The sequence below is a fragment of the Canis lupus genome, chromosome 24 (assembly GCF_003254725.2).
Source record: "Canis lupus dingo isolate Sandy chromosome 24, ASM325472v2, whole genome shotgun sequence".
Lineage (NCBI taxonomy): Eukaryota > Metazoa > Chordata > Mammalia > Carnivora > Canidae > Canis > Canis lupus.
Window position 1 is genome coordinate 26,741,663 of NC_064266.1, and position 60,948 is coordinate 26,802,610.

The window sequence follows — 60,948 nt, forward strand, 5'->3', positions numbered from 1 at the left end:
AACATCCACCAAGAAGTGGGAACAGCAGCCTCCTCAGAACGCTCCTTGACCTCTGACCCTGTGACCCAGAGCTGTCTTCTTGCATCCTCCAGGGTCAGATAGTGAGGGACCTCTGGGTTTATCAGCCTGACCTCCACTTACCCCCTCATAGGACGCCACATATGCGTTGCAAAACAACTGCTTGGTTCCCCAGAACACTGCCTGTTCAGACTCCTATGGCCCAGACGACTGGTCTTGCCTGCCTGGGGAACGTCAGCCCCCAGAGAACCTGACCTGCAGTCAGCTCCTGGAGGGCACTTCCAGAAACAGCTCCATTTCTGAGAAAAGACTGTCTTTGGTGATAGCAAACCCCGGTACTGTGCTCGGAGCTAACAGTGCCTCGGTGTATGGTCTTGAGCAAACCATGACTGTATAGCTAGCACATCTTACCCTCTCGGCGCCTTTGAGCCCTCAATGGGTGTTCATTAATTTGACAGATATATTTACTGAGTTTCTACTATGTGCCAATACTGTCCTCGGCACTAAGAGAGACGGCAGCAAAAAAACAAACAAACAAACAAAAAAAAAACACAAACTTTTGCTCTTGTGGAATTTACATTCTACCAAAGGGATTAACAAAGGACAAATAGACAAACATACTACGATGCTGGTGGTGACTGACGGGTGCTTTGCAGAAAAACACAGAAGGATGAGAACTAGTAAATAAAACAGGGAGGTGGAGAAAGTGTTCCGAAGAAGTGATGTTTGAGTAAAGACCTGAAGGAAGGAAGAGAGGGAACGACATGGATAGCCAGAGAAAAGATATACCCAGCAGAAGAAAAGCAAGTGCCAAGGTTACGAGGTGGCAATGTGCTTAACGTGTGTGGAATGGCAAAGGGCCAATGTGGCTGGAGTCCAGTGACAGGGAGGGAGAGCGTGTTGAACATGAAGGTTGCATTCAAGAGTGCATTTTATAAAAAAAAAAAAAAAGTGCATTTTACCTGTATGTGTGTATGTGAGAGAGACAGAGACAGAGACAGAGACAAAGGAGAGAGAGAGAGAGAAACCTAGAGACTCCCCTTTCTTTTACCTCTTCCCATCTTGGGATCATCAAGATTAAGAGGGGAAAAACACAGATGATTAAATGATTTAAATGTGCAAGTAAAATAACACTTCAGTGAGCACATTATGCAAATCTATGCAATTAACATCACAAATGAGGTGAAGCCACCAAGGCCGAGGAACTAATTTCTCTGGGGGCTCCGGCTCCATTCTTGCCCCTCCCTGCCTGCCGGAAACTTCTCCGGGACCACAGAGAAGAAGCGAGGGCCTGCCCTGTGCCTGGGTGCTTGCGCAGTGCGACTCCACCCTCATTACCTCCTCGAGGCATCCGGCACCTATCAGAGGCGGTGACAGGAAGAGGAAAGAGGAAATTGAGGCATGGAGAGGAGATTAGAACCCAGGCCTCCTGGGGGTAAACTCAAAGAGTTTTTTGCTGAAATTTTTCCGATTTGTCCCTCGGGAGGTTTGAGCTTCTAGGTGGGGCTGCAGATTCCCCAGGCCTTTAAGGAAGGCAAACTTTCTGGAAAGGGCCACGAAATAAATGTTCTAGGTTTTGTGGACCATCCAGGACTGGGCCCTTACAGCGGAAGCAGGCACGGCCATCTGTCAGTCCTCGGGTGTGGCTGCCTCACAGTAAAGCCTGCTTACAAAACAGGCAGTGGCCCAACCCGAGAGCTGTCCTGTGCTGATTGCTCTGGAGCATCTGGTTTAATCAGAGCTTCCCCTGCAGCACAGTGGGTAGCTGCTGGAGGCTGTGTGACCCTGAGCCAGTCCCTGGTCCCTCTGAATCCGTTTCTTCCCCGAAGCAATGAGGGGATGTTCTGGGTGAGGTTCTGCAATGAGAGGGGGTGAGAGCGGCCACGGTGGGGCAGCCCTCAGCGAGGCACACTGTTGCAGCACCACCATCTCTGCCTCACGAGCCTCCCAAAATGCTTCATGGTATAAAGCACCATTTCACAACGCTCCTAGATTCTGTGGGTCAGGAATTCAGACCAGCACCATTAGGGACAGTTTGTCCCGATCCCTGATGTCAGCTGGGAACACTTGAATGGTGATTGAATGGCTAGAGTCTGGAATTATCCAGAAGCATCCTCACTTGCAGATCTGGCGATCGATGCTGGCTGTCAGCTGGGGGCTCAGTGAGGCTCTGGACGGAACACCTCCACGTGGCCCTTCCTGGTGGTATCTCCGTGGGGGCTAGTTTGGGTTTCCTTACAGCACGGTGGCTGGGTTCCCAGAGAGCAGAGTGGAAGTGCATTTTTATGACTTAGCTGTGGAAGCCACAGAGCGTCGCTCTGGCCCTGCTCTGGTGGTCAAAACAGTCACAAAGGGAAGGGAATATAGACAATCGCCTCCCGTCCTCCGGGGCTCTATGAAGGAAAGTCAGGGTCACATCTCCATGGTTGTCTTTGGGAAACACAGTCTGCCCCATACACATGGTGTGAAAACCCCTGAGAGGCATCGGGGCCGAGGATCTCCTTCACTGGTTCCAGGCAGCATCAGCGTCCTCACTGGCTGCCTATTCTGCTCAGACCCTTCCCTGGGACCCAGTTAAGCTTTCTCTGATCAATCTCAGCCCATGCTCAATCCTGGATCTCCTGCCAGAGCTGATCCTGGGGCCCTTCCTGCGGAGGGAAGAGTCGTTAAGCATTTTTCTTACAAACAATGAAGGAAACAAAAGCAAACACCTCCCCACCCACACATCAGCCCTATGACCCCCAGCCATTTGCAAGAGTGTTGGCCAAACAGATGGGGGAATGTTGAGACAAAACCAGCTGGGAAATGCTTCTTCAAGCCCAAGGACACAATTATGTATTGAGGGCTGGAGGGCGGAGCTGGGGTTCTGGTTTTGCCTGAAGAGCGAAGACTCTCAGACAGCTGGTGGTCAAAAGAGGCCCGGAGCACACCAGGGTCACAAGGTTGTGAGCAGATTTCAGAGAGGAAAGAATCGTTGACATCTGGGTGGCTGAGATTCTGCGGGGAGATGTGAGAGCCAGGCCAGCCCTCAGATTAACAACAGGTCCCTGGAATCAGATCCAGCCGATTCCCAACCTCCACCTATTCCAGGGTCTGATCCTCCCTGCAGCAGGGTGGGAGAAGAAACCGGGGCTCAGAGACGGGGAAGGACTCACAGTAAACTGGTGGCCGAGCTGAGACTTGAGCCCAGGGCGCTGGCTTCTTCCATGGGGGTGGCCCTGCAGAGGCCTCTTAGGGTTCAGAATCTCTTTTAAATGGGTCCAATTATCAATAATAATGTGACCTCCCATCCGTGGGACTCCCAGGCTGGGCATTACAGCACAGGCCTCCCTTCACCCCATCCCACAACAGTGCTGAAGGGTAGCGGCTGTTACTAACACTCCCATCTTCCCAGGAGAGAAAATGTGACTGACACAGGAAACAGAGGGTTGAACAAGGGTGAGACCATGGGCCTGGCACTCATGCCCTCAGAGAGAGGGAAGTGGCCTGCTCCAACCGTGCTGGACATGCTGGCATATTCCCAGCCCTTGCTCAGGTGCATTGGCGCTTCCTGCCCCAGGTCATTGGCAACTAGAACTCCCAGCAACCCCAGCCAGGTATGACTGCGTTAACAGGAGTTCCTGGGGTGGGGGTATGTGGGGGGTGGAAGCTGGTGGCCCCTGTAGGCATCTCACTCCCAGCCATCCTATCCCAGCCTCCTGGCAATTAGAGCCAGGATAATTGTCCCCATTTTAACAGATAGGAAAACTGAGGCCCAGAGAGAAAATCAGGTCACCCCTCTTCTGGAGTAGTTGAGGGTGGGAGACAGAAGTTGCAGCTGGATCCTAACTGACATCCTGCCCACACGGCCCCTTCCCCAGGGTGAGTAAGATGCCAAGGAATGATCGAAGAACAGATGAGCCCGCAGCTCCTTCCCTGCAGACTTCAACAATCCGATCATCCCCCATGACTCATCCCCACACCCGCATGGCCCTGAGGCTGCTCTGCCTTCAGCCTGCTACCCCAGTCTTGCTCCTCAGCAGCGAGGAGGCCACCAGGCCTGCCCATCCCCTCCATCATTCCTGGGGAAGCATCATCCTCCAATGAAAGACAGCAGATGGGTAGGGTGGTCATGTAATTTACTGTTCAAACCAGAACACTTTGGGGAGCTATTCATAATTACAGGGGGGACAGGAGGCATTAGCCTAGACTATCTAAGGCAAATAGGGAAGTCTGGTCACTCTGCTGCTGGGCTATTGCTTAGCTCAAAGTATTAAAAGCACAAATGTCCCACACGGAAGTGCCAGCCACAGACAAGGGCAAAAGAGTTCCTAGGAAGATATATTTTTTTTTTAATTTTTTTTTTTTATTTATTTATGATAGTAACAGAGGGAGAGAGAGAGGCAGAGACACAGGCAGAGGGAGAAGCAGGCTCCACCGAGAGCCCGACATGGGATTCGATCCGGGGTCTCCAGGATCGCGCCCTGGGCCAAAGGCAGGCGCCAAACCGCAGCGCCACCCAGGGATCCCTATTTTTGAGAACTCTTCAAGTCACAGGGCAAGCCCGGGGGTGGGGTGGGGTGGGGTGGGGTGGGATCGAGTGGGGTTCAAACCTACATGCAGAGCTTCAGAGCACATACCCCAAAATGAGACTGTCTGGCTTCACATCCTGGTTCTGCTTCTTGAGGGCCGTGTGAGTTCAGGTCTGTTTCCTAACCTCTCTGACCCCTACTTTTCTCAACCATAAAACCAACCTACCCCTGAAGGACTGCTGTGAAGGTGAACACGGGTAATGCAGGTGAATCGTCCACAACAATTTCGGCCCAGGTTAAATGCTCAGAAAATAAGAGGCCATTGCTATTTTGTAGTAATTTTATTGTTATTAATTAATGATGCCAGGCACTTAAAGGGGCAGACCTCAAGGTCTCAGGTAGAGACCCCTGCCCTCAGGTATACACAGTCTTGTGGGAATGAAGGCTTGAAGGACAGACCCGGGGCTGTAGAATTCAGAGACATGTGGGTGGCCACCTTTCTGACTTGAATGGGGCCATCCGGGAGGGCTTCCTAGAGGAGGTGGCCCCTGGGCAGGGTCATAGTTCAGACTCTTTGGAGATTACCACAGTTTCTGTTTCTAAAGAGCTTCTGATGTCCCTCGGTCTCCATATGAGTACCCAAAAAGAAAGTTCACTGAGGTTCTGCTTTTTCTCTTCATGACAACTTCCATGCAGTATTTGAGATGTCAAATACCAAAGTCTTTTCCCTCCAAAGTTCCTCTTGGGGTCCTTGGGCTCACATTTCGTCTGCCTAATGTTTTGTCCCGGTTGCAAGGATCACAAGGCCCTAGAGCTAGCTGGACTGAAGCTGGACTGGCACATGGGGTGGTGAACGGGGGTGGGTGGGGCGGGGGCCAGCAGGTCAGCAGGCAGCCTGGCCTCGGAGCAGGGCTGGCGGCTGGAGCTGGAGGCCAGGGCCCTCAATGCCTCTGGGCCTCTCTCGAGTCTGGCTCTGGGCCTCTCAGTTTTAGTCCACCCCCACCAGGGAATACTTTCCTGCGTTCTAGGGACATGTTGTGACACAGCGGCCCTCTGCCCTTGACTTTACACCACCTGCTGGGTTCAGAAACTGCCTAGCATCGCCGACTCCCAAATTCAAATCCTGGGGACAGACCCCCACTGGCGAGCTTGGGTCACTTGTGTACTCCTCACCCAACCCCGGCTTCAGGGCCCAGGACCCAGGACTAGCAGAGGACTGCTGGCGGGGGGCGTTGGCCGGCCACTCTCAGGAAAGGCAGAAGGCTTTGCAGGAGGGGGACACAGCTCAGGCAAAAGTGCAGAGGCGGGGCAGCGGCGGCTTTGTGTGGAGGACACCGGGTGGCTGGGTTGGTGTCAGCCCAGCTGTGGCTGCTTGAGGGGTGGCTGCTGCAGCCACATCCCTGCGTCTGTGCCCAGTGGCCCAGACGTGGCCCAGAAAGGGAAGTCACAAGTCACCCAGCAACAGAACCAAAGCTCAAAGCTGTTTCCTCCTCCCAGCCCAGGCTTGAGTGTCTGAGGTGTAGGAGGAGGGAGAGAAGGGGAGAGGAGCAGGGAGGATGAAATCAAGAAATAACAGGCTTCATAGGAGCGATAATGACATTTTAACTTGAAAATTGCAAGGAGACAGGGCTGTGGAGGCGTATGCAAATTTCCATGCAGATGAGATGCAAATGAGCCTGCCTGCTCTTGCCTGGTGCACCTGGATGTGGCTCGGTGACAAATCCTAACGGGCACCGCATGGCTGTGTGATTGATTATCAAGGCCAGCTGGGATGACAACTGCACTCCCCTCCTGGGAGCTGGGGGAGAGAAGAGACTGCTTCTAGAGCGCCCTCTGATGGGGCACCCTGAGGCATGGCCTTATGGAGTTGAGGAATGGCAAATTTGGGACACATCTATTACTTTTATCAATGCTGGCATCCGTGGCAGACATCATTAATCAATCACAGAATTCTTCTCACTGAGCCAGCTGTGCGCTCTAGGCAGTCCCTACTAATTGATCAAAGTTGGCATTCATTCATTCATTCATTCATCCATTCATCTAACAAATTTTGTTGAGTTTTTTTTCCCCTGTGCCAAGGATATATTGAACAAAGACTTTCAGTTTCTGCTCTCATGAAACACACAGTTTAGAAAGGGATATGTGCATTAACAAAATATTCCAGAATGGCAACTGGAATCTGTGCTGTGATGAAGTACCTGGTTTTATTATTATTATTTTTTGAGATTTTGTTTATTTATTCATGAGAGACACAGAGAAAGAGACATAGGCAGCGGGAGAAGCAGGTTCCCTGTGAGGATCCCTATTCGGGACTCGATCCCAGGACCCCGGGATCACCACCTCAGCCAAAGGCAGATGCTCAATCCCTGAGCCACCCAGGTGCCCCCAAGTACCTGGTTTTAATACAAGGGGGGTTTAACTTGGCCACCAGGGCCAGGAAAGGGCCAGCCTGTTGCAGATACCTGAAGCATAAGAAAGGCTTAACTGAAAAGGTAAGGGAAGAATGTTCCAGGCCCTGAGACAAGGAAGAGCTTGTAAGAAGACATTGTCCATGCTACACCTACATTCCCTATGGTTGCTTTTTGTTTCTTTGCATCCCTTTCACGACTTAAAAAAAAAAAAAAAAAAGCTTTATTGAGTTATACAATTCACCCAAAGGGTACAATTCAAAAGTATTTTTGGAGTATTCTCAGATCCATATAACCACCACAGCCAATTCTGAAATATTTCATGACCTCCAAAAGAAACCCTTTACACTTTAAGGATTCATACCCTTTTACCCCACACCCCCAGGTCTAAGCAACCACTAATTTACTTTCTTTTTCTACAGATTTGCCTGTTCTGGACATTCCATGGAAGCAGAATCATATAACATAATCTTTTATGACTGGCTTCTTTTACTTAACATGAAGTTTATAAGGTTCATCCATGTCATAGCATGCATCAGTACTTTTTCCTTTAAAACATTTTTTTACTGTGATACAATATAAATAACACAAAATTTTCCATTTTAACTATTTTTCAGTGTACAACTCAGTGGCATTAATTATACTTGCAATGTGCAATCATCACCACTATTTCCAAAATGTTTCCATCACCCCCAACAGAAACTCTGTACCAATTAAACAATAATTCTCCATTCTCTCCACCTCCCAGGCCCTGGGAACTTTTTTTTTTTTTTTTTTAACTGGGTTCCAGGCCCAGCACAGAGCCTAATGCAGGACTTGTACTCACCACCTTGTGATCAAGACCTGAGCTGTTATCAAAAGTCAGATGCTCAACCGACTGAGCCACCCAGGCATCCCAGGCCCTGGTAACTTCTAACTTACCTTATGTTTCTATGAATTTACTTATGCTAGATATTTCATATATCAGAATCATACAATATTGGTCCTTTTTGTCTGGCTTATTTCACTTAGCATATTGTTTTCAAGGATCTTCCATTGTAGCAGGTGTCAGAATTTCATTCCTTTCTATGGATGAATAATTTTCCAATTTATGTATATATCACATTTTCTTTATCCATTTATCTGTTGATGGACATTTTGGTTGTTTCCACCTCTTAGCTATTGTGAATGCTGCTGCTGTGAGCATTGGCTTACAAGTTTGAGTCCCTGTTTTCAATTCTTTGGGATACACACCTAGGAGTAGAATTGCTGGGTCATTCTGTGTTGACCTTTTAGAGGTACCCTCAAATTTTTCCACAGTAGCTGCATCATTTTACATTTCCATCAGCAATTCAAGGGTTTCAATTTTGCTACACCCTTACCAACATTTGCGATTTTTCTGCTTTTTTGATTATAGCCATCCTAGTAAGTATGAGGTGGTATTTCACTGTTCTTGATTTGCATTTCCCTAATGATAATTATGTTGAGCATCTTTTCACCGGCTTGCTGGCCACTTGTATATCTTTGGAGAAATGTCTGTTCAATTTCTTTACCCATTTTTTTTAATTTTTATTTATTTATGATAGTGAGAGAGAGAGAGAGAGAGAGAGAGAGAGGCAGAGACACAGGCAGAGGGAGAGGGAGAAGCAGGCTCCATGCACCGGGAGCCCGATGTGGGATTCGATCCCAGGTCTCCAGGATCGCGCCCTGGGCCAAAGGCAGGCGCCAAACCTCTGCGCCACCTAAGGATCCCTACCCATTTTTAAATTGGATTATGTGTCTTTTTCTTGTTGACTTGTAGTTCTTTATACATAATAATAATTATTATTTTTAGAAAGAGTGTGTGCATGAGCCAGGGGATGGGGGACAGAGGGAGAGGGAGAGAGACAATCTCAAGCAGGCTTCATGCCCAACATGAAGTACAATGCAGGGCTTGATGTCATGACCCTGAGATCATGGCCTGAGCCAAAATCAAGAGTTGGTTGTTTAATCAACTGAGCCACCTAGGTGCCCTTGTAGTTCTTTTGATATTTTAGGTATTAAACCCTTTATATATATATGATTTGTGAATATTTTCTCCCATTCTGTAGGCTTTTTCACTTTCCTATTGTCCTATGATGCATAAAAGTTTTCATTTTGATAAAGTCAAATTTATCAATTTTTGCTTTTGTTGCTCGTGCTTTTGGTATCGTATCTAAGAATCCACTGCAAAAGCCAAGCTCGTGAAGATTTACTTCTAAGTTTTCTTCTAAGAGTTTTATAGTTTCAGCTCTTACATCTAGATTGTTGATCTATTTGAGTTAATTTTTATATGGTGTGAAGTAGAGGTCCAACTTGCTTCTTTGACATGTGGAAATCTAGCTGTCCTACCAGTTTGTTGGATGGACTTGGTACCCTTGTTGAAAATCAATAAGCTATAGCTATATGGATTTATTTCTGGACTCTCAATTTTATCCCGTTTGTCTGGATGTCTATCTTTATGACAATATCACACTATTTTGATTACTGTAGGCTTGTAGTAAGTTTTGAAATTGGGAACTGTGAGTCCATCATCTTTGTCCTTTTTTTCAAGTTGTTTTGGCTGTTTGGGGCCTCTCGCAATTCTATGTGAATATGAGGATTGCAGGATGCCTGGGTGGCTCAGCAGTTGGGGGTCTGCCTTTGGCTCAGGGTGTGATACCTGAATACGGGATCAAGTCCCACATCGGGGTCCTTGCAGGGGACTTGTTTCTCCCTCTGCCTGTATCTCTGCCTCTCTCTGTGTGTTTCTCATGAATAAATAAATAAAATCTTAAAAAAAAAAAAAGAATATGAGGATTGACTTTTCCATTTCTTCCCCAAAAAATCTGTTGGAATTTTTTTTTTTTCTGTTGGAATTTTGACACAGTACATTGAATCTATAGATTGCTTTGAGTAGTACTGACGTTTTAACAATGTTAAGTCTTCCTATATATGTACCTGAGATGTCTTTCCCTGCTTTTAGGTCTTCTTTAATTTTTTTCAACAATGTTTTAAAGTTTGCAGTGAAATTTAACCAAGTCTTTCACTCCTTGATTAAATATATTTTATTCTTTTAGATGCTATTGTAGATGGGATTGATTTTTTAAAAAGATTTATTCATTTATTTGAGAGAGAGTAGAGGTCCAGGGGCAGAGGGAAGAGGGAGAGAGAGACTCATTGAGCAGATTCCTCACTTAGTGCATAGTCTGATGCGGGGCTCAATCCCAGGATCCCAAGATTATGAACTGAGCCAAAATCAAGAGCCAGCTGCTTAACCGACTGAGCCACCCAGATGCCCTGTAAATGGAATTGATTTCTTAATTTTCTTTTCAGATTATCCATTGCTGATGTATAAAAACACAACTGAGTTTTGTATCTGATCTTATATCCTGCAACTATTAGCTCTAGTAGCTTGCTTATGGATTACTTGGGATGTTCTATATACAGGTTATGTCATCTGTCAATACACATTGTTTTACTTCCTTTCCAGTTTAGATGCCTTTTATTTCTTTTTCTTATCTAATTGCTCTGGCTAGAACTTCAGTACAATGTTGAATAGCAGCGGTGAAAGCAGGCTTCCTTGTCTTTTTCCTGATCTTAGGGGGAAAGCTAACGCCATTGAGTTTGATGTTAATTGTGGGGTTTTCATAAATGCTGTTGAGTGTGTTGAGTAAATTCCTCTCTGTGCCCAGTTTTATGATTATTTTTTATCATGAGAAGGTGTTGGATTTTGTCAAATGTCTTTTCTGCATCAAGATGGTCATGTGGATTTTTAACCTTTCATTCTATTAATGTGGTATATTACAGTGACCTATTTTCTTATGCTTAACTGCCCATGCATTCCTGGGATAAATCTCAATTGGTAGTATTGTATAATCTTTTTAATATGCTGTTATATTTGGTTTGCTAGTATTTTGTTGAGGATTTTTGTATGTATATTCATAAGATACATTGGTGTGTAATTTTATTTTCTTGGGATGTCTTTATCTGGTTCTGGTATTAGGATAATGTTGGTTTCATAGAATAAGTGAGGAAGTGACTTCATTCCTTTTTATGGCTGAATAATGTCCCATTGTTTGAATATACCACATTTTGTTTATCCATTCATTAGCTGATCAATATTTGTTTTTTTTCTACCTTTTGGTTATTATTAACTATGCTATAAACATTCATATACCAATTTTTAGGGGAACTTGATCCAGAGAGAGCTTGGAATGGCTAAGGAATTAAAAAGAAGTCAGTGTTACCAGAACTCAGAAAGAATATGGAAATTGGGGGATACAGTGAGGCGAGAGCAGTCGGCAGATGTCTGACCACACAGAGCTTTGTGTAACACAGTGAAATGTGGGTCTTGATCCGGAGAGCCATGGGATGCCACTGGGTGGTGTTAAGCAGGACCTGACTTTATTTGACATTTTGTAAAGGTCCCTCTAGGTCCTGTGTGGAAGACCATGGAAGGGGCCCAACTGGCTGCAGGAAGACCATGGAGGAGATACTATTACAGTTGTCCAAGGGGAGAGAGGATGGAAGCTGGGATGAGGATGGGTAGTGTGAAAGGAGAGAGAAATGGAAGTTTAGAGAGAGATCGGCAGGTGGATTTCAGGGCTATGGAGAAGCTCAAGGACAACTTGCAGATTTCTAGCCTGAGCACCCGGATAGATGATTGGTGAAGAGAGGGAGAGGCAGGATTGAGAAGGCAGAGAGGGAGTTCCACATGCAAGATGACACCAGTTTACCATCAGTTTCTGGCCCAATCCCCTCATTTCACAGATGGGGTAAGTGAGGCCTGAGGAGCACAGTGATTAACCCAGGGTCCTCCATCATGGTCTGAACAGAGGGGATGGGACTTCAGGAGTCCTGTTGCCCAGCCAGAGCACTTACTTTCCAGGAGGCCCACTGTCTCCAGCCTCAGAAAACTATTTTTTTAGCTGAGAGAGGGCAGGGTTTTGAGGCTGATGGATTTGTCCCAGGCTGGAGGCCAGTTCCAGCCCCCAGAGAACAGAATATCTCTGTTTCATGAGGGCAGCCTGTGCCCTGACTCTAACCAGCTGACCTGTCTGGGTCTGGTATGAGTAATTTGACATCAGGAGGGTGTGGGGCGCTCACGTCAGAGTGGCTGACAAATTAGAGGCTTATCTGCACTCCCGGATTTGGCATTGATCAGAACTGGGTTCAGATCCTGAGCTTTCCCCTCTTTGCCTTGTGACCCCTTTCCTTGCCATTTGACTTGGGCAAGGCACCTTCCCCTCCCCAGTCTTTATTTGGTCTTCTCATCTGTAACATGGGGACATTCCAGAGTATGACTTTGGTTTCCTCAGCATTGTAGTGACCATCAGATGAGAAAACAGCTGGACCAAAAGGTCTTTGTAAACTGTAAAGTGCCTAAATGTCTATTTGGGCCCAGTCCTATCTTTGCCCAAGCCACTACTCAGTGGATTACTAAGGCTTTGCTCCCCGACAAGATAGCCCACCCCTCTGGAGAGGATAAAAGCCTGGCATGGAGCTCAGAGACCCAGAGATTTTATCACCCTGGCCTGGGAGACTTGATAAACCCATTGGACGGGTGGAGAAAACAGAGAGGTGCCCACTGGCTCAGAGTCCCAGGCTGTTATGCTTAGATTCAAAGGCAGGGCTCTCTGATTCTAAAGATGCAAAAAATCCTTTCCTGTTCAATGACCCAACTGGACAGGCAGGGTAAACTGAAGGCCAGAGGGGAGGCAACAGGGTGTAAGTGCCACCTGAGGTCCTTGCCTTCTTCTACCACCCTTTGCCGACCAACCCCTCACATGTGAAAAGGGGGCACCCATCATGGTGAACTATATGTCATCATGTCACTGGTAGACGCGGGGTTCCTTGACAGCCCATCTTCTAAGCACAAAGGGACACTGCACCTCTGCCTCCTCCAAGCAGCCTCTTAGGGGCTGAGGCTTTGCTGACACAAAGCTCTGTTGTCACGAGTGGGACATCTGGGCGAGGTCACATGCCATGCACCCACCCACCGTGGGCAGGTTAGGGCAGAAGGCAATTAATCAGAAAACTAAGAAATCCACATGATTCAAAGAGCAAAAAATTCTTTTGGAATCTTGGTGGCCTCTGGAGAAATTTCTTCCTTGATTTGCTGGATAATGAAAGCAGGGACTGGCTGGGCTGGTGCCAAAGTATGATAATAGATACAATCACTTACTATGTTCCAGGCACCTTTCTAAGGGCTTTCCACATATTAATTCATTTAATACTGACAGCAAGGCTCTGAGATCTGATTAGTCTTATTTTATGGGTAAGGCAACCAAGGCACGGAAAGGTAGCACAACTTGGCCAAGGACTCACAGCTTGTGAGTCAGGGAGCCTGGGCGGAAATCTGGCCTGTCCAACTCCAGAGCCACGTGACAGACCACTTTGCGACACTGGCTAGCGTGCTACAAGAGACCAGATGTGCAGTGCCCAGAGGACCAAGACCAGCTCAGCCAAGGCCCCTGGGGCACTCGGCAGCAGCCCAGGCTCAGCAGGATTTCTGAGGAGACAAAGCCTGTGACCAATTCAGAAACAGCAATCAGCCCAGGCTTGTCCCAAGATAAGTCCAAGGTATCAGTGTGGTACCAAGTCCTGGCTCTGCCACTTGCTGCATAACACTTGTCTGAGTCTTGGTATCCTCCCCAGTAAAATGGAATGAAATTGGTATTGACTTCCTAGGATTGTCATGAAAGATCCAGTGAGCCCTGTAAAGCTTCTAAAGTGCTTAGCACTGAGCTATGCGCTAAGAAAATGCAGAATAAATATTAGCTATTATTATTATTATTATTATTATTATTATTTATTTGTTTTTATATACTAGTATGCATCATTATATTTCATGTCTGCCTCCCCTCTCCCCCATGGGCTGCTCTTGGGGTTTGGCTCTTTTTAAAGTCAGTGGGATGCACAAGATGGCTTTGGGGAGCCCTCCCTTCCAAGGATTCGGGGATCATCCATCCGCCTCCTCAGCCCCTCTCCTCCCTTACAGTGTCTTGTATTCTCTCTCGGAAGTTAGCTTCTATCCTTGCACCCCAGGTGCCCTGGCTCCCTGCCCATGGTCCCCACTGGTTGGATGCTGTTGCTATGGCAACAGCATTTTAAGAGCCTTCAGCCCCCCTCTGAGGCGACAGGCATGGATGGAGGTGGGCTTATCACCCGCCTCCTGCATCCTCAGGCCAGTCTGGATGGAAGGCAGGAGAGTGGAATGCAAGAACGTGGGCTGGCCTGGGCTGGGGGGCCGGCTCAGACCCTAGCCTCAAGTGTGGCCCCATAGTACCCCACCTCGCCGTGTCGCAGGGGAAACACCCGATTACAACTGCAGTTCCCTGCCATGCCCTGGCTCCAAGGGTCTGATTTTAATTATCTGGGTGGGACCCCCTAGGAAGCTGCCTTTGATCAACTCTGCTCATGGTTCTGAGGCAGACAAGCTACAGACCACACCTGAAGAAATCTAGAGTCTTAGAAGATTCCTGAAGCCAACTTGGGCATTGAGGTTTGTGTTGCTTTCTCTGCTGAGCTGTTTCCCAAAAAACTTGCCTGGCCCTCCCAGGCACATTCCCATCCAGCTTCCCTCTCTTTCCAGAGTTGAGCTGAGTGCCCTGCCCTCTGCTCGGAGCTAGGAAGATTCCAGGGCCAGGCTGCCAGGGGCCACCTTATTAATGTATCCTAGGCAGAGACAGGGCCTCATACTTTCTCAGCATCATGACATCCAGGGGAGGTGCTAGCAGGGGTTACTCTGAGCCAAGTGAAAGGCTGGCTGTCTTCTAGATACCCTAGAAAGGACAGTTGGGGTGAGGTAGAGATAGGTAGGAGGCTACGTGACCAGGCTCACAGAAATCCCAGAAATGCTGAGGCCTAACAAAATCAGAGATAAGGGAACAAACCAGGCTAACCTGCCCTGGGCATCAGCGGTAGGGTCTTTTTATGGCAGTCACACTGTGACTAACCAAGAATAACCATACCCCACGGAAGAAGTGAGCCATTAAAGATGTTATCACCAGTCCTTACTCAGACCAAGCCATCCCAAAAATGATAAGGCCACAGGCTCCCCAGTTAGTTCTAAATAAGACTGTCGGTGGAGGCTCATGTTGGCAACACTATTGGGACCCCTCTCACTCCTGAGAGCTTTTTCTGTACCCTTGCTTCATAAAACTCTATCACTTTACTCATTCTCTTTTGTCCTCGAGACTCATTCTTTGACTCTGTGAGACAAGAAACTCGCGGTCCCGCTTCACTCTGAGATCGGAGGTGTCAAGGCCTTCCCACCCTGTCTTCCTGTTGGATGGGGATGTGGCTCCCTACTCTCACCCAAACCCAACCACCAGCAGAACCCCACCTAAGACCCGGGGAACCAGAAGCTGTGCCTAAAGAGAGATGGGGACCTGGGGAGTGGGGGAGTGAAAGTCGAAGAGTCTGAGGAGATGTGTGGGGAGAAGAAGCTAGAACATCACCGGGGGAGAGGGTTCTCTCTGGAGTGCGTGGAGGGGGACAAGATCTCTTGGGGTTCCTGGACTGTGAGACTGATGGCCCCTGTGTGTGGGAGGCGCCAGCGAGAGAGCAGAGAGTGCATGCCCTGCCCTTACTCCTTCAGGGTACACTGACTGGCTTCCAGCAGATGATTCTCTTTGCCCGAGGCCGGCCCAGAGAATAAACAGTCAGCATGCGGTGATTTACTTGACAACACGCCCTTTATTCCCTTCCCACACTCACCTCCTCCCTGTGGTTCCTGGAATCACTGCCAAATAAACAGGCACTGGAATCCTTGTCTCGGATCAGAAGCCACTCCCCGGAATCTCCCCACTCATGGCAACTATGCCCCCGCCCCGGGCCCCAAGGAGAAGCTAATGCACCCCGAACTCCAGATGGGTGTCAGGCTTGCCAAGACCTCTGGAAGGGTCTGTACCAACAGCTCCATCCACGATGGGACGCGGGGCTTACGGAGTCTCCCAGGCTCTACGGTGTCCTGCCTTGCCCTCAGTACTCTCTATTCCGATTCAGTCAGGTCTTCCTAGAGTTTTCTAGAGCTGGGAATGGGTTCGGGTTCTTACCCTCTCCTAGCATGGGCTAAACATACAGCAAGTGCTCAGGAGCCAGGTCCAGATAGGATCAGCCAGGGCTCCCCAGTTTCCTCTTGTCCCTGGGCCCCTTCCCAGCCACCCCCCCCAACCCCGGAGCCTGGTGCGATTGGAGGGGGTCCTAGCTAGAGGGATGCAGGGGGACTCGTCTGGGGGGAGTCCTCCAGGGACGTCTGTGAGTCTGTCCCCTCTGAGGAGAAGCTGCCCCCCGTGGGATGGGGGTTCTGACTCTGCCTGGGGAGTCGCTGCCAGGAGAAGAGGGGGGCCAGGAAGCCCTCAGGGGCAGGAAACGGAAATGGCTCATGGGGGCCTTTGCCTTCATCAGCCTCTCGGGCCTGGCCAACGTCCTGCGGCAAAAGGCCTGCCTGCAAATTTCTGTTCTGCCCCTCTCTGGGGGCCCGAGGCCAACAGGAATTTGGCGAACGATCCAGGCCTAGTGAATCCTGGAGGGGCAGGCCTGGCCTTCCCCTGGAAGTAACATCTCCATTCAGACTCTGGCCCTTGGCAGCTGCCCTTCTGAGTCCCGGGTGTGCTGAGGGGGCAGTGGGCCCTTCTGGGCATGGACAGTGGGCTAGTGCCTTCTTCAGGAGGGTCTGGATCTCCTCGTGTCTCACCCGGGCCTCCTCCCACAGGTCCTGGCCCAGGCCCTCCTGGCTCAGAGAGGCCACCTGGAGCTCCATGGCCGTGAGCTTCTCTGCAGGGAACTCAGACGCCAGTCGCTGCACGTAGCGGAGGAGGCGGCGCTGGTCTCCAGGGCTGGCCCTTTGGGTCTTGCCCAGCCTGAGCTGTCTCATCAGGTCCTGACAGTCCATGTGAAACCAGGTCATCTGGGGCAAGAAGAGGGGGATGAGGAGTTCAGACTACGAGTGGGACTGTGGGGCTCCATGAGGAAAGGGATGCGCCTCTCCAAGCAGAGAGTAAGTATTCCTGGGCTGAATTCCTAAGAAACGCCCAATCAGTGACCTGGCCTCCTCCGTGTGCCATGAGGGTCTCTGCCATCAATGAAGGCAACGGTTTCCCTCTCTTCCCTGAGGTAAACACACCTGCGATCAGTAAAGGGCCCCTAGCACCCCTTGGATCCTCAGGCATGGTCTCACAGACCCAGAGGGCCAGCAAAGACTTAGCCCCTTGGGGGCTCAGTTATTCCTTCTCGAGAAGATGAGGTTGTACTAGATGATCATTCGGGTTCTTGGATTGTGGTAACAATTGTCTTCCCGCCTTATGAGTGACACGGAGAGAAATGTCTAGAGGATGTTAATTGAGCACCGACGGCTGGGTTCTATGCATCTCGGGTAGGATCACACTGAACTGTACCAGTAGCCCATTTTACAGAGGAGGAAACCAAGGCTCAGAGACATGACATCTCTTGCCCCAGGTCATGCTGCTAGTCAGTGGAGAGCTGGGATTTGAACTCAGATGTGTCCAGCCTTAGACTCCGATGTGTCCAAGCACCTTCTTGCACGGGGAGACTGGCCCAGGCAGGGTGGTGCCGGCGCAGTCACCATCAAGACCGCCAGCCAACCTGGGCCCGGGCCCCCCTCACTCTGCCCCATTTGAGGATGTGGCCCGTCCCTACTTCACCCACAAAATGTCTGCAGGCTGCAAAGGAGCCAACATATTCCCAGCAGCTCGTGAAAAACATAATCTTTCTCTCCATTAATTTAGGAGCCGACAGCGAGCTGTTAGCTGTGGGGATTGAGAACCGTTTTCTCCAAGGAAACCATCTTTCCGCGGATTAAGGGAACTTGTCTTTAGATAAATGGCTTCATATTCGCGGAAGCACACGGAGCTCATGGCTGGGAAAGGGCTCCATAAATCTCTGTTAGTGGCACAATTGTTTTATTATTATTTAGTGCCAAAGCTGTGGTCCACGCGCTCTCGGCCTGGGGCTGAGTCCAGCCCCAGGGCTGTCCTGTCTGTCCGTCTGTCTGGGACCCCATCTTCTAGGCTGAGCCGCACAGGGATGGGCAGCCCTCCGAGATCATCTTGCCCAACCCTGGATCGTGTGGATTAAGAGGAGCAGGGGCCTGCTGCCAGGTCAGTGAGATGGCCGGGGTGAGATTCCAGGGTTGAGGCCACCTCCTGTCTGACTTCCAGGCCTGGTAGGGGGTGGCCAGGGGTGGGGGGGATCTATCCTCCTGCTTGCCCCCCCCCCCCAGTCTTCCTTCCTCTGCCTCACTCCTCGCTCTTCCTGTAGCTACTTGGCCTCCGTGGGGGCCGACCCTGCACCTGGCACCAGGGATGCATGAGGACACAGTCCGGGGCTCACCTCCCCAGTCACAACAGGCAAGCAGGGGAGGAAGCCACAGGATAACTGCAGATGGTGAGGAGCACTGTGAAGTGAAAAAATCAGGGTGACTGCAGGGATGGGGGGCCAGGCCAGGAGGGGACCTGCGAGCTGAGCCTGCAGAAAGCAAGGCAGCAGCCGGTCTTGAGGCAGATGGTTCCCCACGGAGGGAGCCGCAAGTGCAAAGGCGCAGAGCTGCAGCGAGATGGCTTTATGGGGCTGAAATCGGCTAAAATTAGTAAGCAAGGGAGAGAAGCTGCCAGATGTCCTTAACCCATGAGGCATTCCACGCTCCTACTGCTGCTAATGATGATCATATTGGTGTCGATAATAATAACACCAAATTTGAGTAAAGCCCCAGGGGGTGAGGGTTTACTTACATTTCGTTTCATTCTCTCACTACCCAGCAAGGCTGGCACCAGAGCCAAGGGTTCTGGGTTTGAATCTCAGCTCTGCCACTTTCCAGCTGTGTGACCCTGGAGAGTTATTTGACCTCTCTGTGTTTCCTGGTGCATAAAATGGGCATAATAATAGCACCTGCCTCAGAGAGTTGGCGTGACAATGAAATGACCTGTGAAATGATGGACAGGGCCCACCACATAATAACTCCAAAAGCATTGGTCATGACTACTATGACGATCACTATTACTGATGAGGAGCTGAGGCCCAGAGCAGAGAAGACCGTCGCTGAGGTCACACGGCCTGTGCAGGCAGGAGCTGCCCCCCTGGCTCTAAGCCCCAGACTCTGGCACCGCCTGGCTCTCTGCTGTCAGCTGGGAGTGGGGGGTCCCTTCACTGCCACTGTCATATCCCTTGCCGGCTGCCCTGCAGAGACAGAGTGGCCTGTTCTTGCAGCGCCCCAGGCGGGACTTGACCAGAGTCCCTCCTGCTGCCCTCTGAAGCATCGGTGTCATTGTCTGCTGTGTGCTGGACCAGCCTGACAGCTGGGAGGCTGGGGTCAAGCCCTTCCCACACTCTGTCCTCGGGGGCAAGTGCGAGGGGGCAAGTCTGAGGACCCTAGGCCTGGGCCTGGGCCAGAGCTGTGGGTTCTTGTCCCATCTGGGGTGCAGCTCTCTGGGGCTGTGCCTTGTCCTCCTAAGCCTCAGTTCCCCATCAGAAAAATGAGAGATGTGGCTAAATGGCTAAATGGTGGGGAGGGTCTTAAGTCAAATCCTGCTTGGCCACCAGTCCTCTGGGGAACCATGAGTGAGGCACTCTCCTCTTTAGGTACCCTTTCCTCGTAAAGATATGGTGAAATTAGGGGTGCCTAGATGGCTCAGTCAGTAGAGTGTGTGACCTGATCTCGGGGTTGTGAGTTTGAACCTCACACTGGGCATAGAGCCTACTTTAAAAAAAAAAAATGGAAAAAAAAATGATGAGATCAAAACAAGCACGTGTCTGGCACAGAGTCCACAGTCACTAATGTGGGCTACTCTGATAATGATCGTACCATCATCATCACCATCATCATCACACCCAGTTGAACAGGGGAATCTGTTACCACCGGCCTTCTCACCATTGGAGAAGAACACAGAGAGCATCACGAATGCATCTGGGTTTGGATTCCAGCTCTTTTCTGCAGCCTTGGGCAAGTGGCCTTAGGCAAGTCCCTTCCTTCTCCTCTCAGGGCCTCAGTCTGCTCATCTGTAAGATGGGACTGCTCAGCCTGGAGACACTGGATTGCCAAGAGATGATGGATGCCAAGTAATGGAGTTCCCCTTGCCTCCTACCCCAGCACTGCCCCACTCCCATCTACCTTCTACCTTCTCCTCCCCATTCCTAGCCAAACTCTGGGCTCCCGGCAAGGGCCGAGGCCTCTGCTCTGAGGGTGCTCAGAAAAACCCCTGGGCCCACCCTGCGCCGACCGTCCATCCCCTCTTTCCCCAGCTCCTGCTGTCTGTGCCGGACAAGGTGGGGCATGGGAAAGAGCACTAGAATGGTGTCATGGGCTTGCTGTGTGACGCTGGCTGAGTGACAACCCTTCTTTGATCCTGTTTCCCCAGCCAAAGGAGTAGGATAAGGTCAACATTCTTAAGGCGGGTCTGGCCACCAGAAGTTGTCAGCTGGGAGCTGACAGGTAGCAGAGAGCTACCTGTGGAGACAAAGTCCACAGCTTTGATTGGATTCTCGGAAATAACCTGGCCTCCTTTCCCCTAATCCCAACGTTTAAGAAGCAGATGATTTCTGAGTGTCCTTTGAGAGCTGGGAAGCCGCCTGGGTTAGTGGGACAAGCTGGGGTCAGAGATCAGCCAGGACTGATTTAGGGGAGTAGCCTATCCTCTCACACGTTGCTTCTCTTCTAGAAAATGCTAGGTAATGCTCTCCTGCCACCCCACAGGACTACAGAATGAATCACACTAAGAACCCAGGGCTGCGTGCAGGTTCCCACGCTCCCTCCCGGCTGGGGTGGGCAGGGGTGGTCTGGGCAGGGGAGCCACGAGGCTCACCTTCCTGCAGAAGTGGTACAGGTGCAGCAGCGTCTCCAGGTCCGTGCGCTGCCGCTCGGCCGCCATGTAGAAGTGGGTCAGCTTCGCCTGGAAGGCCCGCCGGGTGGAGGCCAAGGCCGCCAGTTCCGGACACTCCGCTCCTCCGGCCTCTCTGGTGCCTTCGGCCGCAGCTCCCAGCTGAGCCGCCTGCTTGGACAGCTCCAGGCCACGGCGGTACTGGGCCTGGGCGGGGACAGGGGGTGCCCACTCAGCCCCCATCTTGGCTGAGGCCTCCTCCAGAGGTCAGGAACCTCTGCTGCCCCGGCCGCTGAACTGCGGGTCTGTAAGATGCGGGCCAGGCCTCTGCCTCAGCAGCTCACTTGCCTAGCTCGGACTCTGTTTAGTGTCACCTCCTTCTGGAAGACTTCCCTGACCCGGGGCCTGGGTTAGGGGCTCCTGTTGTGTGTCCCCTTTCTGTTTCCCTGTTTGTCTGCCCCCAGAGCTCCCTGAGGACTGAGAAGGGGCTGAGTCACCGTGTCCTAGGGTCCACTACATCAAGGGTACAAATTCCTTGCCCACGACCTCTGAGGCCGACCCCGGAATCTGTATTTTATGAAATCTGCCAGGGATTTGGAGATAGGTCTTTTTTGGATGTGGTGGTCCAGGAAGGATTCTTGGAGGAGACAGCATCTAAGCTGAACCCTCTGTGATCTAAGCTGGTCTTCTCTGTGTCTCTGGAAGTTTCTTCATACTCTCCTACCTCCACACCTTTGCCCCACAGGGCCCCCCTCCTCCACTGCCTTCTCCATTTGCTCTGGTCCTGTGTCTCAGTCTTAGGAACGCACCGCAGCCTGAAGGAAGAAGTCCTCAAACTCGGCGTGGGCCTTCTCTATAGTCTCCAAGCTTGTGTCTTTGGGGGTCAGCACTTGCAGGCACCGGCTCCCCTCCTGCTCCATCCAGCTGCTGACCTAGGGCAGAGAAGGGAGGTTTGGACATGGAGGGCGGGTGCCTGGGGGGACGTCCCTAAGCCAGTTCCCCAACTCCCTTGGCGGTGGGGATCTTCTTGTCCTCAGTTATTCAGTGGCTGGGCCTATGCCCATTGGCCTAGACTGAGGCCTTCCCAGTTCTGGGGAGGAGGGACAGTTTGGGGAGGGTGGGTGTATTGTCACGATTTTCAAATACCTGAAGGGGAGATGACTCCCCGAGTGGGATCCCAGTACTACTGTGGTACCCTGGCCAATACCATGCACAAAGTAAGCCTTCTGGGCATGCTTGTCCGAATGAAGTCACAGGGTGGCGAATTTCAGCTTGCGATAACCACTTGGTGCCACCATTCATAAGAGGCAGCTTTTAGAGTAATGAGCTCCCCATCCCCAGGGGTATGCATACAGTGCCAGAGGAAAAGCTGCCTTCTGTAGAGTCAGGTGCACCAGTGCTGTGAAGTAAGGTGCGATGAACTCACTATGTGAACTGGGCAAGTCACTTCCTCCTTCTGGGCTTCAGTTTACTCAGTGGCATAATGGGGTAGACATGAGGATTCAGCGAGGGATGGAGGGGATACAACGGGTCTTGAACCCATGAGCAGAAGTTCCCTTCTTATTCTGGGACTATGTATTCCCTTGCTTTATCCTCCAAAAGCCTGGTGTGGCAGGCACTACTATTATTCCCCATTGAATGGATGGGGAAACCGAGGCAGAGAACAGTTAAATAAACTGCCTAGGGTCAGAGTCAGTGCTGGAGCCAGGATCAGAGCCCACACCGGCTCTGTGATAAAGGGATGCACTAGTTCTAGGTGCCAGCAGTCAGAGTAGTGATGCCAGGTGTGGGCTCCAGGATCGCCAGGTGTGTGACCACAGGCAGGTGATGTAATGTCTCCCAGCCTCAGTGTCCTCATTGATGAGTGGGAGAAATCCTGGCATCTTCCCACATCACCGGTAATTGATAAGGTTGGAAAATCATGGCAGACACAAAGGCTCCGGCCCAGGGCTTGGCAGGGTACGTATGGCTTTTGGGGTTAGGTCTTCACTGGTTGGGCACTCATGCAGCGCCATCATGTGCCATGTCACGGGACACCAGCCTTGGGTCCTTACACCAGAGGGAGTCCCTGGCTGGGGCAGGGCCCGGGGCTTCCCTGTGGAGAGGCCAGCCTCCCCTTTCACCTGGTGGATGGCAGCTTCCAGGCGGCCCAGTCGGATGCGGAGCTCCAGCCTCCCTAGGAGGTGGTTAGATGCAGTGACCAGGACATGCAGCTGCTCATCCACGAGGCCGTACAAGGTGACAGCTTCAGCCAGATGGCTCCTGGGAGGTGGAAGAGAGGGAAAAGGGGCCCAAAATCTTCTTCCCCACCAGTACTCCTGCCCAGCACAGGCCTGCCCTCTGCAACCCCTACCAATTCTCTGGTTCCAGCCTGGGTATTCCAGCTGCTGCCTTGCTGTGTGACCTTGGGCAGGTCCCTATACCTCTCTGGACCTCAGACCTGGCCTTCCACGGGACTGAGAAGACCAGAGCACACAGCAGGAAGCCCAGTGACCCTCCCCTTCCCTGGGAGGGTATGAAGTGACCCGGACAGATCCGGGTTCAAATCTTAACACCTACTCTAAGCCAACTGAATCAGACTTTGAGTACGGCCTGGACATCAGTGCTTTCTAAAGCTTCTTAGATGGTTCCAGTAGGGGCTGAGAACCAGCCCTCACACATTCAGACCTCTTACCACAGGGCCCACTACACAGTGTTTGTTAGCACTTATCATTTCTATTGTAATGGTGGTGACTGGCCCGAACACACCCTTCCAGCCTCGCTTCCATTTTACAGATGGGGAACTGAGGTCCAGAGAGGACTGACTGGTGCATGGCATTCCGAATGGAAACCTGGTCTGCGGCTTTTCTGCACATAGTTTTTTAAAAGTCGGCAAAGCCAGTAAGACATAAGTGAAGAGGCACAGACGGGATTGGGGCATGGTAACACTCCAGGCAAGGAGGGACCTCAGGGCTCTTCCCAACACCCCTCAAATCCCACCCCACCCCTCTGCCCTCCGAGGTCTTACTCCAGAAGGAGATGGAAGGAAAGCCTGCTACCCATGCTCTGGGCCTCCTCAGCTGCCTGCAGCTGCCCACAGATCACTGCCCTTCCCGGGAGGGGTGAGGGCCCAGGGCCGGGATGGAAAATGCTAGCCTGCCTGGGGGCACAGAGGGCCGCAGGGGTGGGCGGGCAGAGCTGCAGGGACCCGGCGGCTCAGGTGGGAGCACAGCGCCCCCTGGCGGAGCTGCTGGTGGCCAACGGTCTGCAGAGGCCTGGGGGGGCCGGAGGAGCCAGGCGGCCAGCCGGGGAGGCCGGGTCACTCGGGGAAGGACAGTGCCAGCCCCGCCGGGCCCTGGGCCAGGCAGGGGGACGCGCCCAGCGCCAGCACCCACGTCAGCGTGAATCTGTCTGCAGCTGCAGCTCGGGGTGGCGTGTTCAAGAGTCTGGGCCAGGCTGCGTGGGTTGAAGTCCTGACCCCACCACACCCCCGCTGTGTGATCCTGGGAAAGTCACTCAGCCTCTCTCTGGGCCTCAGCCTCCTCCACAGTAAAATGAGGATAATGCTAGACTCCACCTAGTGGGAATGAAACAAGCTAATGTTCGCAAAGCCCTCAGAATAAGTGCTGTTTAGGTGTTGGTTACATACACTTATTCTCGGGTGCTTGGGTAAACTTTGTTTTGTTGTTTGTTCTAACGGAGATAAAATATCTCCAATTACTGGCTGATTTAATTACTGACTTGCACCCCCACCCCTATATTTAAGAAAACTGGTACTGGCCAAGAATATATGTGTTTGTTTTGTGACACAGCATGGGAAGGCAGGGTCTGCAGGGGTTGCTGCTCAGATGTCCTGGCTGTCAGGGCATTTCTCAGAGCCCTGGTCACCCATCGGCCAAATGAGGACTATATGGCCCTCACAAGGTTCTTTTGAGGGATAAACAGATGGACCCTTGAAGGGACTCAGCCCAGTGTCTTAGAAAGTCAGAAGGTGGCCTGAAATGGCCTGAGGGTGGCCTGGAATGAGCAGGGGCCGTCCTCTGATACCTACCTCGGGCTGAAGATGGCCAGGGCTGAAGGAGGGGGAGCAGAGAAGGGACGGGGATCTTACCAAAGCCTCTGCGCAGGAGCCGGGCCCTGCAAGTGCCCATCTTAGGCGTCCTTAGCGCCCTCCTGGTGTGTCCCAGCTCCAAGCCCTCAGGCCAGGGAACAAAGGTGGGGGAGGATAAGCCTGGGTGTTGGTACCTGACATCGGGGTTGAAGTCCAGCCGACCAGCTTCCTGCTGCAGCCTGGCCAGAGTGGCTCCCCCTTCCCGCTGGAGGCCCAGCAGGCCTGGGTCCCTCAGCACGGCCTCCATCAGCTCCTTGGACTTGCTCAGACACCTGGAGGCCTCCTGTCAGTGTAGGGAGGTGAGCTGAGGCTCAGTCCCCACTCTCACTCTCTCACTCTACACCCAGATCAGGCCTGACTGCCCCAGTAGTGGCATTCAAGGTCCTGCAGAAATCTGTCCTTTCTATCTGTAAAACGTCTCCTTGAGCCACTCTTCCTCTTGTCGCCATGGCAACCTCACTGGTCCAAGCACCATCATCTCTCCGAGACACTCATCTCAGCCTCTTCACTGGTCTCCCTGCTGCTCTCTGGCCCCCCACCCCCTGCAGTCTGCTCCCCACACGGCAGCTGGACGGATCTCAAGGTGCCACGGTGTTCATCCCACTGTGTAAAAGTGGGCTTCCCTGCCAGCTAAGAGTCAAATCCCAGCCCAGCTCCTTGATACAGGCTCCACCAGATTAGAAGATCCTCCAGCTGTCCTCTTCTTTGCCTAACCCACTCCCACCACTCAGCTCTACGTTGGCCTCCGTGCTACTCTCAAACATACCAGAACAATTCCATCTCAACACCTTAGCACAGATTTGCCCTCCTATTCCATGGCTAGCTCCTTCTCATGCTCAGGTGGCAACTTAAATACCATCTCTTTAGGGAGGCCTTCCCTCTTTCCTTATTGTTCTTGATCTTTCATGACATTTGGCTCAATTTATAACTACATACCCATTTTTCATTTACTTTTTTAATGACTGCCTCTGCCACTGTACCACTAACCACTCCAAGGGCAGGGATGAGTCGGCTTGCGCAGGCTGGGTCTCCAGGGCCTGACACATAGTGAGTGTCCAATAAACATTAGTCCAGTGAATGGATGAAAAATGGGATGATGATGCTCACTGTGCCAGTCCCCTTTACTGAGCCCTTGCTCCATGGAATCTGGGGTGCAGTGGGGCTTCCCCACCCCATGCGCCCGGCTCACCTGCACCCCTCCAGGGGGGTGACTCTTCTCAAACTGCTTGATGGAAGCCTTTAGCAAGGAGGAGGCCTGGCGGAGGTCAGCTAGGAAAGGGTCCAACTTCTGCAGGATGGGAGGCCAGAGTGGGGGTGTTAGCCTGGACCAGTGAGGACGGCGCCTGGCCCCCTCCAGGAGGACATAGGGTGGGTGTCGGACAGTGGTTCTCAAACTTTAGCTGCATCAGAATCACCTGGAGGGCTGGTTAAACTCCAGACTGCTGAGCTCCACTCCTGAGTTCCTGATTTAATTTTGGGGGGGTGGGGTCTGAGAGCATGCATCTCTAACAAGTTCCCAGGTGGTGCTGATGCTGCTGGTCCAGAGACCACACTCTGAGAACCACTGGCGCTGGGAATGAGAGAGGAAGAGAAAAGAAGACCCAAGGAATCCCCTTGGGGAAGAGGAAGGAGCAGGTGTGGGAGGGCGGAGCTAGGAGACATCCTCTGTTGGGTCCCACTCCAACCCACCTCCACCATTGACTGGCTGTGAGACCTTGAGCAAGTTGCCTAGCCTCTCTGTGCCTCTGTTTCCTCCTCTGTAAAATGGGATGACAGTAGTTCCTACCTTACAGGCTTGTGTGAGGATGAAATGGGTTCATGTGTGCGAGGCACTAAGTGTATTAGCCATCATCATCATTAGTTTTATATTCTATGGGTTAGATTCTGTTTCAAGGGATGGTTTTAAAGTGAAAATACAGCTCAAAGGCCACTGGATTCATCAGAGGGGAACGGGGGATGAACAGGAAGGCAGATTGCTCAATATATACCCTTTAGTAGCATTTGAATTTTTAATGTACCGCCTGTTCAAAAACAGACACATGTTCAACAAGAGAGTGCCTGGGCCCCAAACAAATAAATCAACCACCGCATCAGACCGTTAGTGTAGACCAGTGATTCTCACTAGGGGGTGATTTCATCCCCCAGGGGACATTAGGCAAAGTCTGGAGATGATTTTGGTTGTCCCAATTTATGAGGCACTCACATGAGTGCATGTAGTGGCCGGAGACGGTGCTAATCATGCTACAATGCACAAGATAGCAACTCCCTACCCCGCTCTAAAAAAAGAATTACCAGTCCCAAACATGGACAGTGCCAAGGGTGAGCAGCCCTGCTCTAGGGAAAGTCCAGGGTGGCATTTATGAGCACTGGTTTCTGTGCAATTTGAGCCTGGAATCTTCTGTGTGCTGTTGTGCTAGGGCCCCTCCCTGTCCTCTGTGTCCTCATGTGTTAAACTGGGCATGAATTGCCCCCTCCAGGGTCGTGCTGAGAAGCTGAGATCACTCGGGGAAGGAGCCCAGCCCTGGCCCTGGCGGTTTCCTGATCCCCTCCCTCTCTCGGGAGGAAACGAGTCTGCCTCCCCCACCAGCCCCTGTGTTCTCTGAGCTGTGTGGGTCACAGAACAAATGTCTGTCCATTTATTTTCAGTTAACATCAACACAGCTCTTTGCATGCGCCAGCCACTCTTCTAAGCTCTTCGCCCACGTTAACTCAATCAATCCTCACCACGGCCCGCTCGGGAAGTGCTATCATTACCCCTTCTGTTTTGTACACAAGGTAAAGGGCTCAGAGAAGATAGATAACTTACCCAAGGTCACACAGCAGAGCTGGGATTGGAACCCAGGCTGTCTGGGCCCGGAGCCCGAGCCCTTCATAACTGTACTCTGCACCCTCATCACAAATGTTTGTTGAATGTCTGTTGTCGAACGTGACAGGGTCACTGGATTCCTGAGGCAGGACAGTGAAGGGAGGAAGAGGAGGAGGCAGGGTGGGGGGGTGGAGGCTGTGAAGCAGGCACCTGGAAAAACTGCACCCATTCACCGTGGCAGTAGGGGAAGGGGCCCTCCAGGGCTGGGGGCAGCTGGCTGGGGTCCACGTGGTGGCTGAGAGCCTTCAGGGAGGTCACTGCCTCTACCTGCAGATGAAAGAAGCCAGTCAGGGGGACCAGGGGACTTGGGCGTGGAGACATGTTTGAGAAGGGTCTGCAAGATCCCCGCCCCAACACCACTCCACCCGCCACAGGTAGGGCTGGCCTTGGCTTTCTGGGCCAAGGATCTTCTTCTTTTTTTTTTTTTTTGGCCAAGGATCTTCTCTGACAAATCAAAATTCAGAATGAGACCCTGGCTAAGGAATGGCAAGTTACAGTGGTCATACTGCCCCTCTCTTAGCCTGTGCCCAAGGCAGACATCACTAATCAATCACAGCAGGGGCTCCCTCTAAGCCAGGCTCTTGCCCAGCACAGCTCTCCCGGCAATTGCACAAGCTCATTGAAGCTGACCCTTCTCATGTAACTTTTCTGTAATCTTTGAACTGTCCTCTGATGACCCACCAAGGTGCTGTGCCTTCTTGGGGCAGATGAAAAAGGTCACCAAATCTTGACAGTATCTTCTAAGACATGGAGGAGGGATGAGGCAGGTGCCTTTCCTGAGCAAGGAAGTTGGAAGCTTATGCCAGGCCCGGCTCCAGAGACCTAAGCTTGGGATTGGGTGGATTCTAATTTTTTTTTTTTTTTTTGGACTCTTCTCTTTTCCTTGGTACTCAAAGTGTGGTCCAGGGACCAGCAGCAGCAGCACCACCTAGGAGCTTCCTAGAGATGCAGAATCCTGGGCCCCATCCAGAACTACTTCATCAGAACCTGCACATTGACAAGGTCCCCAAGGGATTCACTGGCACATAAAAGCACCTCACTGCTGGCTCACGACGTGCCTCTTTACCAGCGAGGAGGAGGGAGGAGGAAGGAGGCCTTTAAAATCATTTCCTGAAGCAGGGCAGAGGGCAGGGTGCCCACGCTCAGGATTGTAATACATGGCACTAATTAAAGAAAACAGCAGGGCTTTCTCCTACAAAGCCCCAAATCATCTCAGTATCTGAGCTGGAGATACTGAGACGCGAGGGAGGGAAATGCAGGAAGACAGAGGCCACAGTATGCCTCTAGCTTGCCATGTGGCCGTGGGCCTGTTTCCCCTTCTGAAAAGAGGGAGGGAGCGAGCGGTCAGGGGGTTGAAGGGTTTTTTATTATTTTTTATTTTTTATTATTTATTTATTTTTTAAATCTTTTTTTTTTTAATTTATTTATTCATGATAGTCACACGGAGAGAGAGAGGCAGAGACACAGGCAGAGGGAGAAGCAGGCTCCATGCACCGGGAGCCCGATGTGGGATTCGATCCCGGGTCTCCAGGATTGCGCCCTGGGCCAAAGGCAGGCGCCAAACCGCTGCGCCACCCAGGGATCCTTATTTTTTTATTTTTTTTGAAGGGTTTTTTATTTTTTTTTTAAAGATTTTATTTATTATTTATTTATTATTTATTCATAGAGACACAGAGAGAGAATGAGAGGCAGAGACACAGGCAGAGGGAGAAGCAGGCTCCATGCAGGGAGCCCGACGTGGGACTCGATCCAGGGTCTTCAGGATCACGCTCCGGGCTGCAGGCGGCACTAAACCGCTGCGCCACCGGGGCTTCCCTGAAGGGTTTTTTAAAAAAGATTTTCTTATTTTTATTGTTTATTATTTATGAGCACGAGCAGAGGGAGAAGGAGAAGTAGACTCCCCGCTGAGCAGGGAGCCTGACATGGGGCTTGATCCTGGGACCCTGGGACCATGACCTGAGCTGAAGGCAGATGCCCAACCACCCAAGCCACCCAGGTGCCCCGAGATGAAATAGGTTTCATGCCACCACAACTACAGTCATGTGGCAGTGTCCCCACAGGAGGTGCTGGGATTGCCAGAGAGAGTGAACTGTATGATTTGGGAACACTTGCCACAGAGGGCAGGCCACGGGGTTGTAGCATCCCACCTTGAACTTGTTGACCTCTACTAGGTTGTTTCACGGTGACCCCTAGCAGGTGAATCTGCACCCCCGCTCAGCTCAGCCTCTCCCTCACCTGGATGCCAGGTAACGTCTCCAGCTGGAGAGCAGCCTCCTTCTCCCCCAGGTAGAGCACAGCACGGATGGAAGCTGGAGCCAGAGCCTGCCAGAGAGAACCATTTCAGAGGGGCTCTGCCTAGACCTTCACCAAGCCCCCCTGCTAAGATTCGGGCAAACAGAGAAGAAGTGGGGCACGGCTGGAACATGTATGTGGCATGTTTGGAGGGTGAGTCATTGGGAGTCAATAGAGCAGCAGGTCCAAGCCATGTTACAAACTTCCTGTCCCTTCTGGGCCTCAGTTTCCCCATCTATAAAGTGAGGAGGAGGAGTAGAGATCGGACCATTAGGTAAGCATACGCCAACCTTCCACTTCCTCTGCTCCCGAAACCAGCTACTTAGGAACCTCTGCTTTCCTCTGGCATTCTGGGCTCACGAGGCTCATGGCACCCAAGTCTAAGCTGATCAGTGTGTCGCATTCCTCTGGCCACAGAGATTGGCTGGTGGATGGACACCTGAGCTTAGGAGACAGAAGGAAACTTGCTGGGGCCTCTGGGAAGGCAATCTCTCACTCTTTCTTACTGGACTTAAACGAAAGACCATGAGAAATGACAGCTGTGGGGAACCTGGCTGAGAATAGCACCCTCCTAGGAGAACCCAGCCAGGCGTGGAGAGACAGGAACCAGGTCTCAGTGACAATATTCAAGCCCCTGCATCCAGCCGTACTTGCAGTTGGATTTAATTTCCGATTGTCAAGTCAATGAACCAATGGACGCCCTCCATCTTCAGGCCTGTCTGCGCTGGGATTTCTGTACCTATAACTAAGAGCACCTGCCTGGGGCTCCTGGGCCCAGCTCTGAGCCCCCTGGGCTCCATGAATGTCACAAGTCCCCTGGAGCTCCCAAGACTTGCTAGGCTGAGGCTGTCCGCCTCCTACTCACCTGGGTGGACTGCAGGGCACTGACCAGACCAGGGTGTGGGGGCTGTTTCCTGGCATCGATCACAACCGCCAGCCCCTTGGTTTTATCTTCAGGCCTGTGGGTGGTAGACAGAGTTGGCAGTCTTGCTGGATGGGCTGGGCTTTCTAGAGGGAAGGACCTAGTGGAAGGGGAGGGAAACTGGCTTCCAGAAGCCTTGATTTATCAGTGAGCTCTTCATCCGACAAGACCAACTGCCAATGCCCACCCCACTCCAGGAAGCCCTCCATGATCCCCCTGCAGGTGGAGTCCATCACTTCTCTCTTTGGTGTCCCCACAGGACCTCACACAGCCCTCCGTCACACCGTATAAGCCACTGTCCCAGCCGTGGTAGGTGAGCCGCCCAGCATTCAACCCATCCCTTCCATGTGGCCAGAAGCCTCATTTTGTTCAAGAATCCAAAGCCCTCCAAGCAACAGCACCCCCCCTCCCCCGAGGGGCTGGTTTATGATTGGTTGAGGTCATCGCTGATGAGCTAATTCCTCTGGCCCATGATTGCTTTAAGTAGGGGTCATATGACATATGACCTCTGTCCAATGAGAAGTGAGGGGACTTCTTGGAAAGGCAGGCTCTCCTTTAGGAGATTCTCCCTAAGATCTGGAAAGTGGAGACCAAGAGAGAGAAATTTCCGTTTTAGTTGAGACCTCTTGAATGGACTTTGTTACTTGCAGCCGGAACACCCTCACTGGTTCGCGCTGTACTTTTCAGTAATTATCTTAGGATTTCCCAAACGGGCCTAATTGTCTGGACTTGTTCAAATAATCGACTCCTCACCCCCAGCCCTGCCCCATCCCCCCAGACATCTGGCAGCAGGTGCAGGGTGAGGGAGGGGGGTCTGTCTGGTTCCAAGTGCCCTTGGCCATCCTGATGATCAGGCAAGTTGGGAAAATACCTGCCCACCCCCCACCCCCCACCCCAGGCCTCATAGATAAAAGCAGAGGTGGCCAGTGTGGATGGAGGTGCAGTTGCGACGCTGCCATAGTATCTGGTCACCTGGGCATGTTGTTTCATCTTGTTGAGAGTCGATTTCCCCATCTGTAAATGGGGGCAATAATAGTGCTGGCCCCATGGGGCTGTGGTGAGGACTGATGAGTTCATTAGTGGAAGGCACTCAGTACCTGCACAGAGTAAGAGGAATATAAATGTCTGCTACTGTCGCTGCCCGAGAAGGGGAAACTGAGGCACAGAGCAGTGACATGGCAGACAGTGAGGAGAGGCCCTTGGAAGGGACATGACGTCATGACCTGCACCTCGCCTGCCTCTAGCCGATCAAGCTGGGAGCACGGTTGGCTTCCACACCTGCCTTGCTATCAGCCTGGAGGCCCCTGGAGGGCAGAGCCTGATGTGAGGAGCATCTGAGGAGCATGTGAGGAGGGGCTGAGTCTCTAGCATGCCCAGTGTGAAGCTGGGTCTAGTACTCTGCAGTTTACAGTGGTCATCAGAGTCCATTTGCTCATCTCTTTTTTTCAAGTGAGACTCAGAGAAGGGAGGTTACCGCCTCCAGGTCACACAACAAGTTGGTGGGATTCCAGGACTCTACCATGCTGGCCAACATCTCAGCACAGGAAAAGAGGTCCCATCTCCCCCAGAAAAGCCATACTATCTTGGAGAAGAGGAAGAAAAATCTCAATGGCCAGCAGATGGCAGTGATGGCCTCCATGGGGTAGAGCAGGTGGGGAAGGTTCCAAAGGGTTCCATCAGTCCCTCCACACCCCACCCCTAGCCACACAGCCTCTAGGTTGGGTTGGGATATATACCCACAGTCCTGAGCAAACACCACGTCTGAGACCCTCCCAGCTGGGGGCCAGACCTCTGAGGAAGGGATGGTGCCTTTCCCCAGCCAGTCCAACATGAAGTCACTCAGGTGGAGGAGTGGAGGTGTTACACATCAGCCTGGATCACCCATTACTCACACACTAATTCTTTCACTCTCTTATTCATTCATTCATTCATTCATTCATTCACTCATTCGTCCTCATTTGCTCAACAAATACTTATAATTCAGATGCCAGCTCAATGATCATCTCCTCTGGGATGCCTTCCCTGATTTCCCAGTTGAAGTTAGCTCCCCACCGTTCCCACTCTACTACAGTGGTTATCAAAACGTGTCCCTAGCCCAGCAGCATCAGGATCACCAGGACGTTTGTGAGAAATGTAGATTCTTAGGCCCCAGATCTGAATGACAAACTTGGGGTGGGGCCCAGTGATCTGCTTTAACAGCTCTCCAGGTGATTCTGATGTATGCTTGAGTTTGTGAACCACTGATCTACATCATCCCCCTGTTTTCTTTACCTCACTGATACTCCTGAGAGGGGCTTGTCCATACTTTGTTTCTTACACATCATCCATCTCCTCCCTGTCACACCCCCCCCAACTGGGAACCCCGTGATGGCAGGGACGAAGTCTGTCCTGTTTCCCCCCCAGCATCTGGCTTACGACTGGCTCTGGGAACAGATGCCTGGGTGGAAGGACATGTCTCCATTCAGTGCCTGGTCCTGGCTCTGGGCCATGAAGTCAGAGGGGGATAGGGTGGCCAGCTGGCCCAGAGCCTTACCTGGGGACTGAGCACAGGTAGGAGAGTAGCTTGGTGACCTCTGAGGCTGTGCACCATGGTGCCTCCCAGGCCCCCTGGGTGGTTGACACCAGAAGCAGAGGCCTCCCTGCCCTGTCCCGACCACCTGGAGGAGAGAGGACACACGTGAGCGGTGAGAACTTTGGTGGAGCCCTCTTTCTCTTTGGGAACCTGCTCTGTGGCCTCCAGGTCCCTCCACCTGGGGTACCCCTTCTTCCTCCCCCGTGAACTCTGAACTCAGCCTTCAAGACCCAGCTCAAAAACCACTTCCTCAGAAAGCCGTCCCTGTATCCATCCTCCATGCAGAGGGACCCTCACCCCTGCATAGGACTGGACCCCCCTCTGCACAGGGCACTCTGGGAGGCACAGCTCAGGGAACAGACTTTGGAGTCACACCGATGGGTTCAAGTGGCAGCTCTGCACTGACGCACTGCGTGTCCTGGGGCTAGTCAGTGTGCCTCTGAGCCGGTGTCCTCCTCTGTCACACGGGGATTAAAAAATATAGAGCTTACTCACTAATTTCGAGGACTAAAGGAGAAGGTCCTGAGAAACACTCTGAGCCCTGGGCTCGGTGACAGCAGTTATTTTATGCATCTCTGTCCTCGTCTATGCCCCCGGCCCACGGCTCCAGCTCTCTATTCTTGCAGACTTTACCCATTGGTTCTCTCCAGGCTGTTTCCTGTCCCCGGAATCAGGGCTGTGTGGCCCACTGCCCCCATAGGGATTAAGAGCCCCATGAGTGGCAAGGTGAAAGGGAAGAGGGGGAAGGAGGCTCAGGCTTCTGGAAACTGGGCCTGCCTCGCACCTTGAACTCAGAGCCCGGCCCTCCAGAGTCATCTCATGCAGAACCATCCAATGGCTGCTGCCTACTCCATGTGGGCATGACCCTCTAAGTGTGTGAGTGTTATGAGACCCTTTATGGCTCACGAAGCCTGGGAGACAAACTCAATTGCCTTCACAAGCACTGTCTTACACAGGGGTGTAGACTGCTGGAACATTTCTTTCTTTCACACGTCTGCAAATTTGACATAACTTTAAAATTTTATTTTTTTTAATTTAAAAAATTTAAAAGATATCCATCTCTCTGTGTGTGTGTGTGTGTATCTAACTTTATAGCCTCTTGATATTATGAGTTTGATTTTTTTTTCCCCTAATACTCCCTTATAAATTCGAAAAACATTTTGTTGGGGACATTGCAGGAAATTTGAATATGAACTGGGTGTTGAATAGTAATAGAAATTATATTTAGTTTCATTAGATGTGCTAATGGTGTTGCAATTATTAGGGAAAATATCCTTAGGGCTGAGAGAGGCATGCTGAAGTATTTAGAGGCAAAATATGAAGATCTTTCATTTATGCCCAAGTGTGAAGCTTTATTAAATCTGAGTGATCATATGGGGGTGTTCATTATACTACAGTTTCTACTTTTTTGTGTGTTTGACATGTTTTATAAGAGAAGATCAAAAAATGTGAAATGATTAAAGCATGAGAAAATGACATAACCTGCAAAGTCAGAGATGTCTGTCCATGTCCCTCTGAAATCCTCTGGCAGCCACTGGGGCTGTCAGGTTGAGAAATGCTGCATCACGCCCCTGGGCCCATTTTATTGATAAGGAAACTGAGGCCTGGGGAGGGGAACTGGCTTCCCAGTCTCGCACAGAGCCAGGTCCCTAACCTGCCAGCGAGGGAGGGGGTCTTGCTAGATCTGGCCCTTGACCACACAGACAGATGAGCGCTCATCTCTGTAGACCAGCGACTAGAGCTCAGTAGCTCCCTGGGTGCTACTGCCCTACTCTAAGCCCTTCGTGGCTCCCCATGGCCTCCATGAAAAAGTGCAAGCTTCTCAACTCGGCACTTAAGGCTCTCCAGGGTTTGCACACTCTTCTGGGCCCATTTCATTCACTCTGTGTTATGAGCTGCATCATGCCCGCCACACGCCTCCCCACACCTTCCTATGTTAAAGTCCTAATCCCTAGGACCTCAGAATGTAACTGTATGTAGAGATAGGGTATTTAAAGAGGTGATTCAGTTAAAATGAGGCCATTGGAGTGGGCCCTAATCCAATAGGACTTGTGTTCCTATGAAAAGAGGAAATGTGGACACAGACACCCATACAGAAGACCACGTGAAGATGTAAGAAGATGGCCCTCCACAAGCCAGGGAGAGAGGTCTCGGGGGAAAGCGGTCCACATGACACCTTCATCTCAGTTGTCCAGCCTTCAGAACTGTGAGAAATAAATTCCTATTGCTTAAGCTCCCCACCAAGTCTGTGGCAGTTTGTTATGATAGCCCTAGCAACTAATACACTGTGTCACCCCTTGTCACCTATGGCCCAGCCAGAATGGGTCAACTGTCATTGCCTAAAGTAGTCTGATCCTTTCTCATGTCCCCACTTCTTCTGTGCTATTTCTTCTCCCCTCCTATCACTGTCTGGTGAAACCCTCTTCATCTTTCCAAGCCCTGTTTAGATGCCACCTTCTCCAGGAAGACCTCCTCCCTGCCCTCTATAGAAGCCCCTCTTCGAACCCAGCCTCCTACAGCAAATGTAGGCTGGGTTTATTAGGTCCCACAAGACTAGGGCTCCAGTGTACACTGGCTCAAACTCATCATATCCCAGCACTCAGCACAGAATTGGAACAGATAATCAATGTCTGTGACTGATGAATGTGTAGATTATGAGAATTGTGCCTCTCAGACTTCCATGCGCCTGAGGATCATGCTAGAATGCAGATTCTGATTCTGATCAGGTCTGAGAGTCTGTGTCTCTCCCTAGCTCCAAGGTGATGCCCGTATGGTTGGTCCCCAGACCACACTTTGAGTAGCAGAGGGTTCCACACTGGGACTCGGCTATCAGCTCATGTGTCTGGTTCCCCAACAAGCACTGCCTGGAATTGGGTTTGCTCACCAGAGCTAGCTGGGCACGCAGATGCTGGCTGCGTCCACTGGAGTGATGGGCAGTTGTCCACCTGATGTGCCTTGAGCTCCAAGGCCCTTCTGCCCCAGATGCCTCCCTTGTCTGACCGCTGGAGCCACCAATACCATTAGTGCCTCGGAGCCCTGGCTCAGAGCTGCGCTGTTCACACTGGGTTCTGAGTCTCAGGTGGAAATAGGGACAGCAAGTTGGGGGAGGGGGGCGTACCAAAAGTCACCAAAAAACTGTTGCACCTTTCTGCAGCATTGTTCTCTCCCAGTCTGGCGGGAAATGGTGAGTGATTTAACTGGCAAGCAATCGAGAGCATTTTTTAATATCAAAGCAAATATGAATGTATTCTTTAGTAGAATACAAAACAAATAGAAATTTTAAAGACAAAAAGGATTTCAAAGATACGTGCAATGCAACTGAGAGCTTGGGGTGAAGTCTCAACCCCTATGACCTTGTTCACTTTTTTCTGTATTCCAGGTTTCTCCATGCAAAGCCTGAGAAGCCCTCTCCAAAGGCTGGGTGCCTGTGGTAGTAGAGTGGTTGCAAAGATACCCACATCCTAATCGAGAGCCCTATATGCCAGGTTACCCGGCAAAGGGACTTTGCAGATGTGATTAAAGCAGGACCTACAGTTGGAAGATTAGCCTGGATTATGCAAGTGGTCTAATCTAACCTAATCATGTGATTCTTAAAACCAAACACCTTTCCTGGCTTCAGGCAGTCAGAGAAAGGTGTGAAAACAGATGGGCAATATGCCAGCATGTCTTATGCTGGTGGGAATGGTCCGAGAGAGGAGAATCTTGCCTCAGGGACATCTCTGAGTAGGTGAGCAGGAGCAGAGCTGGGAAGAAGTGAAGACATGATGAAGGTGGAGAGGGAGGTTGAGAAGGTAGTTGGACCAATAGGTTGAGGGTCTGTGGGACTAGAAGATTATTAAAATTGGGCCGGTGGGTGAGCCAGAAAGAGGGGCAGTGTACTGTAATTCTGGGGGTGGCATGGTGTGAGGAGCCGGTGGGAATGATCACCGAAGGACAGGATCACCAAAGACAAGGAGATGAAGGGAGGGAATGGAAGGGGCACCTACATGGAGAATATTCATTCACTCAAAAAATTCTTTTTGAGCACCAGACACTGCTCCAGCCACCCGGGACCCATTAATGTGTGTCGCAAGTCCAAAAATTACAAGTCATTGTGGAAAGTGACAGTGAGCCAAGTCCTATCTGCTTCCACTCCTCTTACATAAGGAGGAGCCTGAGGCTCAGAGAGGGCAAATGATTCTTCTGAGATCACACAGGAAGCTGATAAAAATGGTCTCCTGCCTCCTAGAACAGGGCCCTTTGATGGATAAAAATCTGAGCGCTTGGAACACGACAGCCCTAAAAGGACTGTGAGACCCTTTGTGTACAATTAATGTGGGCAAACACAGCAGGAGTTTCAACAAAGATGACCAGGGAGAGGACAGGCAGTGCCTCCTAGGAGCTTCAAAAAGACAGAGCAGTGTCCAGGACCCTGCGGAGATGTCAAAGTCTATGAAGTAAAATAGAACTTCAAGACAGTAGGTCACAGGAAGCGCTGTGGTCTCTCTTGCCCCTGGACATTTGCACATCCTGTTCCCTCTGTCCCGAACACTGTTCCCACCCCTTCACCTGGATAACACCTGGTTGTGCTCTAGGACTGAGCTTCCTATTGCTTCTTCCTTCCTCCCTGACCTCTCCTCCACCCCACGCCTGAGCCAGGGTGCTCCTGGGTCCTCCCACAGCCCCCTGTACTGCTCCACAGCTGCAGTTTGTTTACACAAACAATAACCTGTTGCATTTTCTCTACCATGAGGATAGAGACTTCTTGAGAGCAGAGCACACATCAGACTTGTTCCCCAGTGAATCCGCAGTACTAAGCTCAGGGCCTGGCTGTGCACAGCAGGATTAAAGAAATATTTATTGCAAAGATGAATAAATATTCAACAGAAGTGATAGCACCTTCTCTATCGGATGCTGGTAACACCCCACTCAGATCCCCTCGTCATCAGAATACCCATCGCCCCCTGTTTTCTGTTGGCTGTATTGGCTCACAAACGTCCCCACCTCTGGGGAATTGCCCTCAATGGAAGTGGATCACGGACTCACCCTGCATCGCCATCTCAGGCTCAGCCTGGGTGGATGACCAACAGACCCAAGCATATGAAAGACCAGTCCCCTACGCCTTAAAATAGAACCAGCTCTGTCGTGTAATTCATACTCCAGAGCTTCTCGTGGGGTCAGGCCACATCCTTGCTTAGCTCCTCCCCTGCCCTGTCCTGCCTCCTTCACTCCCTTTCTCCTGAGACCAACACAACAAATCACTTTCCCAAAGATCCCTGTCTTAGGCCCTGCTTCTAGGGAACTGACCTAACGCAACCACCCTGGTTGTGCCACTGAAAGTAGGATGAATGGATGGATGGATGGATGGATGGATGGATGGATAGATAGATGGATATCTAGAAACTGCTTTCATATAATCAAACTCCTTCAGTGGAAAGATGAAGAGCCTGAGTCCAGGGAGGCCTGGTCCAGAACACAAGCCTCCAGGACCTTCCCTGTCTTCTCCATACCCACCAGCATCAAGGATGCTCAGAGACCCGCCCCCCACTCTGGCCTCCACCCCAACACCCTCCACTCCCCCTCCAGCTGCCCCATGATCCCCGAGGACCTGGCAGGCATGCTATCCTTGACTGGAAGAGCTCCGCACTCAGAGCCCCAATCCTGGGCTCCAGCCCTGGGGACTCCTTGTCCAGACTGGGGCCTCTTTCTGGAGGGCCTTCTGGGAAGCCAGCCTTTTCCCCAGTCAGTGGGCCTGAGTCAGCGGCTGGACCAGATGTTTTGGTCTGAGTTGTTCCAGCTGGGGAAGAGCAACAAAGAAAAGGGTATTAAGCAGAATATGGGTTTCCCCACAAGAAATGTCTTCTCTTGCACCTTCTGATTGCTAATAACAGCTTATTGATCTCTTACCATGTGGCGGATGTTATGCTAAGCTCCTTTCTATTTTTTTTTTTTAAGTTTATTTGTTTATTTAGTCATCTCCACACCCAACGTTGGGCTCAAAATCATGACCCGGAGATCAAGAGTTGCATGCTCTACCCACTGAGCCAGCTAGGTGCCCCTAAGCTCCTTACTTCTGGTGTGTCTTTGAACCTCAAAACAACTGTTTGAGGCAGGTAAGACCCACACTGCATGGAGGAGACCTTGACTAAAGGTCAGCTAGCTGGTGTGGGGCCGAGCTCAGTGTGGACTCAGGCCAGCTCAATACAGCTCAGCTCCAGATTCATGAGATGTCAAGCTTTTTGACCTGTCACCTGTGCACTAAATCCTGATACATCCCTGAGTGAGCAGGCACCTTACCTTTCCCCAAGCACTTGGCTCGGTTGGGTTTGGGAGAGTAGAGCGAACACAAGACTTTCCAGGGCCCGTCGTGCTGGGGTGAGGCTTTCTCAGGGGGCTGGGGGGCTTGCCTTTGCCCTTTCAAGAAAGAGAATCTGGGCCCAGGAGTGGGGGGTCTGGAAGAGGAGGTATGCTGACTAGGGTCAGTCCCAGGTTTGAGAAGACTCCCATGACCCTGTTTGGCCCTCTCTTCCACCTTGGTTCCAGGGGCCGGAGCAGCAGGAGGGGAGCACAGGTGCAGGGAGGATGCTTGTTTTGGTTCAGGCCTGGGCTGGACCATATTTTCTGGGTTTCCTAGAGGTCCCTGCATCTTGGAGGAAGCTGACTCATCTGAACCACCTGTCTCAAGGCCAGAAGCACAGGGCAGTGGTTTCTCAAGGATGCTGAGATAGGGCTCTGGGGGCTGGTGTTCGGAGTCGTGAGTGGGTGAGTCAACTTTATGATTGACCTTTCTCCTGAAGCCCAAAAGGCAAGGCTCATCTTCTGAGTTTGCTGGCTTCTCACAAGCCCATTTTTTCAAGGAAGGTCCCCCATTTGTACCTGAGAGGGGTGGCATTCTTTGAGAGAAAGGGATTTCCTTAGTTTTGGATCGTCCCTCCAGGGTCCCCAAAGGATACCCACTGGATGTCTCCACTTCCCTACTGGGAGACCCTCCTCTGCTCTCCAGGAGGGCGACATAGTCTCCCTCCAAGTCCTGGATGGCCACATCATCCATCCTATAGGGCACCTTTGCAGACCTGGCTTGCTCCACCTTGATGAGTCCTGGGTACTTGTTTCCATATGTCCTGCCCTTACCCTTGGCCAAGCTCTGGGTAAGCAGCAGCTGGCTGCCTGGGGCCCGGGGCTGGGGCAGCTCTGGGGGGCGGCTCAAATCAAGTGCCTCTAATTGAAGGGAACTCCAGGCCAGGGAGAGGACATTCACTGCTTGGGGTCTGTCATCCACAAACTCTGGGCTGGTTATCTTGGTCCAGGGCACAGGGGCAATCCCATCTTCTGAGGCTACCAGGCAGTTGTGTAGGGGACTTCCCTCAAAGTCACTGTTGATGGCCTCCAGCCACATTGAGGTGAAAAGTATCGGGTAGGATGACTCGGGAACAGGCTTTGTGTCCACTGTGCGGAGGTCCAAGGAGAGGCACTTGAACATGATGCAGGCCGACTGCTCCTCCTGGGGTTCGACTTGGAGGTAGAAGTCTCCCTGGCGCAATAGGAGGGGATTGAGGGGAGCCAGGTGCACCACGACCTCACCCCGAAGGCACAGGGGCCAGCCCTCATGCAGGAAGAGGCAGTGTGAGTACGGGGCCTGCAGACAGAAGGGTGACGTCAGAGAATCCTGTCTTGAAAGGCCCTGCCTGCCCATGGGTCTACTTCCTTCCCTCTTCCAGATGGGATCTGGGACAGGTCAGGGATGGGGCCGGGGGAGGCAAGAGGGGCCCATCTCAGGGCCTTGTAAGTCACACAATCCTGAGAACAAGTGCCTCTCCTGCCTCGCCCTAGGCCTGACCCTGACCTTAAAAATGCTTGCTAGCCTTCTGGCCCAAGGGAGAAACACTCTGAATGGCAGGCACCAATTAGCAGGTGCCTTTCCCGTGAAGATCATCTTGCTCAGGTCATGATCCCTTCTCCTCATCCACCCAAAACTTCTCTCAACCAAGATCAAGTCTAAGGCCTTCATTTTGGAGCCAGGGAGACATGAGTTCCAAGGTTTGAATCGCTAATTTGTGCAAATTACATAATTGCTTCAAGCCTCAACTTTCTTATCTGCAAATAGGAATCATAATATGTATCATATGATTGCGTTGGTATGAGGATTAGGCGAGATATATCTAGATCAATCAATTGATTGATCTATCTACTTATTTATCAGCGCCCCACAGCACAATGCCTGGCTACATACACTAAGTGGATGTTCGATAAATATTAGTTTCCTTGTCCTTTGACACTTACCCTTTGAAAAACTGGGAATTTTTTATTAAAAAGTAAGACAGTTGCTGCATTTATACCATTCTCTAATTTTTAAGCGGAGAGATTACAGAGTGAAATCAAAACAAGACTGAGTGAAGAGCCAGGAAATTTGCTGGATGACCTTGAAAAAAAAATCATTGCACTACTCTGGGCTTGAAGGTGTATTATTTATTTGTTTATGATTTACTTTTTATTTTCCTTTACTGAGTAATAACATGGCAGGTGAGGCAAAACTTTGTTTGTTCATTTGTTTGTTTTAAACAGGAGGTGCCAGCAAGTCTCTGTATAGGTAGACACAGCGGGGCATCCTGGAGCCAGTTGGACACAGTGATCCCTCTTGATGGAGCTGCTCCACTGGGCTGTGCGGGGACCCGCGTCCAACAGTGACACCATGTAGCAACAACAGAAACAACACCCCACCGAACTGACAACAGCTCTCTCTCTCTCTCTCTCTCTCTCTCTCTTTCTCTCTGAGAGTCCTGTGGATTGAGTAAACCCTGGATAATCTTCTATCGTTTGCATGCGTATGTGGGAGGCCTCTGCAGAATGAACCAGAAGCTCCCACTCATTAAGCAGGTGCTTCCTGGCATTATTAATTGGGCAGATACTAAGAACTGACCAACTCCTACCTCGAGTGGATAAACCAGTTCCCAACAGCTACACTGTAGGTTTGGTGATTTCATATCCGTCACCTCCACGAGTCTGTGAGTTCCTCTGCTACTGTCACTTAGCGCTCTGCTGTTGACAGCACGCGTTCTCTTGCCTTCTCATCGAACGAAGCAGAGCAACCCAGCAGCATTGTGCAAACAACAACGCACCACAGAGATGACGGTTACGATCAACTTATTTGAACCTCACAGTAAGTCGGTGGGGCAGGGAGTTTAGGCATCATTAGGGGATGAATGAGGCCCAAAGGGGTGCGGGGACTGGCTCAGAGTCACACAGCTGATAGCCGCATAAACAGGGCTTGTGCCTATGCCTTCACATTTGGAGTCATCTCTGTCTGTCCCTGGACTTCAGTTGAAGGTGCTGGCTGCCTCCGGATGCTGGCCATTACCAGGACCGACTTTGGGGCCGCAAGTTCTTATTTCCAAGGGAGAAAGGAAGTAGTGGGATAGTCACAGCCAACGGTTGCTCAGTGCTTACTGCAAGCCAGGCTCTGGGCCAGGCTGTGTGTATCATCTCTGTGAGGTAGGTACTGTGTTATCAACATTCCCACTTTCCCATTAAGGAAAATGAAGCTCAGCAGGTGATCCTGTGGCTCCACAGTGGTGGAGGCTTTGAACCCGGGGCACCTGACTCCTGCTGCCATGCTATTAATCCCACCCCCGGCTCTGAGGTGATATGAATTCATCTATATAATTATAATTAAGATTGCCTATAATTAAAAATAGAGAAATTAAAAGTTGTGACCCTTGTTCCTGGAAGAAATGGGGAAGGAGACCATGCAAATGCAATTTTAATGGCCTAAAAAGGGAAGCAGAGGGTTGAAGAGCTTATCATGGGGAACCAGTCAGGAGCGGCAGGATGTGCATGAAATAGTGTCAGGGTAGGTAAGTGGGAATTGGGAGCAGGTTTTTGGTGAGAATCTTCCTTCTCACCAGGAGCCATACTTTTTGCTCCTGAGGTATCATGTCCCTGATGCACAAGAGCCGGCAGGACCTGTGAACCTCTTAGTGATTCTGGAGGCAGGGGCAGCAGGGGGATGGGCATCCACAGCAGAGCAGAGCACAGTTGGCAACCCTGTGAAGGGTGTGGCCAAGTTCCTGCAAAGGGCGTCTGAGGGTTTGGTCTCCAAAGGCCTGTCCCCAACTTTAAAATAGTCACCATCTCTGACAGAAATGTAGGCATATGATGCAAGCCCGGCCAGCCCCGCTTTCTCATTTCTCTGGCTGCAGTGATTGGTCAGGGATGGACACAGGACCCAAGCCTGGTCAGTCAGGATCCTTCCCGGAAACTTTTCTATCTGCAGTTGACAGGGAAGTGTCCTTTCGCCTCTCTAGGACAGGAGCTGATCCCTGTCTTGTGGGGACATCGAGCCTATAAAAATGATGTTGGCAACCAAGAAGAAGCAGAGGCAAGAGACAGAAACCCCTTAAGAGTTTGGTCCATCAACCTGGGTGTCAAACTGAGGCCAGATCACCTCGAGTAAAGATCTGTTATTTGCAGCCAACGAGACTTATTTCAAACACTTTTCTTTCCACTTTGCCTTAAAGAGGTTCCCTGAGATCTGGGTTCAAAGACGTCTCTGGGGAAGAAAGTGAGTCCTGAGGCCTCAAGGGCTCCAGGAAAGATCTGGAACATTGTCTACTATTTCCACTGAAGCTGACCCACTTCAGCCAAGGCAGTCTGGTGATGCCCACAGTGCCAGCCCAGGGCAGGCCCCCAGGAGCTATCCCACAAGGATGCCTTTTAGCCAGGATTTACTCCCTGCTGGTGAAAGTATAAACATGGTTGACTCCTAGATACCAGAGAGCAAAGGGCCAAGTGAGCTTCCTGCTCCACCGGGGGGCTGACCCCTCCCTTTGGGCAGGCAGTGGTAGCTGGAGAATCATCCCACGTCCTCAGTTCTTGCTCTGACATAAGACACATACCAGCTCACTTCCTGCTCTGCTCATCTCCAGCCCCCTGGTTCTGGGACAGCTTGTCCCCCGGCCCCACCATCCCTTCCAACTTACACAGGCTGCTTCACGCACTTGCTCACACAGGCGCTTGGCAGGAATAAGGAAATCCAGAAGGAAGCTCAGCCCATCCCCCTGGAAGTCAGAATCCAGGAGACGGAACACCTGCCCCAGGATGGTGGGCGCTGTGGCCTCAAAAGGAGGATAGAGGCCTGCCAGGGCATGCTGGATGGCTGTGTCCAGGGATGGGGGGTCCTGTGGGGGATAGGAGGAGAGTGTGAAAAGTGATCGTAGCAGTAATAATAAGGGTAGTGGCCACTTCCCATGACCTTCCAGGCCCCATATGACTAAAGCTGCTCCTAGCTCATTGATCTCTTTTGTTACCCCTACCCCTCAGCCCTCTTCCACCCTGTTTCCTATTCCTGTAGCCACACTGGCCTTCTTTCTTATTCCTCAAACACACTAGGCATCATTCCACCTCAGGGCCTTTGCACTGGCTGCTCCCTCTGTCTAGAATACTCTTCCTCAAGACATCCTCATTCCTTCACCTCCTGTAGTCTTTACTCAATGTCATCCACTGGTTGGAGGTGGAGTGGAGGAATGGGGGGCATTCAAGTCAGGGTCAGAGGGAAGGGGAGGCCAGCATCCCCAGATCCTACCATCTGACTAACCTGCAGACTTACAGTTTGAAGCTGAGCCATCAGTGAAGCCCCACCTGCAGTCAACGTGCAGATGCATCAACGTGTAGGTGCATGAGTGATAATAAATAATTGCTGTTTTTTAACACCAAGTTTTGGGGTGGTTTGTTACACAGCAATAACTGATTGATACAAATTAATGTAATGGATATGTGAGCTCATAGATCCAGACTCATATAACGAGCTGCCTCTTGGATGCCTCCCCTAGATGTCCACCAGGCACAGATCATCAACACATCAAACTCAACTTAATACGTCCCTAAACCCACTCAATATGTCCCTATGCCCATGCCTCTACCCTAGTGATGACGGCACAGTCCAGTCAGACTCCCAGGCCAGATATCTGCTCCCCATCCTGCCCCTCCTCTTGCCTCCTCTGTTCACACACACCCCTCAGCCGTGTCCTATACTCTTCTCACCTGCAGCAGCTCACCCACCAGCTCTGTTCTGGTCCCCTGTCCCTGCCCTGACCCAGGTCTCTGTCTCTTCCACTGAATCCCCTCCTCATTGCCATCCAACCTTTAGGCTGCCTCACTTCCAACCATTCTAGATTAGGAACCCACAGTGATCTTTCTCAAATGCCAACCTGACCATGAAAGTATCCCTGATGCCTTCAGGAAAGCATCGGCCTCCGGTCATCCAGGTCCCCTGAGATCTTCATAGCCCCTTGGCCTCTCTCATGCTTCAGCCACAGTGCTGCATGCATTCTCTTGCTTACCTCTGCACCTGAAGTTCCTTCCTCCTGGAATGCCCTCCACTTCCACTCCCTCTTCACCTGGCTAACTCCCTCTCATTCTTCGAGTCAGGTGAGGCCTCATTTGTAGCATGAGATTTTTTCTGAATTCCCTCCTCCACACCACCAGTGTGGAGCTTCTACGGTGCACCTATCATAGCAGTTCCCATGCTGATTGCCATCTCCCTCAAGGGCTCTGGGGTCCCCGAGGACAGGACAAGTAAACAAAATAGTGGCCCCCAAAGATGCCCATAGCCTAATCTCCAGAACCCGTCAGTATGTTACCTCATAAAGCAAAGGGGAATGGAAGCTGCAGTTGGAATAAGCATTGTGAATTTGTGAATCAGCCAGCCTTAAAATAGAGAGCGTGTCCTGGATTATCCAGGTGGGTCCCATGCAATCATAAGGGGCCTCCAAAGTGTGAGAGGATGCAGAAGAGGCGGGAGTCAGGGGCAAAGGTGACATCGGAAGAAGGACCCAAGAGAGACCATGTTGCTGGTTTTAAAAATAGAGGAAGAGCCCAGGAATGTGGGCTGTTCCCAGCTGCTGCAAAAGGTGAGCGGATTCTCCTCTGGAGTCCCCCGGAAGGGGGCAGCCTGCCAACACCTCGATTTGAGCCCAGTGAGCCCCGTGTTGGGTTTCTGGTCTGTAGAGCTGTGAGATAATAACCGTAGGCTGCTTTGGGCTACGAAGTCTGCGACCACGACCAGCAGCCCTCGAAACTGCCACAGCGGGCGGCTCCTCTTCCTCCAGGGCCTCGGGCTCCTGGCGTGGGGCCTGGGCCAAAATACCTGCTCAGGAAACGCTGTGGGAGGACAAACAGAACGTCCCTCTCTGAACCACAGGTTTTCCCATCTGTCAAACAGCCTGGACAAGACCGGAGGTTTCCAATCAGGTGTAGTATTAGAACCCACGGGTTACAATCTTCAGTTCTTAAGAAGCCCAGGGGAGGCCGTTCAGGTTGGCCCAGACTGGTTGTAAGCTCTGGGCCCACCTGTCACTGAGGGATGCAAAGGAAGACGGGAATGAACAAGAATCCAGCATAAAGGGAGCTTATGTGGGGCAGAAAAATCATTTTTACAAATGAGGTCCCTTAAGAGAGGGAAATAAAACACTGTCTAACCCCCAGCGAGTCCAATGCCAGGAGGCCATAAAACAGGGGGCGCTAGCCTGGGGCAATTGGAGCCCCAGTACCCACACAGCACTGGGCACAGGGTAGGGTCCCCACCACCGTTTGCAGAAGCAATGAATGTCTGTCTACGGCCCACATTCTGAAGGAAGAAGGGTCTTGCCACCGACATGGCGTGAACTCAGCGGGGACGAAGTATTGCAGGTACTTGATGTCCAAAGCACGCGTGCCCAGGAAGGGCTACGTTCACATTGAGATGCTAGGCAAGGTTGGGCCGGGGACATCTTCAGTTAGCAGAACAGGGAAAGGCTCATCTGGCCTGGCCACCTCTTCTAGTGCTCTTTCCCTCCAAAGCAAGGCCAAAACCCCAAGAGGTACCCTCCACTGACGCAATCCTTGAGGACAGCAGTGGGAATGGGGACCCAGAGACAGAGGATCTTGTCTGACATCTGTGAACACATGGACACACTAAGTCAATTAAGGCAGCACCCCTCCCCCGCCCCATGCCTTCCCCACCCTACCCAGCCTCTCCGGGGCATTTGCTTCCTGAGTTCCAAGTCACTGTGCCACCACCTTCAGTAGGTGCTTTCCTTCTTAGGGCCCCTTTCCCTGCGTGCACGCCTAGATGAGCTAGGTTTGTTTCCTTTTGTTTGTGGAAATTTAATCATTGAAGTTTAGCATATGAATCATATGAAGTTTAGCATATGCCAGTACCATTTGTACTATTAGCTCTTACTGGTTGGTTTGTTTTTTTCAAATCACTCACTTTATTTATTTATTTTTTTAAATTTTTTTTATTTATGATAGTCACAGAGAGAGATAGAGAGGCAGAGACACAGGCAGAGGGAGAAGCAGGCTCCATGCACCGGGAGCCCGACGTGGGATTCGATCCCGGGTCTCCAGGATCGCGCCCTGGGCCAAAGGCAGGCGCCAAACCGCTGCGCCACCCAGGGATCCCCAAATCACTCACTTTAAAAAAAAAAAAAAAAAACCTTACATAATTGCATTGTAAATGGAGACCCTATGCCACCATACTGGTTATGAGAATGCAGCCAGACTGCCCAAGTTCAAATCTCGGCTCTTGCCACTTCCTGCTTATGTGACTGCCAAGTTGCTTAGCTCTCTCTGCCTCAATTTCCTTACCGGGAAAACCGGGACTTGCGAGGTATGTGCCTGAAACGATTGATCAAGACCGAATGAGGTAAGACACGTAGGGTCTCTCTACAGGACTAGCACTTAGTAGGTGCTCATTCAGCAACAGCCATTGCTGTTATGCTTGTGGCCAGTACTGTGGTTATTATAATGGTATTACTTTACGTGGAAAATCATCAAGTGGCATGTACAGAATGGAACTCCAAAAATAAGCCAATGATGCATTGGGCAGTTTTTGTATTATCTTATTTATATAAATATATTTATATTTATCATATGTATTTATCATTATAGCCACAGGATATACCTTACATTAGTATATATTTCCATAAAGTAACATATAACTATAGAATAAATAACACTTATTATATAAAATATATTTCTTTACTGGTCTAGTTCTATACAAATAAACTATTTTTTAAAAGAAAAAGTAAGTAATGAGAACAAATACATTTTCCAAATTAAATTCTAGGACAGGGGATCCCTGGGTGGCGTAGCGGTTTGGCGCCTGCCTTTGGCCCAGGGCGTGATCCTGGAGACCCGGGATCGAATCCCACATCGGGCTCCCGGTGCATGGAGCCTGCTTCTCCCTCTGCCTGTGTCTCTGCCTCTCTCTCTCTCTCTCTCTGTGTGACTATCATAAATAAATTTAAAAAAAAATTAAAAAAAAAATAAATAAATTCTAGGACATCTGGTCACCTCCTAAAGGCTCATCAATTTTCTCTCTTTCTTCCAAAGCAAGCTTGCCACGCATTAGAAAGGTGGTGAAGACATCTTATTTTGAGAGGGGGGGGGTTTCTTTTGGGGACCTCAGAACACCACAGAAATATTTAAAGGGATTGAGTCTCCCACCCACACAACTCCATGTTACTTAGCTCCAGTCTGTGACAGCCTGTGTCCCGACTACGGTCTGTGTGCCAACCTCCGAGCAACACTGAGCTAACCATCTCTGTCTTGTGTGCCTCAGTTTCCTCATCTGTAAACAAGGATTCTAGAGCCTATCCTATCTTGTTCAGATGATTCTTCTGCGGATACAGGGAGATGATGGAGGAAAGGTAAAGGTGCTGCTGCCTTTTTTGGGATTGTCTTTTTGTTTTTATTCCTCCTGTCAAAGCTGGAGTCACCGCCTCTGTGTGAAGACATGTTCCCCTTCTGACCCCTTTCTGAATCCACTGCTGTCACCCCAAGAATAACAGCAGCTTCTCGGCACCTGCCGTGTACCAGGCCCTGCACTCACATTCCCTGGCTTAGCCACACAACAGTCCTGGAGCAGAGGGAACATCCTACTCTGAAGCTGATCAGGTCTAAGACTGCAGAGAGGAGAAGAAAGGCTGCGCCAGGATCCAACCCAGTCTTGGCCAGTTGGGTCCGCCCTCTTCCCCCCACACCCCCTGCCCCCGCCCCCTGGGGCCTTGCCCGCCCCCCTCCTTGGCCACCGGCAGCCACCAGCCTTCGGGGTGGCCTTCCCAGCGGCCTCTCCTGCAGTGTTTCAAGCTGTTTACTTCTCGCAGACTAAAGCTCGCAGATGGGATGCCTTTGGCTTTCACAAATGGGCTCAGTGGCCACACACTATAACAATTTTAAGGGGCAGCCAGTAAAAAACAAGAATGTTCCAAGTTAATGGGACTCCAAGCTCTTGGCCAGACCATTACCTGCTACAGGCCTGAACCCCAGGGGTTCATAAGCTATCCAAGTATGAGGATAAGCACACAGTAAGGAGCCCAGGAACCCGCAGGAAGGAAAGCTGGCCACTCTCCACTCAAAACCAATCGGGCAGCCCAGCCTGGGCCCGCAGGAACCCAAACACCGCTGGCCAGGCGCGGGCCCCTCAAAATGATTTCCGTGAAACTTAATCGATGTGTTTCCATTCCTCCCCAGTGAGCGCAGCCAGGCTGGGCCTTTAACTGTTCCTCGGCAGGAGCCAGGAGCCAGCGTGAAGCTGAAAAGGGAGGAGGGAGGAGGGAGCCAAGCAGAGCCGTTCTGCAGCCCTGCAGCCCTCCTGCCGCCCCTCCTGGCAGCAGAGAAGGAACCCCCAAGGGGGCCCACAGATCCTGCTGCAGGGCCAACGCCTGGACGTGCTCACGGGCCACAAGGGATCTACTGTGGAGCCGAAGGACACAGAAAAGGAGATGTCCCCTGTGGGGGGAAGATGAGTTTTGTTTTTGTTTTTGTTTTAATATTTTATTTATTCATGAGAGACACAGAGAGAGAGGCAGAGACACAGGCACAGGGAGAAGCAGGCTCCCTGCAGGGAGCTGGATGTGGGACTCGACCCCAGGACCCTGGGATCATGCCCTGAGCCAAAGGCAGACAGACGCTCAACCACTGAGCTACCCAGGCATCCCAGGAAGGGGGTTTCTACACTTCTGGATCAATGTTTTGCAATGACCCTCCACTATTATTTTACAAAGCAAAATAAACAAGTTGATGCGTTTTCACATAAGCCCATCTCCTTGTGACTGCTGCCCAGATCCACATAGGAGATTGCCACCACCTCGGAGAGAGGCTCCCTGCCAGGCAACTCCTTCACCCCAGAGGTAACCAACCACTCTTCTGACTATTGGATGTTTTTCAAAGAAAAAATTCCCAGACCCTGTGATCTCCACCGTGTAAAAATGTGCGGAGGCCAAGAGGACATGGAATCAAGCATCCACTGCGGTCGCCCCTGAGCACTGTGCGGGGCAGGGACCTTGGAAGTCACCCGGTTCATTTTCTTCACAGTTTGTTGGATTTTCCGACCATTCGGTAACCAGCTTGTGTAGCTTTTATAATCAAGGGGGGAAAATAAAAGTGTGATTGTATGTGTTTTTAAGGCCTGTTCCCTTTTTAAATGGTCTCACCAGATGTTGTTAGCTGGGCTTTCTGAGATGTGTGCTGAACTCCTCTTAAAGGCCCAGATTTATCCATTTGCTCCAGACAAAGCTTTTAGAACCTCTTAGCATCAGCGCCTCCTAGCTTGGGAAGAGAGAAGGCTGAGAAAAACTGAGGTAGGCAGTGTCCTCTTCCTCTCCTCCATGGCAGGGATGCCTAGGGAAAGGGAGATTCCACCCTCGACTCATGGGGTGACTGTGGCCTCAATTTCCCCATCTGTAAAATGGGAGCATTGGGCTTATCTATCTATCTCGAAGGATGCTTCCAGGAGGGCCATTCTAGAATTCAAGGTATAATCAGGCTCAGGAAGGTTTGGAGCTGGGACATGGTTTCTGAATGGGATCTGTTAACCCTCCAATGGTGGGAAAGTTTAAAAAGATCTGTCTCATCCATCCCTCAACTCAGCCCAGGAAAAATCTAAACCACCAGCCGCAGACACAAATGCCCACAGGGAGGGCTGAGAGGTGACCTGGAAGACAGAAGTAGGTCAAGTGGGAGAAAAATAACCCCTCTGGCCCCTTCCTGAATGGCCCTCAACAGTCAGCCTCAATATCAAGGAAGGGATGGGAGTAGAGCATGCCCCACCTCATCAGCTCCCACTGAGTGCTGCCTTCGTCCAACATCAGCGGGGTCTGCTGATACTTTAGTAAAGCCTCCCAATATGTTAAAGGTTAGCCTGACCAAACACATCTGTGGGCCAGATACAGGCCAGTGCATGTCAGCTTGTGACCATCAGGTTCAACTACCTGGGACCTTCCTCTTGAACTGCTCCAGGCTGGAGATTCTAAAACTAGTGCTCTATTGCCCTGGCTGCCAGGAAGTTGTTGCTCGTGTCCAACTAAAACTTCTCCTGCTTGAAATCCTTTTTATTTTTGTGTGGGTGGAGGTATGAGTGAGAATTGGCTCCTTATTCAAAAGAAGAAAAAAAAAAAAACACTTTCAGAAACTGGAAAAACAGCCCAGATGCAGTGAGCTGAGAAGCAAGTGGGTGTCAGAAGACCCACATTCAAGTGCAGCTCTGTCATGTGTCATCTGTGTGACCTTGAGCAAGTCCCTTCACCTGTCCACGTGCTTAGTTTCGTGTTGGTCCTTTTGTCTCCCTGTCCCCTTTGCCTCTGCTTTGGGGCTCACCATCACCCACCCAAAATACATTATGATAATAGCAGTTATAGCTAGAGCTTCTTACTGAGCAAGGTTCTGTATCAGGTTTTATTCTAAGCACTCTCCACTATTTTATTAACATTATTTTATTCCATCTTCCCAACAATTCTAGGGTGGGTATTTTTTTTTAAGATTTTTTATTTATTTATTCATGAGAAACACGGGGTGGGGGAGAGAGGCAGAGACACAGGCAGAGGGAGGAACAGGCTCTATGAAACAAGCCTGATGTGGGACTCGATCCGGGGTCTCCAGGATCAGGCCCTGGGCTGAAGGCAGCGCTAAACTGCTGAGCCACCTGGGCTGCCCAGGATGGGTATTTTTATTCCCATTTTACAGGTTAAGAAACTGAGCCCAAGGCTCTCCCACCAGTAAATGGTAGAGCTAGGGTATGAACCTGGCACACAACTACCAGCTTTCCTGCCCTTTCCCTAGGCCAGCCTCTCCTTTGGCCACTACAATGGCCTTTTTGCACACAGATGCCACTGTGACCCTCCACTGCTCAACAACCTCGAGTGGCTCCCTACTCAGTCTTAGCAGCTCAGTCTGCTGCTACTGGCTGTCAATCTACATCGGCGTACCTTTCCTGCTTCTTCTAACACACTTGACACTCTAGCCCTGGGCTGGTCAATCACCCATGCTCCACATGCATGAATTTTTCTTGCTGCTCACACACCCTAATTTATTTTCCTTGGTATTGATTATTATTTACTCAACATTTTGTCTTTTTGTCAATTCATTGCCAACTCAAATCCACTGATTTTTATTGACTATCATGTGTTTGTGCTCCTTAAATCACTTTCTACCACTCACTAAGATGAAAAACAATAAAATAAAAATGTTCATCTAAAGTCTCCCCACCCAGGACCCACGGCAGATGCCCCACTTTGAGAAGTACTGCCTGAACTCACATTGCGCCCCTCCCCGGACTGGGTGAGCTCCTTCCCATCCTTCAGAGCCCTGCTCTCAACCTGCATCTCTTCTCTTTCCATGACATTTGTGCTTCCAGGCAAAGAGAGGGCCTCCTATCACTCATCACCCAGCCCAGAAATCTCAGCAAGTGGGTGTATAAACCTCCAGGGCGGGAGCCCGGGGTTAGTCCTCACATGGGGCCCGGCACACAGTAGGTGCTTTGGAGGAACGCTGTAAAGCAGGTGCTCTTGCAACGTGGGATGAACTGGATTCAAACAGCTCTTCTCCAAGGGCAAGGTAGGATGACAGGTGACCCACGAGATGAGTTGGGGAGGATGACACACGCTCCACAGGAAATCACAGAAAGCCACCCCAACTCTTGTTTAGATCTCTGGAGAGGACTTAAAACACCTCTCAGACACTCCCTGGTTATTCCTTTTAACAAAAAGAAAGGAGTCCTCCCCCTTGGGATCGTCCACAGCCAATCTCCTCCAGCCAGAATTTGCAAACACACAAATTTGCCTTCTTTGCAGACATTTTAACAGTTACTTTGTGTTTATGACGATGGATACTAATTTTTCATGGTGGTGATATAAAATGTCTTAAATATATCTTTAAGTTTATAAAGTAAGTTGATTAAAAGAAAAATATTAACTGAATAATTCTGATTTTGTTATTTCTTCATATTACCTTATCCAGTCAGTGAAAATGCAAAAATTGTTAGGATAATACTAAAAGTCCGGGAATGTGAAACCAGATAAGCCCAGAGTGCTTTTGTCATAAGATGCTCTGACACTGGGCTGCCCCGAACACTACAATAGCCTCTACTCAAATCACGCCATGAAAAGAATAACTGTGATAGGTCCATGGAGGGAAGATCCATGGCATGCTAGAGTGGGAGTCAGGGAAATTGGGAAAGGCTTTCCTGGGGACATGGTATTTGGGTGGAGATTTACAGGATGGATAGGAATTCTTCAGGTGAAGGAGTGCCACCCAGCAGCAACAACATACTCAAAGGCCCTGGGTCAGGAGGGAACATGAAACAGAAGAGGCTCTGAACCAAGGTCAGAGTGGACTGAAGTACAGAGGTGAGGCCAGAGAGGTGGGCAGGTAACAAAGGTGGGAGAAAAGTCTGTCCATCGTTCCTATTTAGGAAAGAGTTATTCAACCTTTTCCAGGAGCCACCCAGGGCCTGACTCTTGATCTGAGGGTCTGATGTTCAGCAAGGAGTTTCTGGATTCTAAAAGGAATAACTGAGTTAGGTCCAAAACTAAGGAAGGTTTAGCAAACACTACGTGGTGCAGGTGTGGTTCTGCAGTGGCCATGACAGCTGAGTGCCTGCTCAGAATTCAGGCTGTCCTATCTCCCACTTCCTAGTTGGGTGACCTTGGGCAGCCACTGAAGCTCCCAGAGCCTCAGGTCCCCATCTGTGGGGTGGAGATAGCAGCAGCTTTATTTTTAGAGCTGGTGTGAGTTATACAAGCTCCTGCACGTAAACTGGCCAGCACAGAGCACTGCCAGTGGTGAGAGGTGAATAACCATTAGCTTATGAAGATTTCTGTCAAACAACTCGGGCAGCAATGTGTGTGTACACCTGTCCTGCTGGCGTACGGATCAGCAGCCTGGTTTTGCAATATGTCTCTGGTGTGGGTGCAGGTGTATACCCATATTTTAGCAGTAGGGAGAGCACGTGGATAAGCGGAGTGTGTGTGTGTGTGTGTGTGTATCAGAGGGCATGTCTGTTCAGCCGTGTGAGTATGGGAGCACGCTTTGGTGTACTCTGCGAGTGTGTTCTCGTCTAAATAGAAGTCTTCTGCATATGAATGTGCACCCAGTGAAAACCCACACAAATTCACATGGTGAATCAGTCAAAGGGTTAAAGCCTTGGCCTGTCTTCACAGCACTTTTCCAAATCCCCTCTGCTCCCGTGAATCTGCCTGGGGCTCCTGCGCCTGTTTGGACCTGGGCTGGGATTCCCTGAAAACAGACTTTTCTTTCATTCCCTGTTCCCAGATACTGGAGCGCGGGCACCTCCCAGAGCATCTCAACCTTATGGAAGGGCCAGCCGAGGAAGCCACAGTATGGAAGTATTGCCCTCCTTCTCCTTCTCCCCCTCCCCCTAGGCCTGCCTCCCCACCCAGTTCCCACGAGACCACCTCGTGTCAGGACAATGTGCACATCCCACTTTCCTGCCTTGAGTCAAAAGCGGCGAAACCACCCCAAGTTTGGATGAGCCACTCCCTCCTCTCCACGGAGCACTTGGGAAGAGCCTTTAACCCCCATCCCCATCCCCACCCCGCGTGGGGACAGTGGACACACCTATCCTCAGCCCCAAGTCTAAAATGCAATGTTTCATCTAAGGCCCAAGGGCTATAGGCACCAGCTCTGATCCGAGCCTGGCAGGGGGCAACATCAAAGCTCACAGTCATCCATCCCCTTCAGGGCTGGAGAGACAGGGCCCAGAGTGGAGAGACCACAGGGCCAGAGGGCGCCCCCCGCCCCCCCCACCCCCCCCGCTGCTGCTGGGGGGCAGTTAACACAGACCCGTGGCGAGGTACCCAGGGTCATAGCATAATAGGTCGGGCGGATCCGCCCTGGACACCCCCACCAGAGGGGGACAGAGGTGGTCCAGGCCTTGGCAGCGTTACCATGGTGACGGGCTGCTCCGCTCGGCGGCGCGGGTCGCTCGGTCCGCAGGTCCGTCTGTCGGGGCGCGGGTCCTCTAGCCCTGGAGCGGGGGAGCGGGGCGGCCGGGAGGGGCGGCCGGGGACACGGGGAGAGCCCGACCGAGCCGGCGAGGCGAGACCAGACCCGAGGCCGGGCGCGGCGAGGGGGCGGCGGGCGCGGGCCGGGTCGGGGCGCTGCTCCCCCCGCGGGACGGGACGGGACGGGACGGGGCGGCGCGACGGCGGCCCCTTTGTGGCGGCGCCCGCTCCCCTCCCCGCCCCGCCCCGCCCCGCCCGCCCGCCCGCGCCGCCCGCCTCCCCCGCCCCCCGCCCCACCCCGTCCCCTCTGCGGCGCGCCGCCGGGTCCCCCGCACCCCCCCCCAGGCGAGCACCCGCTGCGGCCTCAGCCCTGGGGTTGGGTCTCCGCCTCGCCCACTTCCCAGCTGGGGGGATCGGGCCAGTCACCAAGTGTCTTAAGCCTCAGTTTCCTCATCTGTAGCATGGGGATGATGCTCTGCTGATGCTGATGGTACCTGCTTCTTAGACTCGGTGGAGAGAGTAGGCATCTGTCCCCACGTCCCGCCCCTGTGAAGCCCATGCCACCCATCGTCAAGAGGACCCAGTTCAAGGCTTAGAGGCGATGGTGGCTGGTCTTGTCTCTCGCACTTAAGGACTAGCTTTGTGACCTTGATCAAGCCATTGTTCCTCAGCTCTGGAGGGAGACTACAGACTGGATGATTTCTGGTTGGATGACTCTGGGGTTTATCCATTTATTGTCCAAACATTGTGCCAGGGACAGAGCCAGAAGTCAGAGCCTCTGCCCTCAGGTAATGTATAACCTAGCCGGGAAGACAGGCAAGAAACATAAACAGAAACGCCTAATAATTGAGTATGGTAGCTGCTAAGGCAACAGACAAATGTGGACATTGGGAAATGTAGGGGGACCAACTTGGAGCTGGAGGTCTAGGAAGGGTTAGAAAAGCCTAGATCTAGGGATCCCTGGGTGGCGCAGCGGTTTGGCGCCTGCCTTTGGCCCAGGGCACGATCCTGGAGACCCCAGATCGAATCCCACATCGGGCTCCCGGTGCATGGAGCCTGCTTCTCCCTCTGCCTGTGTCTCTGCCTCTCTCTCTCTCTCTCTCTCTCTCTCTGTCTCTGTGACTATCATAAATAAATAAAAATTAAAAAAAAAAATTTAAAAAAAAAAAAAAAAAAAGCCTAGATCTAAAAAAGGGGGAAAGGATTAGGTGAGGGGAGGGGGAGGGGTGGGGGGTGAGGTGGGGATGGGGAAGAAACAGAATTCCAGGCAGAAGGAACAGCATGTGCAAAAGCCCTGAGGTACCATTAAGCTTAAAGAAACTGGGAATCAGTGAAGAACTGAAAAAAGACAAGTGGAGTAATGAGGGCTCAAGTTCAAAGTCCAAGCCTTATTCACACCCCATCTCCCATCTCCCACCTCACATAGGTTAACCAGTCTTTTAGCAGAGAGAACCTGAGCTAGGAACCATCCCATCTTGCTCTGTAACTTATGCAAGTCCCTTCATATCCCTGGACCTCCCATGTGCTCATTGTTAATTTGGAACTAATAATCCCAAATAGTTTCATCATGCCACACAGCCCAAAGGATCCCTCCCAAGCATGTATTCAGCGATCAGTTAAGTGTCTCCAACCTGCAGGAACAGTCTGTTTTGGCATCACTGCTCCAGGCATGAATTTGGGAGAGAACAGACTTGTTGATGTCAGGTGTAGAATTCTACTGGGAATTGGGGAGATCACAGCTCGGGGCCTCCGGAGTCCCAGTTTTGCAGTGAGACAGAATTGACATGGCACCCAGTGTTCTGGGGTTGTAGGCAACAGAGACTGAGTTAGTTTAGCAGAGAAATAATGGATTGGTAGAGTATGGGGAGCTCACAGAGTCAACTAGAAGACTGGGGGCCCGTCCTCTGGAAAGCAGAGGAACCAAACGAGGTGCTCCAGGGGTCTCCTTTGGGAACCCTTGAAGACTGATGGCAATACATCAAGGCAGACAAACATGCCAAAGTAGAACTTTCTATGTGTCAGGTACTTCTCTTAGTGTGTAACAGTTATAAGGTAGATTCTATGATTGTCCTTATTTTACAGGTGAAAAAACCAAGGCCCAGAGAGGTCAAGTAGCTTGCCTAATGTGGGATTGGTACTAATTGTGGAGGCTGAAATTACACAAAGCTATTCATTTCCAGAAATTATGTTATTCGCCACCTTCCTGTGCTACCTAAATGAATCCCAAGCCATGTGTCACTCCTTTCTAGATTCAAAGACTTAAATGAGAGATTCTAATTCAAAGACTTAAATGAGAGATTCACATGCCCCAGGTCCCATAACACTGAACCTTTCGGGACTGGTTGGTCACCTAAAGGGAAATTAGGTTCCCAGAGAAGGGTGAGTATGGATCTGAAAGAGCTTATAAACAATGGTGCTCATTACAATCCATCCCCTGGGGCTCTCAACATCCTTTGCACCTTTACTCCCATGCACGCTCTCCCAAAAATACTCTCTACGGACATGATACTACTCTACATGCAACCAAAAATGTCCACATGCATACCTATATCCTTGTATGGTTTGGTTCCATACTGTGTGTGACCTCAGGGAAGTTCACCTTTCCAAGCCTCAGATCTGTCCATTGTAAGACAGAATAATACTTACTTCCTCATGGGACTCTGGTGGGGATTAAATAAGTTAATGAGTGTGAAATGCTTTGCACTGTGTCTGGTACACAGAATTAATATATGACACATAAAATGATGTTGTTTATGTGAGGGACCAATGATTGTGAAATCAGTCTCCAACCACACAGGCTGCACTCCTGGATTGGATTTGGTTCATCTCTCAGGGACTTTCCAGAGGATTTTCCAAGGACTGTTCAATGTATTTCCTCCCTTTTTGACAAATGATTAACTAAATCATGCTCCACTTGCTACACTGGATTCAGAGAAATAATGAAACCCAGCATTGGTCTTACATGTGGTGGAGTGGAGAAAATGGGAAAGAGTGGTGGAAATGAGTCTTGGCTACCCATCTGCTGCATGACCTTGCACAGATCCCTCCTCTTTTGGGACCACAACTGCCTCAGCATAAATTGGAGGCTCTAATCCTCTCCTCATGAGGTTTTTGTGAAAATCCAATGAAGTGATGATTGAAAGAGCCTAACTTAGTGCCTGGCATATAGGAGGTCCCCAGCAAATAGCAGTTGTCCCTATGATTCTGTGACTCCCAGGGCCAGGTGCCAGGACATCTCCCCCAGAAACAGTTTCACTTTAGGGAAGAGAGTTGCCTAATTCAAACAGATTGTCCTGGGATTTGAATTCATTGATTCAATATTCATTTGTTCCTATTATAAGGATAGCAAGTACTTGGCACACATATGCACACTCACCCCCTTCCTACCCATGGTAGGTATCAAGAATCAATCATGAACCTTCCTGCAGAACTTAGAAGCAGCCTCAGAATCCTTCTCAACACAGAGCCCAGGCAATAGGAGTTGGCATTAGGACAATGCTTATCTACTCCTTGCGGTCACTAATGTATGAAGATTAACATTGAAAAAAACACAGACTCCGGAAGCAGAAGGCTTGGTTTTGAATCTTGCCCTAAAATTTCCTATGGGCTGTTACTAGAATGAGTAGGTACAGAGACATTGTATCAACCATGGAGTATGCCACCTAGATCTCCCTTCAGGAAGGATCCTACATCAGGAAGTTCAGTGAGTTGTGGATTCCTCCAGGATACAGCTTCTGACCTGAGGCCATGTGCCTCTGGAACAGCCCCCAGCTGAGCATAGTATGCACAAGGAGTCAGCATCTCTGCCTGAGGTGGGACCCCTCTGTGAACCATCTTTGTGCCAGAGCTCCCCCACTAGGCTGGCTGAGACCTTCTCAGTGCCCTACCACAGCCTCCTGAAATTCTTTCTACCCCATCCTCCTTTCTTCCTCTCTTCCTTTCATGGATGTCAGACCTTTGGCATAGTCTGAAGGCTCTCCCTTGCTTTTTCTTCCCCGTATGCCCTTCACACTCAGAGGCATCACCCCCAGTAAGTTTCTTGCACTTTGAACTCTCATCTTTGGCATCTGTTGCAGAGGATGTGACTAACACAACACTGAGCTGTGGAAGTCTGGATAAGAAGGGATTGTGCTCCTCTCTGGGATGCTGAGACTAAGTGGAGGGATTATTGTCAGGGCTTGGGCCAAAGACCCAGAACTGGAAGGCTGAAGAGTGAGTACAGTAACATAACCCATGATCTGCCCTAGATGAAACTGACCTTACCTGTCAGGGACTCTCGATTGTAAGTGACAGAAGCTCAACTCAACTTAGCCTAAGTGAAAAAGGGACTTTAGGGTCTTAAAAGTGAAAACTGGTGCTGGATATCTACATCATTCTTCTGGTGGTTTCTCTCCTGTCCAATGGAAGATGGTGGGTAGGAACTCCAGGTCTGCATGGTCTCAGCTCAGTAATCCTAGCATCACCACATTTTTTCCCAACCTCTATATGCTGATCCTAGGGAAGAGACCTTGATTGGCCTTGCGTAGGTCCCAAGTCTATTCCTCAGTCACTGTGGTCAGGGTAATGAGGATATTCTGATGGGTCAGAATAGACTCCCTGCCCACTGCTTGGTGGGATCATATGATGGTGGCTCTACTAGGACTGCATGGAGTGGGGAGAAGTTCTTCAAAGAAACCAGAAGGAGAGGGATGGAAACACAGGTTAAGCCAATGGAAGCTTTGGGGTTCATTGCCCACTTCATGAACAGTGGGAAGAGAAAAGATGGAAAAGACTTGGTCTTATCCCTCAAGGACCTTCTCTTCTTGCAGGTGAAATATGATGTTTAGATAAGTTTCCTGAGACCAGGAATGGGATGGGACTAGAGGAGACCCGGGGACACATGGGGACCTCAGACACTGTCCCACCTTCTACGATGCCCACAGTCTGGTCCACAAGGGCAGAGATGGAACCAACCTATGAGAACAAAAAGCCCCTGAGACTTAAAACTTACCTTGTTTGTCTGTCCTAATTCACAGCAGGGAGATCCACCCACAGAGAGGTGAGTCATGCAGTGTCACACTGCCCCCTGAGACACCTACCTATCATGTTTGGACTGTTTCTAAAATCGCTTCCTGATGGAGCAGGCCATGATAGATATGTAGGGCCCTGAGTTTGAGTCCCTGCCTGCCCACTAACTTCCTGGGGGCTTCCGGGGGTTTC

General features: G+C 50.9%; 1 protein-coding gene across 1 annotated transcript; it reads right to left on the reverse strand.

Moving 5' to 3' along the window:
* Positions 1 to 15,596: 15,596 nt before the first annotated feature.
* On the reverse strand, positions 15,597 to 55,981 carry KIAA1755 (KIAA1755 ortholog). The gene is made up of 14 exons (XM_025470044.3): positions 55,693 to 55,981; positions 44,449 to 44,646; positions 39,770 to 41,108; positions 39,081 to 39,269; positions 33,455 to 33,578; positions 30,865 to 30,958; positions 29,943 to 30,029; positions 27,858 to 27,974; positions 26,031 to 26,129; positions 24,976 to 25,124; positions 22,875 to 23,013; positions 21,561 to 21,683; positions 20,737 to 20,958; positions 15,597 to 16,829 (listed from the first exon to the last, which is right to left on the reverse strand). The coding sequence occupies exons 1-14, from the start codon at positions 55,693 to 55,695 to the stop codon at positions 16,128 to 16,130; spliced, it is 3,585 nt and encodes a 1,194-aa protein (XP_025325829.3). The 5' UTR covers positions 55,696 to 55,981; the 3' UTR covers positions 15,597 to 16,127.
* Between the last annotated feature and the right edge of the window lie 4,967 nt (positions 55,982 to 60,948).

Coding starts and splice junctions, on each gene's coding strand:
- KIAA1755 (XM_025470044.3), bottom strand. Junction 30,959..33,454: donor TACCTGTGCTCAGTCCCCAG/GTAAGGCTCTGG, acceptor TACCACCCACAG/GCCTGAAGATAAAACCAAGG. Junction 23,014..24,975: donor GACTTCAACCCCGATGTCAG/GTACCAACACCC, acceptor TCCACCTCCCAG/GAGCCATCTGGCTGAAGCTG.